The sequence below is a fragment of the Chenopodium quinoa genome, unplaced genomic scaffold (assembly GCF_001683475.1).
Source record: "Chenopodium quinoa cultivar QQ74 unplaced genomic scaffold, ASM168347v1, whole genome shotgun sequence".
Taxonomy (NCBI): Eukaryota; Viridiplantae; Streptophyta; class Magnoliopsida; order Caryophyllales; family Amaranthaceae; genus Chenopodium; species Chenopodium quinoa.
In genome coordinates, this window is record NW_018743405.1 from 4,650,715 (window position 1) to 4,722,803 (window position 72,089).

General features: G+C 37.6%; 1 protein-coding gene and 1 pseudogene across 3 annotated transcripts; one reads left to right on the forward strand and one right to left on the reverse strand.

Annotated features, from left to right (window-relative positions):
- Positions 1 to 25,765: 25,765 nt before the first annotated feature.
- LOC110738943 lies at positions 25,766 to 49,738 on the forward strand (annotated as a pseudogene).
- On the reverse strand, positions 34,196 to 39,903 carry LOC110738999 (mitochondrial proton/calcium exchanger protein-like). Of its 3 annotated transcripts, none has more exons than XM_021919452.1 (11): positions 39,536 to 39,903; positions 39,201 to 39,271; positions 37,481 to 37,599; positions 37,139 to 37,203; positions 36,827 to 37,001; positions 36,402 to 36,602; positions 36,267 to 36,314; positions 36,041 to 36,178; positions 35,821 to 35,903; positions 34,924 to 35,039; positions 34,196 to 34,453 (listed from the first exon to the last, which is right to left on the reverse strand). In XM_021919452.1, the coding sequence occupies exons 3-11, from the start codon at positions 37,586 to 37,588 to the stop codon at positions 34,377 to 34,379; spliced, it is 1,011 nt and encodes a 336-aa protein (XP_021775144.1). In that variant the 5' UTR covers positions 37,589 to 37,599; positions 39,201 to 39,271; positions 39,536 to 39,903; the 3' UTR covers positions 34,196 to 34,376. The 3 variants fall into 3 exon arrangements, with proteins under 3 accessions (XP_021775144.1, XP_021775143.1, XP_021775145.1); XM_021919451.1 differs by having other exon boundaries at positions 37,481 to 37,607; XM_021919453.1 differs by having other exon boundaries at positions 37,481 to 37,607; positions 39,198 to 39,271.
- Positions 49,739 to 72,089: the final 22,351 nt, after the last annotated feature.

Sequence of the window (72,089 nt, forward strand, 5' to 3'; positions counted from 1 at the left end):
TTCAGATTTTAATCGATTTTAAGTCCGTACTAATTACTATGAGAGAATAAAAACCCTCGGTCATGGGTTAAACAAAAAGAGAAAACGCATGAGGGTTAGCACCAAACAAACACATAGCATTTAGGCACGATGATGTAAAAAAGTTCGCAACCTAAAGTCTAGATCTATGTTCAACTATTGGTCAATTTTTGGGTGTCAAAAAGGGTACCATGGTTAAGAGTTTGGACGCGTTAGCAAGGCAGCCTCCCTTGAGGGTGTATGCCAACGGGCGGCTCCGCGAGTTCGTGATGAAATCGAACTCGACTCCATGGTTTGGGTGGATTTAATGACTCGGATGAACCCTTATTGCCATGAGCGTTTTTAGATTGATAGAGCTTAAATCCCCCGGGGCTAAGACGCATGTAGAACACATACGTTTTTTCAGAAAAATCGAAGGAAGTCGAATGTGAGAAAAGAAAATAGGTCACCGGACTGATTTTAGGACTGCCGTGACACAACAGAAATTCCCGTGTCACGGTACAGTGTACTGTCAGACGGTACACTGTACCGTGACACGGCAGACTCTGCCGTGACACGGCAGTCAGAAAATCTGACTGGTGCCCTGTTTTCCTTCGCGCGCAATCAAGTTATCCAATTTTTCCTACGGGACAGACCTGAATGCGACGTTAAAACGTCTATGCAGATGCAAAAATGCCAAATTAATCACAGGAATATTTTTTCAAGAATCTTTCAAGTCTCATCCACTCATCTTAATTAAATACCGATCACTCAAATCGATAAATAATCAAGAATCCTCCCCAGTGGAGTCGCCAAATTGTAGGCGTCGCTCGAAGTGCGCCTACGTTAAAAAGCATGTTGTGAATATGCTTGGCCCTCATAGGAAGTGGGAATTGACATTACAATTAGGGACAAATAAAGTAGGGAGCCGCCAACAAGTTTTAAGGAACTTGTAAACCGTTCACGGATCATAAAAAGGCAACCACGATAAGGGACAACGATTGACCCGTGAAGGTTACACCCCATTCATAATCCATGAGATTACTAACTCCATATGGTTTGGAACCACGAAAGGAGGATCGGGGATGATGGTACGAAGTGAGTCATGGAGTCACATTCGCCCGTATTGGCCTCTACTCGATTCTTATATTGAAAAGCATTCTTGTGATCTCAAAGGCATACAAACAATAATTCAATTTGCTCCAAAATATTATTTAACTAAATTGGTTTAAAATTAATGCACACATAATTCTAAAATTGGTGATCACTTCAATTAATAATAAGATTAAAAGGATCCTAAACCGGTTGTCCAAATTATCTTATTAGGCGTGATTTTCAATTACATATTCCCCTTAAACATGCAATATGGTGATCAATAAATATAATAGAATCAATATTAATATAAAAACCAATCTGATCATAATTCCAACAATATAAAAATCGTTAGAAAAATAATAATAATAAAAAGAGCATGATCTTTACTTTGAATCTGTTTGTTTGCAACTACAAAATAATAAACGAGTTAGTAACTTCAAGGAAATAATAAAACAATAACTAAATTAAATTAAATTAAATAAGGTTGATTTTGGGGCCAAACCCTCAAACGATTCTACCTTTCACGCCTTGGTTTAAGGACAGAACCTCGAGTGAAATATGGACTCCTTTGAGTGCTTGAAGAAGGAATTTTTGAAGTGAAAAGGGTAGGCTAGTGTTTAGGTTAAGAGCATAGAAGGGAGAAAAATAAGAATAATCGAATTCTGGTCGCCCCGTACATCAGAAATGAGGGGGTATTTATAGGGAAATGTGCTGAGGGAGCACACGGAACCCTAAAATGATAAAAACCCTAAAAAGGTATCCCGTGACACGGTCAGACTGTACCGTGACACGGTTAGACTGTACCGTCAGACGGTACAAGTTTCCATGACACGGTCAGTTTTGGAGTGACGCGGGAAATTTTCAGAAAACGGAACGGAAAACGCGTTAAGGGTTTGCGCGGAAAGGACACGGAACTCTCCGTGTCACGGCAGACCTCCCGTGTCACGGGAAGTCCCACCGTCAGACGGGAGGGGTTCCCGTGACACGGTCAGGCTGTACCGTGACACGGTTAGTTTCAATCCATTTTTCCGTCTAAATTCATTTTTAACCCTAATTTCTTTCGGCTTTTTAAGTGCCGATTGATAATTTCGGGCTTTTTTCTGACTTTTATCATTCGGGCTAAAATAAGAAAATAATAAAATAAAAATAAATAAAATGTTTGGGCCAAAAATAAATAATAATAAAATAAAAAGGTTTGGGCTTAAAATTAATTGGGCTAAAATTAAAACTATGCTTTTACCAAACATCAAGACTAATCCATGGACCTTTCAAAGGTATGAATTTAATAAAATACGATTTTTTAAGCATTCTCGGGATTAAATACTAAACTCGACCCATAGTGGCGGTGAAAGGTTATTTATCATCGGGTTTGGTTTCGGGGAGACATTTTTAGGTGTCTACAGTAAGATTTAAGTAACATGCTACTAAAATTAAAATGGATTATTATTTAAATTAAACACTTAATAGTTTTAGCTTGAAAATCTTATTGTTTTTACATCAAAATAATTCATATTATAAAATTAAAATAAAAATATTTGTACAAATAATAAATAAATATACTTTAATTAGGTTGAAAATATGGGGGATTACACTACTGGGTCCGATTCCGGTTCCGGAGTCGCCGGTTTCTAATCGGTTCCGGTTCCAATTCCGGGTACCCGGAAATTTTGCTCACCCTTAGGGGCCACGTTCATTAATTTATTACACTACCCTACATTCTCTCACATTAGAGAAAACACATGATCTCATAATCCAAGAAGATCTCACTTTACTTTCGGCACATTTTTACATTCTCCAACACGTTTGAACTTGACCTTCGGAGGCGGAGCTCCAACCACCCGGAGTCTCCATTGTTTGGCAGGTACAGTCGCCACCGGACCAGTCTTTAAGCTGTAACTCTCCCGAGGGACTAATAACACCTGAAACAATCATGATCTTAATAAGTTTGACTAATTTTTTATTCATTATATGACATATACCATATGAGTTTGAAAAAAATAAAAGCAGAAAATAGAAAATAGAAAACCACAATGATGCCAAACAAACCCTTAACTTTTTATTTGCCTTATTTTTCAATAATATGAAATTTCAGTTGTAGTAGTTCATAATTCTTGTAATTTTTATCATAACTAGTTGCCCTATCGCGCACGTTGCGCCCGATAGTTCAAAATGGTAAATATTGGGTGTTTATATTGTTGATCGTAATTCTTAGTGTTAATGTAAATTTAGTATTGTATTTGTGGAAAATAAAGGATTCTAATTTTTAATTTAGTATTGTATAATAATTGTTCCTCGAAAACTATCCAAAAATCGAATGATTAAGGGTTCTAATTTATATTTTAATTATAAATATTTGTGGTGTAATATTTATAATTTATGTATAGTTGAGGTAAATTAATCTGTTTTATCGAAATATAATATTATAAAAGTATAATTTAATTAGTTTAATAAGAGTTTTTATAATCCTTAATTCATATATATTAGTTTAATTTTCACCAAACTTTAGGGCATCCAAGTTGTAGTAAGTGTGAAATTTTGACTGTAATTTCTTTCAATTAGTATCAAATTTTTAAGTTGATTTTAAACATGGCTAGTGTTCCTTTTTTTTTGTTATTGAAAGTTGCTTTCATAGAGAAAATTTGGATTCAGTTTAGAGGAGAGAGTAAGATAATAGCATAAATTAATGTTTTAGTAGAAAAAGAGGATAAACAAAGATTGAATCGTTGAAAGTAAGGGCAATTTGTTGTAAAAAAAAAACAAGGGCAAATTCGGGAAACCACTATTTCTTTTGAAGTTACTATTCCCTTTCAAGAATCTAACCAAAACTAAATGGCCTAAAAAGAGGTGGAACAATAATATTAAGGCTTGTGATTGTGAATATTATTGTTTGGGCTAGGTCACAAGAATTTCCTTTCTTTTAATTTATATTTAACCTTATGATTTTTGGCTTTCTTTTCAACTTCTTTTTTTTTTTTTACTTCAATCTTTCGATATTTCAGTTTGGCTCTTTTCTTATTTGTTTATCTTATTTTCTGAGAAGTCAGAGGCAATTTGCTGAAATTGAACCTTTTCTATCATTTTCCTTTCTTCAAGTATAGTGCGCGGGATCTGTTTTAAGGTGCGATCTTTTCATTTTTATTAAATAATTGTTTGATTGATTATCTTTGTTTTGATTCTATTCTGTTTATTTATATTCTGATATTAAATTAGTAGAATTGGTTAGTTGTCGACAATAATTGAAGAAGGGTGAAATATCATGCTTTACAAATCTAACACAATATTTGAGTGTTTTAAAATTATAATTTATGTTAGTGGAATTGTTTTGTTTTATGATTGTTTAAAATCGCTTATTAATAGCTTTGCAGTAGTCTGGTGTAGAATCTGTGTCATGGAAGTAAAATGATTGTTGAACTTTGTTTAAATTTTATGTGGTTGATTTATGTCATAAATTAGGGTTTTAGATATCAAATTAGTTGAAGTGATTATTTGTCAACAAAATGAGTTATATGTTGACTGTCATGGCACTTTTTTACATTTGTTGAGTAGCACAAATGTGGAAAAATTGATAGTAAGGACTTAGGTGAAGATATTGACAACTTTGACAAGGATGTTGTTTCGGGGATTTTTTTGATAACCTGAAAGGGGGGTATAGATTCCCGCGGGAGACAGATCCGGGATGCAACACTCGTACGACCTGAACACCTGCAAAACAACGGATCTCCGGTCTACTGGAGATCCGCCTCCAACGATCAAGCTAGTGACCGGAAAACAGAATTTTAGAGAGAGGAAGTAGAGAGAAGTGAGAGCATATTTTGGGCATTGTGCCTTTGGAAATTGTGTATCCTTCCCTATTCCATCATGAAATGATGGGGTATTTATAGGGAAATGGGAGATCATGCTCCTAAGGTTTCATAACCTAGGAAGATTGGCTGCCCTATACATGGTTGACATGTGCATTAGGGTTTGCTTCATGCTAGGCATGTTTCCTTAATGGGCTTCGAGCCCTTTATTTTATGATATCTCTCTTTTGGCCACCTGTCATGCTCTTATTGGCCCTTATTTAGCTGAGTAGGATGCCACATGTCAGCCTATAATTGGGCCACTTGTTGGCCTCTCATTTGTTCATAAAAGGGGGTAAAATTACCCCGAAACATAAGCCCCTCGAGAGGGGTGATTTCTCTTCTCAAGAGGGATTATACCTCTCGAAAATGATTTTATAATTTCTTTGGATTCGACATCATGTCTAGTTTAATTAAAAAGGTTTGATTATCTTGGAAATTTTTTATACCTTGGCCGGTATGATATTTTCTAAGTTAAGCAATCATAATAATGATTGCCCTTGAACTAGACAGATGTCGATCATTATACTTTTAAGCCCCGCTTTGATTGTCTCACGACTAATGGATTGCTTAAAATATCTTCTTATAAGGTTTGGTTGGCTTTTAAACTTTTTAACTCCTCTTATTCAGTTGAATGAGGTTTTCCCTATTTGGTCTATGTCTTTTAAGGATTATTTTGGACCTAGGCTTGTTAAAAGACATTTCCATTTAGACAACTCTTTCTTAAATGGCCACTTAGGCTTATGCTCTTGTTTTGCATTTGTTTGGTATTTGGTCTAGTCTAGAAGGTTTTGATTAACTTAGACTAGGCAAATGCCGAGAAACGTTTAACACTTGCCGAGGGATTTTGCCTCGTGTCTGTGTCGAATCAGATATAACACTTGCCGAGATTCTTAGTCTCGTCTCTATGCCACGTGGGATGAATTTCCCTTTGTCTTTTCTAGGAATCCAACGAGTTTTTAGTTGTTTGGACTAACCTTTGAGAGGTCAATTGACATTATATTTTTTGCCCTCTCAATAGCTTCAAGTTCTTATTAACGAGAAGTTTTATCCTATGCCCTTGTCACTTATGACTTAATTGGGATCGGACTTAATTGGGGCAAAATTTGACCATCTGTCACTTCTTGCCCTTGTTTTTTAAAATTCTATTTGGCGCATAAGCTTAGAATTCCTGCATTTTGGAGTACCTTTGAGATTTCTATTTGACATTTCTGCCGCCGAGAATCTTTGTACTTTGGGAGTTTAAGCTATACAATGTGTTTTGCCGAGTAAATCTTCGGGATTATACTCGGTGTTTTACCATTGTATTGGAAATTAGACTTGGCAATGATGACGTATGTATCTTCCATCATGGCTTACTCCTTTCATAGGAGCTCAACACATGTGCCGTTTTGCTCTTTTTTATGACAAGTCTTACTCGGACTTGAAAGGGTGTTGTATGAACAACTTAACCACTTCTAGAGTTTTTTTCACTTGTTCGGATGAAGGAGCCATTCAATGTACACTCAGACCATATAAAGATCTGTACATTGCCCTACCAGGGGAGCTTATCCGAAGGTATTAATACGTTTATTGGGCCTAAGCCTTATACTAAGGAACCTTTGTCCTTAATTTCATGAAGTGGCTACTCAATAAGGAAAGTTTGGACTTTATTCTTTCCTTATTGCCCCAATGGGGTGGCTTGTCTTTCAAAGACTTGAATAAAATGTGACGGCTTAGCGTTTGGTATAGTAATTAAAGCCGTTAAAAAACTAGAAGGAAATGCCCTGTCTTATCTTTGATAGGCTTTCTTCTATCTTCTATTATCAACTTGATCATATTGTAACGATCCCGATCTTGAATCTATCTTCTAAGCAATGAATGCTTGTGTAGATGGTCGGACACTTAGTAGGCGTCTTAAGTTCATGGGGGCCTACTCGGCCTAATTAAATTAGGCTTTAGAAAATTGTTGTCGCGTTACGGTCTTTAGTAATAAGTCGAGGCCTAATGGTCCTCGTCCACTTGGCTTCTCACAAGTGTTGCTAATTTTCATGAAGGAAGGTTGTTTGCTCATTAGCTGGTCGGCGCTTTGACTTTTCCAACTTGTCTTCCCAAAGGAGTATTATTGTTTTCTCAAGCTAGGCCTTTTGGCTCATGCATCAGCCGGCCAGCTCAATTAGTTGCTTTGTTATGCATTAAGCTTTGCTATCTTTTGCCTACTAGCCCCTATGTAACACCCCAATAATTCTCTCTTAAAACCTGTAAATACCCTGAACAAAATCCAAGAGAATTACTAGCATGCTACCGCCGCGTGTTCAAACGTTAAGACTATATCAGAAATTAGCAGCGGAAAAACTAACTCAGTTATAAATAAGTTTCAAAACGAATAACCAAAACCAAATTAAATCATACAAGCTGGAACCATTAAGGCCCTTATTCAAAACCCCAAAAAAGTAGTAAATAAATAAAACCAGAGTTTAAATAAATTCAAACTTATGAAAAGAAATAAACTGCGAATAATAACAAACTCTCTACTTAAAATCCCACAACCCTGATGCGAATGCTGCGTATGTAAGAGCCTGTGGTTAATCTGCTCCCCAATATTACAAGTGTTAAAATTGGATCGTCACAGGGTCATTGAAAGGCGAAGGCCATGACTAAAGAAAGACACACACAAAAGCACGCAATCAGCAAAGCTGAGTACACACAAGCTGCGAAACAAATAAGAAATCCATAACATGCTACTAATAATCAATCATCATGCATCATTAAATTATATACTCAACACACGACTCAATTATCAATTTTATTAAGACTTCACTAGTTAATAGTAGCAAACTCATTTTATTTAATTCTTTGGATTAAGCAATAGACAAGGTTTTCCAACCCATGCTCCATTTGGAACATCAATAAAGAAAACCCCATGACTCCTTTCGGAAACATCAATAAACATCCAACGACCACGGGCGCGACTCCGTGACCGTAGTTAGTATGAGATCTCACCTAACTCCTAGTTTTGAAAAATATCTGAAATAAGAGACTCGTAGATCAGACGGCCTCGATAAAAGTACACGGCTAATACCCCGTGTACCCCAACCCCTGATTGTCATTACTCTAGAAGTGCACCAATCCAAAGCTTTATTGCTTATCCATCTTGTACTTTACGTGATTTACAGGTTTAGACTTGGTGATGACTCATATACATTACAATACAAACATTCCAAACACAATTCAATCAAACATGGAAAATTCCCAATTTAAATTCTTGATTTATTAGTGACAAACAACATTTACTAATTATTCCTTTACTACCTTGGTGTATAAACACCTTGAGTGCATAAGGCACCCCAAAACCTTAACCTCATCTTATAAGACTTGAATTCTTCCTTTACTCATCCTGTTTGCATAATCATGAATGAGTAATAAATTAATCATTACACCAATTACATACCTTTGCCTCTAAGCGCACCTTGCATAATTAGAGCATAAACAATACTTGCAATATAGAATAGTGCACGCCATACGAAAATTCACAATGTATAACCAAACAATCTAACCCAGTCATCCCTATACATGATACTAAGTTCTCGATCCGTCCTTAAACATGCACCTAAAAGAAAGGTTACCTTAGCTTTAAAAACACAAAAGTATGTATACACAAGCATGGTTGCTCTAATGGTTTGTTCGAAGAATCTTGAATTCACATGATGGAAAATAATTTGGATGAAAGAATATACAAAATCATCCAATCAACTCCAATAAAAAGAAAAAGGACGACAGTAGGCTTAGTAACTACAATCTTATAGTTTTTAAAGAGATTAAGAAGGATAAATTAATTAATAATTAACTTTCTCTGTCGACCTCGTAAAACCCACGCCTAGAAGAATAGGAAAACTGACGAAGAGCGAGAATTAATAAGACCCCTTTTTTTTTTATAAACAACCAGTAAACTTCATTAGGGTTAAAATAGTTTATATACGCTTACAAATAAAGAGTCATATTTAAATTAAAATAGGGTTTTAAACCTTTTCGAACTCTAAAAAAAATATGAGATTATGTTAATTATTTAATAAATAAAAATAACTATTTGTTTTTTTATAAAATATACAATATAAAATCATAAAATATTCGGGTATTACAATATACCCTACTTAAAACAAGTTTCGTCCTCGAAACTTAAAATAGAAAATTTTAGGGTATTACAATCTACCATCCTTAAAACAAGTTTCGTCCCGAAACTTAAAGTAGATAAATAACTTACATGTAAATATGAAAGAAAGTAAAAATTAAACCAAACTTTTCTTTATAAAATATATAGATAGAGTAATTAATATTAGGGGTATTACATACTATCCCCCATAAAAAGAAAGGAGTTCGTCCCCGAACTCAAGCTGGTCACATAGGCAAAATTTGTAACACCCCCGATTTTTTGGTTATTGAGAATATTCAAGGAGTTCGTCCATGGTACCATTTTGTAACACCCCCGATTTACTAACTAATAATAAACAAGAAATAAAGGGAAAATAAACAACCGTTGAATTAAATTGCGGAAGCATACACCTAAATCGGAGGTATCACCGCCACACTCAACAACCTGTCAAGTGTTAAGGCTTAAAAAATCCCAATTGTACAACTCAATAAATCTAGGTGAGTGTAGACACTTTAAAATGTCTCCCCAAAACCAAACCCGATGATGAACAACCTTTCACCGCCACTATTGGTCAGGTTCAGTATTTAATCCCGAGAGTGTTTAAAAAATCGTGTTTAATTAAATTCAATTTTTGAATAGTCCATGGATCAGTCTTGATGTTTAGTCAAAGCATTCATAGTTTTTAATTTTAGCCCAAACCTTTTATATCTTATTGTTTTATTATTTATTTTGGCCCAAACTTTTTATTTATTTTATTTTAATTATTTTCTTATTTTAGCGCAAATAATAATAAAAACAGAAATGGCCCGAAATTATCAATCGACACTTAAAATGCCGAACGAAATTAGGGTTAAAAAATGAATTTAGACGAAAAAGCGGACTGAAAACTCCCTCGTCACGGCAACAGTCCACCGTGTCACGGGAAACTTTCCCGTTTGACGGTGGGGTTCCCCGTGACACGGGACACCTGCTGTGACACGGGAGTTTCCGTGTCCTTTCCGCGTAAACCCTTAACGCGTTTTCTTCCCCCGTTCGCTAAATATTTCCCGCGTCACACAAAAGTACACCGTGTCACGGGAATGTTTCCCGTCTGACGGTGGGATTTCTCGTGTCACGGTACACTTTGCCGTGTTGCGGTATACTTTTATAGGGTTTTATCATTTTAGGGTCCCGTGTGTTCCCTCAGCACATTTTTTCTATAAATACCCCCTCATTTCTGATGTACGGGGCATGAATTAACTTTCTATTTTTCTCTCTTCTATGCTCTAGCCTAAACACTAGCCTACTCTTTTTCTTTCAAAATTCCTTCTTCAAGCACTCCCAGGAGTCCATACTTTACTCGTGGTTCTGTCCTTAAGCCAAGGCATGAAAGGTAGAACTGTTTGAGGGTTTGGCCCCAAATCAACTCTACTTAATTTAATTTAATTTAATTATTGTTTTATTATTATTTCCTTGAAGTTACTAACTCGTTTATTATTTTATAGTTGCAAGCAAACAGAATCAAAGTAAGAATTATGTTCCTTTTATTTCTATTATTTTTCTAACGATTTTATATAGTTGGAATTATTGTTAAATTGCTTCCAATATTAATGTTTATTTTATTATATTTATTGATTACCATATTGCATGTTTAAAGGGAATATGTAATTGAAAATCACGCCTAATAAGATAATTTGGACAACCGGTTTATGTTCCTTTTTAATCTTGTTGTTAAATCAAGTGATCACGATATTTTAGAATTATGTGTTGCATTAATATTAAACCAATTTAGCTTAATAATAGATTGGAGCAAATTGAATTTCTGTTTGTATGCCTTTGAGATTGCAGGAATGCTTTTCACTATAAGAATCGAGTAGAGGCCAATACGGGCGAATGTGACTCCATGACTCACTTCGTACCATCATCCCCGATCCTCCTTTCGTGGTTCTGAACCATATGGAGTTAGTAATCTCATGGATTATGAATGGGGTGTAACCTTCACGGGTCAATCGTTGTTGCCTTCGTTGTCCCTTATTCGTGGTTGCCTTAAATGATCCGTGAACGGTTTACAAGTTCCTTAAAAAACTTATTGGCGGCTCTCTACTTTCCTTGTCCCTAATCATAATGTCAATTCCCACTTCCTATGAGTGCCAAGCATATTCACCACATGCTTTAACATAGGCGCACTTCAAACGACGCCTACAATTTGGCGACTCCACTGGGGAGGATTCTTGGTTATTTATCGATTTGAGTGATCGGTATTTAATTAAGATGAGTGGATGAGACTTGAAAGATTCTTGAATAATATTCCTGTGATTAATTTGGCATTGTTGCATAAGCATAGACGCTTTAACGTCGCATTTAGGTCTGTCCCGTAGGAAAAATTGAATGAATTGATTGCGTACGAAGGAAAACAGGGCACCAGTCAGATTGTCTGACTGCCGTGCCACGGAAGAATATGTCGTGTCATGGTGCAGTACACCGTCTGCCGGTGTGCAGCACTGTGGCACGATGCTCTCTGCCATGTCACGACAGTCCTAAAATCAGTCCGGTGGCTTGTTTTCTTTTCTCACAGTCAACTTCCTTCGATTTTTCTGAAAAAATGTGTGTGTTCTTGTAAGGAGGGTGTTCCCATCGTAGGGGATCCTTCTCCTTAGATTCCCATGGCCCCTTAAAGCCTAGGACTTTACACTTGTTAGGGTGTATTAGGATTTGAATTCCTGACTGTTTGGGAGACCTTTGAATTAGAGATGATTCTATCATATACGCTTTTTTTGTAAGAAACAAGTAGGAGTCGCCAATGAGTTTTAGGAAAAACCCATAAACCTCGTTCACGATTTTCTCCCAAGTAGAGTTCAAGGGATATTTAGCATGAATCATAAGTTTACCCATGCCCAAATTGGTCTAGAAAACCAGAAATGAGTTCGGGAGCGAGGGTACTAAGATAACGTTCTCTTTAGAGGGGAATCGCGATCCTAGCCCTAGTGCGGCCTCTGCTAGCTCTTCCTTTGCACAATTTCATTGCCAAACAATATATGCAACGTGATACCTAAAAACTATGTTAATGATTTTATTTACACACATTAATTCACATAGGAATTACATCGTAAGGTCATTGTTCATATTTAATTAAATTCGTGAAAAGAACAATAAAATAAACAATATTCGCCTTGACTTAGATGATCAACCAACAATTATTTTATTCAATTCTAATCTTGATTAACGAAAGAATACTATGTGAAATCAATTAATTTATTATTTTAAGGCGATCAAACAACACTAATTAATTAATTAAATTTCTTTTAAGCAATAAAAATAATGGTGATTTAACTAAGTGCTCGGGAATTTACCACTTCTCTTTGCTAGATCTCCGTTTAGAACACTTATGGACTCCTTCTTGTTGGGGAACCTCCACCGTAGTATCAAAATATCGAAAAGGGTGAGTGTTTAGGACAAGAGGGTTTGGATGCACAAGTTCACAAGTATTCTACCAAAGTTTAGGTTAATTTTTCTGTGTCTTGAAGCCTCGGATTAGGGTCTTATTTATAGGGAATGATTAGGTTTAGGGTTTAAAGCATTCTACCGCAGCAGGTGTCGCGCGCAAGTCAATTGGTCGCACGTGGTATACGCGCGCAACTATTTGTCTTGCGCGTAGCTTTATGGTAAGATTCGATTTTCCAATATTTTAATATTCTAAATCTTACGCGAGCGCATCTCTGAAAGTTGCGCGGCCAGCCGTGCGCAACTTAATAAGTTGCGTGCGATTTTGTGAGATGCGCGCGATATTTTCCGCGGCAGCTTTTATTTTAACCTAGACGCTCCTAAATCCATCATTATTGGGTTTTAAGCACGGGCTTAAGCCTAATTATGATCGGGTTTAGTTAATTTGGACCTTATGTTGGCCTTGTTCTTTTATCTGGGCTAGTCTTTTGTATTTTGTGGCTTAACCAGTTATCCATAAGCATTCTTTACTTTAATCCAACACGAAGATGGTTTTATTTATCGTCACTGCACTTCCTGTCGGGACAGGAGGCTAAAAGTAGATGTCTACATTTAGCCCCCACTTTGATCGAGTCTAGAATAGACGATGATCAAAGTAGTCAAGGAAAAATCCGAGACTCATTCTGCGAAGTTCTCCAAGGTTAGAGAATCTTTCAGTAAGGTTTAAGGATGTCGAAACAGTCCTCGGTTCGCTAAGTGTTTGAAACAAATAGCTATTAAGGCTAGAAAAAGTTTCCCCTAGTCTTAATGCGCTAAAGAATCTAGATTGATCCTTTGCAATTGCAGAATGCTTTTACAAGTAAAGGTGTTCTGGGTGATGTCAAGTCATGAGAAGAGATCGATTTTAAAAGAATAAAAGGGGATGATTTCCTCCCAATCATGTCATCGTTGGTCTAAAGTCCCTCGATATGTCATTGAAACTTTAACATGACTTTAACAAAGTAAAAAGAATGAAAAGGGGTTTTCGATATGCGAATCGAAAAGGGGTCTGGTATTCGAGCCGGGTCCGATATATGAGCCGGATGTCCACAAGATAGAAATACATGTCTCAGGAATGGAGGCATATATCCAAATCCAGTGAGAGAGAAGAAAGTCAGCAACTCTCTCGGCAGTTTTGTCCACAAGATGAGTACACGTGTCTCAGGACTGGGGGCACGTGACTACATGGGTGCAACATCGTTTCGTCTCTCTTTATATAGGGGTTGGACGAACACCCTAACTGTCCGATAAGTTAGTAAGCTCACTAACTACCGTATTTGCTTCCCTTCATGAAGTGCCTGTTCCTGAAGGTTCGGCGCGCCTGTCGACTCGTGAGCTAACGCCTACAGTAAATAGTCTACCTTTTAGTTCCGAGAGGTAGATCTCGCAAAGCTTGGGCTGTGGTGAAATTTTACGCAACACCTACGCCGTACAATTTTACGCTGTACGCTACGCCATTTGCATTTTTACGCTGCATGAAAACGCCTTCTTTTTGCTTCGTACGTGAAAAAGAAGAAAAATCGGACACTTATATCGTCAGTACAATAAAATGACAAACCTGTCTATGGGTGCTTTTACGTAAAGCACCACCACGGAATGTCTTAAGGCACGCTTACGAAAAACGTTCAAAACGTATGCTTGGGGAAGGCACAAAGCACGGTGTGCATGCAAAGATGATGCAAAAATCTATCAAAGAAGAAAATAAACTACAAATGCAAAGCAATTTAAAATGTATTTTGATAATTCGCGCGCTATTACGTCTAATAACGAGCGAAAACCGTTGAAAAATGATCAAACGGATCAAAATCCGGATACCAGTCATTTTAGTGACCAGTATTCGCACGCAACTCAGTAGGTCGCGCTGGCCAGGTGCGCGCATCTTTCTGAGTTGCGCTCGTGTGTCACACGCAACTTCTGAAGTTGCGCGCGACATTCAGTTCAGCAAAAAGAAAATCGCAGAAGCGATTTTTCATTTCGCTTTCTCTCTCTTTCCTTCCTCTATTTTCGCCCCTTTCTCTCTCTATAGAGCTCGGATTTTCGTGATTTTTGAAGCTAAAGGAAGCAAATTTCGTTCTTAATTCATTTTTGCCATAATCCAATGTAAGTGTTTTGCCATTTTTTTCTCTTTTTTGGCTGAATTCGAACGATTTTCGAATCGTTAAACCCCAATTTTCGAATTTGGGGTTTTTCGATTTCGTCCATTATTCTTGAAATTGTTTGTTCCATGTTGTCATGCTATTCTTAAGGAGTTTTTTTTGCAACAAATTTCATGAAAAAATGGTTAAGTATTGAACCTTGTATGAGCATTTCTTCGCTTAAGTTCGTTCTTGCCTTTTTTTGCTTGAATTCTGCTCGAATTTGTTTTTTTCTTGCTCATTTTGGTTATTCTTGTTGATTATGAAGTAGATTATAGTATTAGAACTAACATTACTTTCATAATTCATATTTTGTAAATTTTGAAATTGAAAAATGGCGCGAAGTATATACTTAGTTTGTTTTTGCCATATTCGAACTTCAAGATTGTTTGGTAGACGATAATTGCGTTTAGTTGTTACTATTATTCGCCTGAAAATAATTGATTCCTTGAGATTTTGAAACATAATCTCTTGAATACTTAGTTGAAACTGGTATAGGATGGCTTTTGTGGGTGTTTGAAAGCCCCCATTTACTGAGTTTAATTGCAGGATCGTAGCCCCCAAGCATGGGTGGCATTCGATTTTCGTGTTTCATCCTATCGGTAGCCGTTATGCTGCCAAAATGGATCTAGAACACATTTATTAGCTTAGTTTAGAAAGTAAACTAATAGAGAAACCTCGTTTATCATAGCATGGACTCGCCTCCATTCGTCGATGCTGAGGAGATTTTAGTAGGTCCTAACGAGGTAGTTCGCCCTTGAAAGAGGGTGACCCGACCTTGTGAGGAGGTTCAAGTGCGACGTGCCACTGCTGATCGGCGTTGCCAGGAGGATGTGGTATGGGAGGCTCCTCCCAACTAGGACCCTAGGGTACTTAAGTGGGACCCAGACCATCACGTCTCGGTTCGAGGGTGGCGTGGCATCGTGAGTTTCTTACGCCTCTTTTTCTTTCCCTCTTTTCTTTTAGGAACCGTCTTTTATTATCTTGGTTCTTCTTCTATTTTTTTAGGGTGAGTCTAGCATGAGACTGTACGGTTCTGGTGACTTGAGGACCCATTTTAGGAGCTTACCCGACGTGGTAAGGGATATTGTGGAGCATTTCGGGATTGGCCGCGCGCCGGCGGCTCTTCGGGACTTGTCGAGTCAGTCTGCTTCGTCAGCTTTCCTTCGCGTATTGCTTGAGTTTTGGTGGGATTCCACCAACACTTTTCACTTTCCGTGGGGAGAGATGACGGTCACCCCATACGACTTCTCTATTATTACGGGTTTCCCTTTTGTAGGCGAGTCTGTAGTTATAGAGACCGTAGCGGGGTCGGACTCGAGATTGAGGGACCTCGTGGGAGATCGTCTAGCGCCGGTACTTCATGTGTATCCTCAGACTTGTCCGTAGTCGATTCTTGCCGACGAGTTGTCGGCTGATGAGGTTGATCGGCAGTGCACACCTGAGCAGCTGGCTCGGATATACATTGCCCACATTCTTTCCATCACTCTCTTGAGTGATCGGGGAGAGCGTTTCCCTATCGGGTTACTTACTTGCCTCTTAGACTTGGGGTAGGTAAGTAGCCTGAACTGGGCAGAGGTGTCGTATGCCCGTATGCTTAGAGCTATGGGCAAGGCGACGCGGGTAGTGGATCCTGCGGTAGCTATTGAGGTGCCTTGGATTTCCCTTACATGGCATGGTCGTATCCTTGAGGTATGTACCTTTAAATTTTCCTTTTAACTCATATATACATTTTTTTTTCTTTCTAAGCCATTTTTCTTTTTGTTTAGGCTTGGGGATACTCGTACCTGCCTTTCTTAGCCCCCAGGGTGCTCGGGGTTGCTTGCTTTCCTATTGGCCATCGACTGGCCATGGTTAAGAAGAAGCGAGCTACTTTAGCCGGCGTCTTTCGCCAGAGGATTCTTTCGGCGACTCGTGCGTCGGTGAGTATTTTGACAACACATGTATATCTCTTTTCTCTTTTTTTTTTTTAATTTTGTTTTGATGATTTTCATGTGATTGTATTAGATCGATCTCCGTCCTTGGAGTTTGATCGTTGGAGTTCCTGAGGATATCCGATCTGGCATGGTTCGTTGCCAGTTCCGGGCTCTCTACTAGGGACTTCCAGTGCTGCAGAGGACGGACGCTTGGTTTTTAGGTGAGCGCATTCTCTGGCAGCATTCGTCAGAGGAGCATGTGGTCCCTATGGATCCTCCGGTCCGGATGCTACGTCCGGATTTGATATCGACCGAGGATCGAGCTCAGGCGATCCTTGGTTATCCAGTGGATTAGCTGGTGTTGCCGGATGCTTTCTATCCGGCTTTTATTGCATCCAGGCTGACTCATTTCCCATCTTTTGTTCCGGTTAGTATCTCGATTCTCTTTTTTTGTTTATATATATTTTTTCGGAACTTCGACCCTCTTTTTTTTATCGTTTTATTTTTTTTTTATATTTTTAGCGGGTCGAGCTAGGTGGTTGGGTGCCTCCTTCAGCGGAGATCATGTATACCGATGCCGTTGGATCGGTAATTCGTGAGATCCTTCCAACAGCGGAGGATGATGAGGGGATACCGTTTGTTCCTGAGACGGTTGAGTCGGTATGTCCTTTTGTATATGTACTTAAAATACTTCTATTTTTGTTTCATATACATTTATCTATTAACTGTCCTTGTATTTTTCAGAACAGGTTCCGCGGGAGACCATGAACGGCATGGTGAGGACCTTACGTGCTTTTCGAGCTGCTTATCGGAGAGCCCTCGTGACTTTGTCATGCCGTGATCATCGGATGATTGCGGTAAGTTTTATTTATATATATTTTTTTGACGAAGTTATTACATCGCATGTATTAATCTTCTGTTTGGGATTTTACAGGATGTACAACAGCCGTCTAGCAGTCGTAGAGCACCCTGAGCCCTTTTGTACACATTTTATTATTATTATTTATTAGGAAACATTGTACATAGATTTCTTGTGTTTGTTGTACGTATGACACACAATTTTTTTTTTGTATATGTCATATTATTATTTTTTTGTTTCCATGTGTACTTAAAAAAAACAAAAAAAATTTCCGAGGGAGGGAAAGGGTTCCCGACTTACCCCCCTCGAAAAAATAACAAAAGAAAGAAAGGAAAAGGAAAGAAAGAGAGAAAAAGGAAAAAAGATAAGAAAAAAAAGAAAACAAGAAAAAACAAAAATAAAAAAAAATAAAAAAAAAAGAAAAGGAAATAAAGAACACAAGAGTTGGCAAAAGGCAAGCATATTATTAGTCTTAATATTTCGTTCAGATTCCGTTATTATGTAAGTCAAAATACGGAAATAATCCTAAACCACATGTCGCGACAGAGGAGACACGCACATCTGAAGGAGTTGCGCGCGGATGTCGCGCGCAACTTCATGAGTTGCGCGCGCCACCTATTTCTGAACTTTCCTTTGGGCGAAAATTGCCGAAAATTTGCCCATCTTGGGTCTATTTAAGCATGGCTTTGTATAGGTTTCTGATCATCTCGCATTCATTCTCTTAGTAATTTTATAAGAACTAAAAGAAATAATCTCTCTAAATTCTTATTTTCTTCTTCTCTCTCTCTCTTTCTTTTTTAATATTGAATAATGGCAAAAACCTTTGAACAACGATTGAAGCAATGGGTCACCTCCCTTTCAAACGAGGACAAACTAGCTTTCAAAATTTATCACCTAGATCCTCTATTGAACTATATGCAATTAGTGATTAATTTTGACTTCCTTCATGCCGCGGTTAACTATTGGGATTCCAACCACCATCTTTTCTTATTTAAAAGGGACGAAATTATTCCCCTTCCTTGTGAGTTTGAGGCCTTGCTAGGCTTCCCTATAAATACTCTCCCCGTGACTTATTTGCCTCCATTGTCAGATCTCAAACCTGTACTCCAAAGATTTTTCGGCTTGTCTGACAATGACATGACTAATATTGGAACTGATGAAGGCGTGAATTTAATTCAATTTGTTGAACATTTCGTCGCCCCTCGTGACAACATGACTAAACAACGCTTTAAAATTCATGCTTTATGTTATTGTCTTGTTGTCAACTGTTTACTTAAGACAGGCAAAGAATATGGAGACTATTCCATGGTGTCTGTAGTTGAGCAAATAGAGGGATGTCATTCACTCGCTCCTTTGGCTTTGGCGGAAACCATTCTATGCATGAATCGCCTTAGAGGAGATCCTTACGAAAATGGCTTCAAGGGGAGTCCACTCCTATTACACATAAGTTTTTTTTTTTTTGAGAGCATGTTAAGGAATTGCGCTGGCACTGCCAGAACAATCTCCTAACTTCTCAAGATGCGCGCGCCACCTGCTCGTGTAAAAATCGCAAACTGATTTTTTTTTTAACTTTTTTTTCAGATTTGGCTCATGGAGCGTTTACGAATAGTCGACCAGCCACAAAACATTGAGGCCAACGGAGTGCGTGACCCGAGGAAATCCAAAAAACACCTGAAACACCACTCAAATAGCAGTGATAAAGCATTATAGCACCCATTTCCTCTTCCTGGCTCTCTCTCTCTCTTCCCCCTCTTTCCTTCACTCTTTAGTTTTCAATGGAGTCAAGAAAATTTTGCGAATTCAAAGCAATTTTTAGGGCTATTCATTTCTTTGAAGTGTCCGAGTGTAAATAGCTGAATCTGACACGAATTTCGTGTTCGTATCCACGTCGTGTCGTGTCGATACGGACACTTTGAGATTTCAGCTGAGTCCGGTGAACATAGATCTCCATCCTAAAACCTTACCCTCCTCAAAACAATCTACTACCTTCCTCTTGAGACATGAAGTTGATTTTAATTTAGCCCAATATTGAGAGTTTCACTCTCTTTTTTTACAATCCCAGATACTCACTCCTTAATTAAATTCCCATGAAGATTGAGACTTGCCCTCTCCTTTTTCATAATCCCAGTTATTCAAACCGTCTTCTTTTTAATTTAACCAAATCCTCCTTCTTACAATAAACTCGTGAAGTTTGAGAGTTTCACTTTCCTTTTTTACAATCCCAGTTACTCACTCCTTAATCGAATTCCCATGAAGATTGAGACTTACCCTCTCCTTTTTTACAATCCCAGTTACTTAGATCGTCTTCACCGACACTCTCAGCATTACTCTTTGGTTGTCTCCAAGAGTATTTTGCATTGTTCTCTTTTTTAAGAAAGTCCCAACTCCCATTATTTTATCCATTGACATTTTCAGCATTACTCTTTGGTTGTCTCCAAGAGATTTTTGCACTGTTCTCTTATCTCTGAAAGTCCCAACTCCCATTCTTTTCATCAACTTTATTATCACCTAATTCCTTTGTACCGTCTTCTACACCCTGATGGGTGTCTGTAGACACCCATTTGTGTCTCCCCAAAACCAAACCCAGTGATGAGTACCTTTCACGTTGAATCATAATCGAATGAAACGAAAGTGTGGAAAGTCTAGTGTTGCGGAAAGTTTTATTTCTTTTCTCTTCTCTCTGTTTTTGAAAACTTTATTTTAAGAAAACAGCCTATCCAGTTTGTTTGGTCCATGATATGGGTCCAATAGTGGTGTAGTTGGATGGGGCTTGCAAAGACCTTTCCAACGATATATTATAAGCCCAATTCCGATGAATATTGAGGAAGTTATGGCAAATTTACCAAACTGGGCCCGGTTTGAGCTTTATGTGCGGCCCAATGATCTAGGGGAGGGCCTAATATGATTTATCATTCCTAATGCAATTAGGAATGGTTTTAGTTTTCTAGATTCTTCTAGAAGGTTCTTTTCATTCCTAATTCAATTAGCATTGATAAGTTGACTTTGTTGACTTTTCAGAGTTTTAATCAAAATCAAATAGCATTTTCGAAGAAATTAAATTATTTTATCCTCCAGTACGGTAAACTTATCGGATTTTCGAAAACGCATTAAAATCAAGCTTGGCGTCCAACCCCAGGCCTTGGCGCCTGGCGCTAGCCATTGGCGCCTGGCGCTAGTGCTGGTGCCTGGCGCCAGCTAGCCAGGGTTGGCGCCAGCTCTGTTTCCTGAGCGTCAGACTCTGTTTTGTTAATTTCTCTTTTTTGGCTGATTTTCTCTATAAATATCGTATTAAAAACTCCGTTTTCATTCACCAATTGTCATCAAGATTCATCAATTCTCACCATTCATCAACATTCATTAGCATTCTTTTAATTCTCTCATTCATCTCCTCCTAAACTTGGTTTTCTCATACAAAATTCCGCATTCGCAAGACTTAGATACACATAGCCATATTCGAAGTTGCCTTTGCCCTAGACGTGAAAGGTTTAATTTCTGAGGGTTTGGTCCCAAATCTCTCTTTCAATTATTTAATTTAATTGTTTGTTTTATTATTTTCCTTGAAGTTACTAACGTGTGTATTTTGTTATTAGAAAGAGGTACGAGGCATCAAAGTAAGTGCTTTAATGGTTTTAATTGATATTATGATGTAGAAATCATGTTTACATTGTTATTATGATATTCCTAGTATCATGTCTAGGGTATTTTTAATATTAAATATGATTGTTATGATGCTTGATATGTTCTTCCTAATATTTATGATTGCTAGTATCATGTTAGGGCTAAAGATTTGATTTTTATTGCTTAGTGACATGCTAGGGTTTGTTATTAATCTTTGTTAGTATCATGCCTAGGATCTTGCTTTTATTATGCTTTAATGTTAACATGATTATGATTATAATTGTTATAATGATTATGAATATTATTATTATTATTATTATTATTATTATGATGATTATTAATTTTATTATTCATGATATTGATAATTTATTATGTTGCTTGATGATATTTATTGTTTATTGCTTGATCACGCCTTTTATTGCATGTTTAAAGGGAATTGGTACTTGTAATCACGCTTAATAAGATAATTAATAATCTTGTTAGGGTTAATGTGATTATATTTCAATTGATCGCCAATAGTAGATTTATTTGTGCATTAAATTCAACCAACATAGATAAACAGGTTTAGGTTAATCCTATTGATTGCATGTTAGTCAAAAAGCGCACATGAATACGATCAGAATAAAGTAGAGGCCTATTATTTGGGCAGGTTCAATCTCTTTTAGGTTGGATTTGTACCTTCATCCCCGAACCCTTATTTGGTTCTAGACCTTATGGAGTTTACGATCTCTTGGATCGTTAAGGGGTGTAACCTTCACCTCGTGAACGGTTTACAAGTTCCTAAAAAACTTGTTGGCGACTCTTTTGCTCTATCTTCTTCTCTTTTGGACGCCACCGTACTTTAGTGTATGATCACAGTGGGGTTCAAGCTAGTGGGATTTAAAGGCTTGAAATTATTCCCTACAGTGTCATAAATGGCACCCATTTGATGAGCATTTAGGTTGTTTTCACCTTATTTTCATGGCTTTCATGCTTAATAAATGCTTAGTCTTATGCGTTTGGTCTTAGTTTTATCTTTCCTCTTTTATTTTGTAGCTTTTGTGCATTTATATGGTTTTTCTAGTCTTTTCTCCTTTATTTGCTCTATTTTCGTGGTTGTAGGTATTGTACGAGGTTCGGGTCTTGATATTGGTGATTTACTAAGGTGGAGGAATCTTTTGGAGCAAGCTCATGGCAATAAGAAAGCTTAAGATGCAAGGAGGTGGATTTTCCAAGTCCTAGCCCTTACGCTCCCAAGTCGTGCTATCATGAAGAAGTGGTGTTGAACCCACTGTCAAGTGCTTTTTGGGACTGCCACTTCTAGTGTTCATCATCATCATATCGCGCGTCCACTCGAAGACCTTAGCGAATGCACGAAGCCGCGAGAAGATCGAAGAAACTCAAAAACGCGCGGGCGCGCTACCTGATGGCGCGGGCGCGCCACCTGCCAGTGCGAGCGCGCCTCCTTGCCCACACGGCCGCGCTCCCTTGGGTATTTGCTTGCTCGATTTTTGCTTCGCGCCTCCTATTTATACCTCTTTGTAACCTGATTTTGAGAGAACAAAAAAATTTCACAATTTTAGATCATAATTTTAGTTTAGTTAAGAGCTTCTCTCTCTAGTTTTTAGGGTTAGTTTAGGAGTAGATTTTAGAGAGAGAAAGAGAGGAATTTCAATGGTGATTTGAGTGATTGAAGATTCAAGGTGACAATTGTATTGAAGATCATCAAATCAATCTATGTGGATTTCTAACTCTATCTCATTTTATTTCTTTGTTTAGTTAATTCATGTTTGTTTGGTTTGATTTTGATGTTTGATCTTTGATTAGTGTAATTGTTCTTCATATTTTGATGATTATTGATTTCTTTGGTTGTTTGTTGATTTGATGATGTTGTTAGAGTAGTTGTTGGCTAGGGATAGGGTGAAACTTGTATGATTGATTAATTGTGCTTAATTTGGGAAATATGTTGATTGATTGTTGGGATTAAAGTGATTGATGGAAGTTTGCATGTGTGTGTTTAATTTAGGAGTGATCAACCTAGTTACTCACACTAGATTGCATTGTAAGTGCACATTGATACGAACAATTGATTTGTGGCTTGCATTTGTCGATTGAGTTAGTTTGTGAAGTTCTTAGCTAGAGTCTCTCGTAGTTGGCGCTAGTTTGACCTCTAAGAGAATAGCTTGTTGACTCTTTTGATTGAGCTTGTCATTAGTCTTCACAACCATTGATTTAATTTGCATGTATTTCCGAGTTGGTACAATTATCATGATTACTTGTTGATTCCGGCCATTCCCTAGTTCTTTATTTGTGTGGTTTCTTTGTTTTAGTAGTTGTTAGTGTCACCTTCTATCCTTAGACTTCGACCTAGCTTAGGCATTAATCGAGAGCACTTGAACATAACCGTTCCTACTGGTTCGACCCTTGACTTACCTCTATACTTGTATTTAGGTTTGTTGAATGATATAAATTTTGTTTGGCTTAGGGAGGATTAGTCCAACGACCTAGTTTACCCCTCGTCAAAATGGCGCCGTTGCCGGGGAACAGTGTCTATGTATGTTTGAGTGTTTTTGATTGCTTGAGTCTAGGTCTTTGTATATACTTTTCTTTTATTTGATTTTTGTTTGCTTTGTAAAAAAGAAAATGGCAGAGGGTTTGGTCCCAAATATCTCTTTCAATTATTTAATTTAATTGTTTGTTTATTATTTTCCTTGAAGTTACTAACGTGTGTATTTTGTTATTAGAAAGAGGTACGAGGCGTCAAAGTAAGTACTTTAATGGTTTTCATTGATGTTATGAAATAGAGTTCATGCTTAGTTTGTTATTATGATATTCCTAGTATCATGTCTAGGGTAACTTTAATATCAAGTATGATTGTTATGATGCCTTTTATGTTCTTCCTAATATTTATGATTGTTAGTATCATGTTAGGGCTAAATATATGATCTTTATTGTTTAGTGACACGCTAGGGTTTGTTATTAATCTTGTTAGTATCATGCCTAGGATCTTGCTATTGTTATTATGCTTTAACACGAACATGTTTATTTCTATGATTATTATTATGTTGCTTAATATATATTTATTGTTATTGCTTGATCACACCTTTTTTGCATGTTTATAGGGAATTGGTACTTGTAATCACGCTTAATAAGATAATTAATAATCTTGTTTAGGGTTAGTATGATTATAGTTCAAGTGATTGCCAATAATAGTTTATTTGTGCATTAATATTCAACCAACATAGATAAACAGGTTTAGGGTTAATCCTATTGATTGCATGTTAGTCAGAAAGCGCACATGAATACGATTAGAATAAAGTAGAGGCCTATTATTAGGGTAGGTTCAATCTCTTTTAGATTGGATTTGTACCTTCATCCCCGAACCCTATTTGGTTCAAGACCTTATGGAGTTGACGATCTCTTGGATCGTTAAGGGGTGTAACCTTCACCTCGTGAACGGTTTACAAGTTCCTAAAAAATACTTGTTGGCAACTCTTTTGCTCTATCTTCTTTCCCTTTGGACGCCACCGTACTTTAGTGTATGATCACAGTGGGGTTCAAGCTAAGGGTTAACGCTTGAAATATTCCCTACAACATTGCAATTCTTAATGACATGACCCATCAATTTGAGAATTGATTTAATTGATTGAGTTTGATTGTGAATTTCCTTGATTAGCCATTCATAGTGACCCCTAGCTTGGCCTCTAGGAGATAGCTCTTGAACTCTCTTCATTGCTAGTATTGTTTGTCCTTTGCAATGCTTGAATCAAGTGAATAAACTATCAATTAGCATGATTATTGAACTAGCATGTGGAACTTATATCCCTAGTATTTAGCTTCTTGAATTTCTTGCATTGATTAGTCTATTTTTGTTACCATAATACCAACCATTTTCTCACTACAATCTTCGAAATAGCTTGACTTAGGCTATAGTTAATACCGAATCACTCCTTTGGGTTCGACCTTATACTTACCTTATACTTGTATTAGGTTGGTTTAGGATATTATAAATTGTGTTTGATTTTGAAATAGACAATTAACGACTCGTTTATTCCTCTATCATCCCCCCATTTCCAAAAAAAAAAAAAAAGGTTAGCTTAACCAAATACAGTAAATAGAATAAATACATTACATAAAGCATTTATATCATAAAGGTTAAATATGGCCTGGTGGTTGTTGGGCTTTAAGTAAGGCTTTTGTCTCCCTTTGATCAAGGGTTCGATTCTTGATCAATTTGTTTAAATGCTTTTTATTTGATAAATCGTATTTATCAATTATTAAGGATTACATAACTTAAAATTGGGGATTCACCAACAAAAAATTATTTTGCTCATTGATAATTTTATTAATATGCAATGAAACTATTAACAACTCCTCTTTTGCCATATAAGAATAAATTTTTTGTTCTAAAAATGTATATACTTCGTATATAGTTGTCATATTTCATATGCAATTTCAAATATATAATAAACAATTTATGTAATCTGATTATTTTTTTCCTTAAAATTTTTGCCGATTTATTAAACGTTTGAAATATGTCCCCCCGGGTTACAAATCCTGGCTCCGCCACTGCCTCCCCTCGTCGTCGCTAGCCACGTGAGCCACGACCTCCCCTCCCCCGAAAAAACCTCCCCTACCCCTGCAAAACCCTAGCCCTGATCTCGGCTGGGCGGCGGTTTTCGGGGTCAAGGGAGATCGGGGCTAGGGTTTTGCGGGGGTAGGGGAGGTTTTTTCGGGGGAGGGGAGGTCGGCGAGGCTCGGGGGAGGGGAGGGCGGTGGTCTGGGTAGGGGCGGCGGTGGTCTGGGATGGTTTTCCGGTGTTGGTGTGAAGGTGGGTAGGGAATGTGAATGGAAATACTTGGGGGGATGAATTTGGAAGGATTTGGGGAATGGGGAGGGTAAAGGAAATGAATAAAAGTGCTAAACAAACATCAACAAAGGGAATAGGGTCAGTTGATTCCCATTCCCTTTCCTGATTACCCCCAACCAAACGGCCCATGAGGTTTTTTTTTTTTTTTTTTTTTTTTTTTCAGGTGAAAATTGTTGGGAATATGGCACAAAAAGGGCTGATGGATCAAGACTTGAGCAAATTGGATATTAAAAAACTACATCCTCTTTCACCTGAGGTTATTTCTCGTCAGGCCACTATTAACATTGGTAATAAACATATTTGATCCCAAGAAGTGTATGGAGTAAAGTTTTTATTTTTTAAACTTAAAATATCCTCTTTATAATATTCATTATTTATTATTATATTCGTAGGAACTATTGGTCATGTGGCTCATGGAAAGTCGACAGTTGTGAAGGCTCTATCTGGTGTTCAGGTACATCTCTTTTACGGGTTTCCTATTTTAAGCTCACATGGTTTTCATGGGTGTGGCTTAAAACTGAATTTCAATACAAAATACATGCATTATTCTTGTTATTAATTCTATTTCAGACTGTACGATTCAAGAATGAGCTTGAGCGAAATATTACTATCAAACTTGGCTATGCAAATGCCAAAATTTATAAATGTGAAGACGAACGATGTCCACGGCCCATGTGTTATAAGTATGCGATATGTTTTAATCTACTTTTGTGACATCTAACCAAATGATTACTTGACTTGAAGTAACTTCATATGTTATTGACATACTGGTCAATTTGTTTTGCAGGGCATATGGAAGTGGAAAGGAAGATTCCCCAATGTGTGATGTACCTGGATTTGAGAATGCTAGGATGAAGCTTCTGAGACATGTGTCCTTTGTCAATTGCCGGGTAATCTACTGATATGTGTTCATAACTTTGGTTGACTGTTTGAGAGTTGCTTGTTTTGTTTTGGCAACAACTAAGCTTGGGAATTTGATTAATCATGTTTATGTAGGACATTTTGGGCATTCTTAGTTGCATTTATACTTTACTTCTATGCTTTTATGATTTTTTTCTTCTCATCAAGAAAACTTGAATAAAAAAGTTACTATATTATTGACTCGTGTGGGCGCTCAATGGTAAATCTCTAAATTACGTTAAAGTTGTGAATTTATTTCAGACATCCAACCTAGTCTATTACGAATATTAAGTGTGAATTTGTTTAAAGGGAAAATTTTGCAAAAGAGATGAAGTTAAATCAGCTAATATTTTTATTTTTTATTTTCTAATTATTTTATTTTAAAAAGATGAAATTGCTGTCTTTTTTTGTTACTGAACAAGTTGATAAATTTTAATAGTAAAAGGCGTTTGTTACTTCTTATGTTATGAAACATATGGCGTCTGTCTTAGTTTATACTTTCAAAGATATTAATTTATTGAAAAAAGAAATTTTTATTTATTGATGATTAAACATATTAATGGTTGAATAAATTCATTGGTAAGAATTGTAAGAAATTTATGGACCTAAATACAATAATAATGTATGTGGACTATATGGTGATGATTGTCTATATACGCTGTCATGTAGTTTAGCCCAAAATTTAAGTGATCCATTAAAGTAATAATTATTATTGGGCTTGTTACGTCTTTTATAAAGTATGGGTTTAGTTTTATGCGTAGAGACCGTTGGACCTTTTCTAATGCATGATGCGCGGATTAGGGAAGGAGGTCTATATATATAAATAGACATCTAGGGTTATGGTCTCTAGTAGTACATACAATAGACTCTCATTATATCCCATCAATAGATATAAACCCTAGAGTGTGTATCTACTAAAAGACGCATAATCAAGAAGGGATTCGATCAATTGTTATGGAATCAGGTACGCTTCCGCAGTTATGTTTTACTGATTAATTTGATATGAAGATTAAGTATATTGTAGGATTTAATCCTTACAAGTGGTATCAGAGCCTCCTTCATATCAGATTAGTCGAGTTTTATGGCTCAATTATTCAATCGCATGAGTTTAATAATTTGACATTTCTACGCTTGCTATTTGGTTAAATTCTGAAATATATTGTTTGATCATATTATTTGCTCCACTACGATTGAATATGGTTTCGTTTTGGCTAATTCGTTCTATATGAAATATGATTTTGATGAATGATGGTTTGATCGTAATAATTGATTATGCGTTATTTGGTTTTCCGGCTATTTTGTCTCACATGACGCTTAATTGTGGTGAATTACGGTTTCATGTTCTCATCCTTGTGCGATTCTTTAATATGAGATTTTTCGAAAATTTTCGGCTATTTTGTCTCATATGCTTATTGATTTTGTTTTATGCTGCTTACTTTTTATCATGGCAACATGTTCTGATTATATTGATCCTTCCATGATTCATTATTGATTTACGTTGTAGAATCATATTGTATTCTTGAATTGGATGCTAATATATACGGCAGTCACTTAATCTGATCATAAAGCATGTATTAATCAAGAATATCAATATAATTGCATGATTAATATGTATTGAGGTTAAATCAAATTACAATAATTGGCAATGAGGTGATAAAAATAATAATGTGTCTCATATTTGGGTTTATTAATTGAAACAATATGTTACCAAAGTAAAAGTAACCTCTTTTGTGTAAATTAATTTATTTGAAATATTGAGATATGTGTGTGTTTGATTTTCATGCGATTAATGGTTGACTCATAGGAAGGCTATTATTTGGTCGGAAATTAAACAAACTTGTGGTGATAAATATGTAACAATTATAAGGTTTTCCATGTGAATGTTGAGTCGGTCCAAAGAAAGGCTTAATGTTTTACAGGATTTTATTGTTAATATTTGATTACTACACCAAGAGGACCACTTACAAGTTAATTTTTCTGTCCAAAGACTAAAAAATTAATGTTGTGCTAGGTCTCTTGTGATGGGATATGTTGTCAATATTTAATCTGATTATTAAAGTTGAGTTTTGGAATCAATTGTGAGCTTGTTTTGTTTGTTTATGTTCTTTTCAGTGAATACTTCTGCTAATGTGATATCTGCCAACATTAATACTATACCCATGCTTGATGGGACAAACTTTAAGACTTGGAAAGAGAACGTTATGATCGTTCTTTGTTGCATGGATCTAGACCTTGCTCTTCGGATTGAGCGTCCTGCTGCTCTTACGGATTCTAGTTTCTCTATTGAAAAGGGGAATATGGAGAAGTGGGAACGCTCAAATCGCATGTGTCTTATGATCATGAAACATGCAATTCCGGAATCATTCAGGGGCACTATGTCCGAAGAGGATAATGCCAAATCGTCCTTACAGAACTTGAAAAACGTTTTGCTAAAAACGAAAAGGCGGAAATAAGCACTCTCTTGAGTAGTATTGTTTCCCAAAAGTATAAAGGAACAGGGAACATAAGGGAGTACATTATGGAAATGTCTCATATTGCTTCAAAATTAAAGGCACTAAATTTAGAGCTGTCTGATGACTTGCTCGTGCATTTGGTTTTGATATCTCTTCCTAAACAGTTCAGTCAGTTTAAGGTTAGTTATAACTGTCAAAAGGAGAAATGGACTCTAAATGAGCTCATTTCTCATTGTGTTCAAGAGGAAGAGAGATTGAAGCAAGAAAAGACAGAAAGTGCTTACTTGGCATCTTCCTCTAAGGATGGAAAGAAAAGGAAGAAGGGTAAGGATGCGGTTTCGCAACCACAAAAGAAGCAACATAAGGAAGAGAAGGCTGAAACAAAAGCATCTAGATGCTTCTTCTGTGGTGGGATGACTCACAAGAAGAAACAATGCACTAAGTACCACGCATGGCGTGCGAAAAAGGGTATGTTTCTTTCTTTTGTCTGTTATCAAGTTAATTTAATTTCGGTACCTAAACACACTTGGTGGCTAGATTCTGGTGCTACTACTCACATAAGTTTGTCCATGCAGGGTTGCCTGAATTGCCGAAAACCGAGTGATGGTGAAAGATACATTTATGTAGGTGATGGCAAGGCAATTGAAGTTGAAGCTATAGGCACTTTTAGGTTGTCATTAAAGGTTGGATATTATTTGGATTTAAAAGAGACTTTTGTTGTACCGTCTTTTAGGCGAAATTTAATTTCTGTTTCTACATTGGACAAATCTAGTTATTTTTGTTCTTTTGGAAACAATAAAGTTAGTCTTTTTTATAATTCAAAGTTAGTGGGATCTGGTTCTTTATCAGGATTTGACAACCTATATTTGTTGGATACTATTGCTTCATCTAATGAAAGTTTGCATGTCAGTTCTAGTGGTACCAAAAGAAAATTAGCAAATGAGAATTCTTCATCACTTTGGCACAAACGTTTAGGACATATTTCTAAACAAAGAATTCAAAGACTTGTGTCAGATGGAATTCTTGATTCCCTTGATTTTTCAGATTTTGATGTATGTATTAATTGTATCAAAGGGAAACAAACAGATAAAAGGAAATTAGGAGCCAAAAAAGCTTTAGATGTCTTAGAACTAATACATACAGACATTTGTGGACCATTTCCTACAACTTCTTAGAATGGTCAACAATATTTTATTACGTTCATAGACGATTATTCTCGTTATGGCTACCTATATTTGATTCATGAGAAATCCCAAGAATTGGATGTGTTCAAATCTTATAAAGCTGAAGTTGAAAATCAACTTAGGAAAATAATTAAGAAAGTCATATCTGACTATTGTGGTGAATACTATGGCAGAAATGACGGATCTGGTGAACAACCTCCAGGGCCATTTGCTAAATTCCTAGAGGAATGTGGAATTGTCCCTCAATACACCATGTCAGGATCACCTCAAATGAATGGTGTAGCTAAGAGGCGCAATAAAACATTACAGGAGATGGTAAGGAGTATGGTTAGTCACTCTACCTTACCAGAATCCCTATGGGGAGAGGCAATTAAGACCACAACTTATATTCTCAATAGAGTACCAACTAAGGCAGCTTCTAGAACTGTCAGTTGTTACTTTGTTGGGTACCCTGAAAGGTCTAAGGGGTATAAATTTTATGATACCACAACTAGATCAATTTTTGAGACGGGAAATGCTAGATTTTTTGAAGATGTTGAGTTTGGAGGGGAAGATAAGGTTAAAGAGTTTATTTTCGAAGAGGAACAAGTTTCTCTTCCTTCATTTGTTATCAATCATGATCAGACATTAATTCCTGGCATGATTGAAGGTACAACTCAAGAAACTCAAAATAATTCCCCTATTCATAATCAACAGGAAATTCATGATGAACAAACTCAACAACTTTAAGAGCCAATGCCATTTAAGGTGATACACTAGAGAAAGAAGAAGTGCAATTTCAGATGACTACATTGTTTTTCTCCAAGAACAGGAGGATAACAATGAAATCAGCGAAGAATTTGTTGCACTACTTTAAGAACAAGAGTTGGATAATGAAATGGTGGATGATGATCCAATCACCGTTCGCCAAGACATTGAAGGCCCTAACTCTCAAGAGTGGATTGATGCCATGAATGAGGAAATTAAGTCAATGATGGACAATGACGTTTGGGACCTTGTTTCATTGCCAGAAGGTGTGAAACCAATTGGTTGTAAATGGATTTTAAAGACCAAAAGGGACTCAAATGGCAATGTGATAAGGCGTAAGACTCGTCTTGTCGCTAAGGGCTATACTCAAAAGGAAGGCATTGATTATAAGGAGACTTATTCACCAGTTTCTTCTAAAGACTCCTTCAGGATTATGATGGCACTTGTAGCATATTATGATCTTGAGTTACATCAGATGGATGTTAAGACAGCATTTATCAATGGTGACATTGAGGAAACCATCTATATGCAGCAACCAGAAAACTTTGTTTCGGGAGATTCAAAGAAATCCATCTATGGACTCAAACAAGCTTCTCGTCAATGGTACTTTAAGTTTCATCAAGTTGTTATGTCTCATGGTTTTGAGACAAATGCAGTTGATGATTGTGTGTACCATAAGTTTAGTGGGAGTAAGCATGTTTTCCTTGTTTTATATGTTGATGACTGTAGACAACTAAAAATGTCTCCTCAAAACCAAACCCGATGATGAACAACCTTTCACCGCCATTATTGGTCGGGTCGAGTATTTAATTTTTGGAGTGCTTAAATCCATATTTTCATTTCACAAACCAACCCAATTCCTAGCCCATTTCCAAAAAATAACTTATTTTCCTCTTTTCGTGCCTTTAAACCTATAATAATTCATTTCGTGTCCTTTAAAATCATTCATTTCGTGTCCTTTTTATAAAAACGTTTAATCCAGTTTATTTTGGTCCATAATCTTGGTCGAATGATTAAACAGTTGGATGGGGCTTGAAAAGAGCTTTCCAACGATATATATAAGCCCAAATCCGAGTTATAACGAATAAGTTATGGCCAAAATATTAAACCGAACCCAAGTCCACCTTACCTACGACCCAATGATCATGTGGAGGGTCCAAATGATTTAATCCCAATCCTAAACCAATTAGGATTAATTAGAAGCTTCTATAAGTTTCTAAAAGATCTTAATTATCCTTTTTTTTAAAAAAGATAAGATTAAAGAGTTTGAAATTGAATAAAACTCCTTTTTTTTGAAAGTCCTATTTCTATCCGAATTGAAAGACGTTCAAAGATAGACAGATATTATTTTCTTGCCTCATATTTTTTATCCAAATTTTATATGGTTGGATAGCCCTTGAAATTATCTTTCCAATGATATGAATAAAATGTCAAACTCAATCCAAAACTGATACTATCTCACTATTTCAGCCATATCTTTTACTTTATAAAATATTTTAATTTGATTCTAATTGGATTAGAAAGTAGACTTCAAGAGCTTTCCAAGATCAAAAAATATGATAAAAACAAAAACCGCAAAAACTGCTGTCTATCGAGTTTTATTCCGATTTAATTCGGATCTTATCTTGTTTTTTTCGACCTCTCTTTTTTCTCTATAAATAGAGGTCATATCACCCCTTTTCCAATCATCAAAAAGCTTGATCATAAAATAATTCTCTTCTCCCTCTTTAGCCTAAACACTAGCCTCCCCGTTCTTTCACTATTTCTTCCTTTAAGCACTCCAAAGAGTCCATACAATACCTGAAGTTCTATACTTAAACCAAGGCGTGAAAGTTATTATTAAGTGAGGGTTTGGACCAAATCAACTCTATATTTATTTAATTTAATTTTTATTTGCTTTATTTTTTTTTATTGAAGTTACTAACAGTTTATTCATGATGTAGTAATTTAAAGGAACGCGCAGAATGTGAGTAATTAATTAATTTAATTACTCTTATTTTATTTTTATATTGCTAGTATCATGATTAGTTTATTTATATTTTATTTGACTAAAAATTTATTTTTAAATTGCTTCTAATATTAATGTTAATTCTATTATTATTTATTGATCACCATATTGCATGTTAAAGGGAATATGTAATTGCAAATCACGCCTAATAAGATAATTTGGACGACCTGTTTAGGTTCCTTTTTCATCTTGTTGTTAAATCAAGTGATCACAAATATTTTAGAATTATATGTTGCATTAATATTTAACCAATTTAGCATAATAATAGTTTGGAGCAAATTGAATATTTTGTTTGTATGCCTTTGAGATCGCAGGAATCACTTTTCACACTAGTGGAAAAATCCTCATCCGTAACGGGCAAAAAGGGGCCATCCGTAACAGGCAGCGTCCGTTACGTATGCGGCCGTTACGGATGACCATTGTTATTCGTAACGGGCACTGTCCGTTACGAATAATGAGTTATTCGTAACGAACATTTCAAATGTTCGTTACGAATAACTCATTATTCGTAACTGACATTTAAGATGTCCGTTACGAATAACCCATTATTCGTAACTGACATTTTAGATGTCCGTTACGAATAACCCATTATTTGTAACGGACATTTTAAATGTTGGTTACGAATAAGGGGTTATTCGTAACGGACATCTGAAATGTCAGTTACGAATAAATTTTTTTGTATTAAAATAGGTCCTTATTCGTAACGGGCACATAAAACGCCCGTTACGAATAAGTGATTATTCGTAACTGACATCTTAAATGTCCGTTACGAATAGAGTTTTATGGTATATAATTTAACACTTATTTGTAACGGGCAACAAAAGTGCTCGTTACGAATAACTGGTTATTTGTAACTGACAATTTTGATGCCCGTTACAAATAATTATTAAATTAAATTTTCATTTTATTTAATTTCGACAGCATGTATTTATATATAATTAATATATATTAATTAAAACCTGTAATAATATACATGTTCCTGTAAAAAGCAATTATACCGAACAATCTTTCGTAAAAATTAATACGATGTAATATAAAAACTGAAGTAGTAACACATTACAAATAAAAACTTGTATAAATTTATCCAACATATACAACAACACTAAAAATATTACGTTGTTCTATCTAAGCTAATAGTTAAGCATTCAATAAATATTTACTTCTAAAGTGGATAAATCTTGAATCTATTCATCTTTCAGATTCAGCTTCCTCACCATGCTTCTGACTGCCTAGCCTAACAATGTCTTCAACAAGTATCTTCCCCTCTGACAAAACAATCACACAGAATCAGTAAAGCAAAAGAACTGGGTCAGACCAACTTAAAGATGTCTTCTAGTACAATAAATGTTAGTGCCAAATTAATAGAGATCTAAGAGCACTCATACATGACAACTAATAACACTTTCATGCTAGGAAAGAAAATCGATCCCTACTCCTAGCTTATACGAAGTATATGTTAAAAATATCACACTTCATTCTAAATAATAGGGGCTGCAATTGATTTTAGGCTATTTAAAAACTTAGAAGTAAATATACTACAGCTAGCCTTCATTATAAAAAAATTCAAAATATACAACATAATAATATAGAAGAACGGTATAGGATAATTTAGGTAGGTTTAAAAATTACACTCTCATTTTAGAAAGTGATATACTACGTACTATTCAGATAGTTTGAAACAGATATGTAGTTTAGAACTTTAGATTTAGAGACGGAGGGAGTGTATTAAACGAACCTCTGTCTTTTGACAGCTTGCTGATGAGCTCTTGGATACCATCTTTGTCAATTTTGTTTTTCAGATATGCAGCAGCAGAAGCTACTTCTTCTGGAGTCACCTTCCCATCGTAATCCCTAGATGTCAAGAAACAGGTCTAATATCAGCATTGTCTCTATTATGCAGCAGTTAAACTAAAGATCATATAATACAAGAGCAAGATTACACATAAAGAAAATATAAAGAAATATAATAGTCCGTGAAAGAGAGTCAAACATGTGAAACAACACTACGGCCTTATTATATCAGTGCCTTAACTAGTTCCACCTCACTAATGCAGAAGAATTTCAGACTCAATATTCTCAAGACCTCAACTACAATCATACAAATAAAATACCCAAAAAAATTAAGGCTGGAATTTGCCTAGCTTAGAATAACAGCATATCACAAGTACATTACTAAGTCCAATTATTTAACAATGTATACAAAATTACACAAGGGATTTGCAATTAAGCCCTTGGTTTCTAGCCAGGGGAGAGGGGGCCAGTAGGTGGGAAATCTCAATATAGATCAAGTCCATAATTTAGATAATTTCATCATTGGCTAGCTCAATCATTCAACAATGTTTACACAAGAGATTTGTAGTTAATAATGCCCTTGGTTTCTATTACCAGGAGGGGGCCAGGAGGTGGGAATTCTCTATATAGCAAGTCCATGATTTAGGGGTCGTTATTATTGCCAGATATCATAACATCAAGAGTAAAACACGGATGAATGTCAGCCACATGTCAAAACAATTCGTATTGTTCTAGCTTGAGAGCCACAATCCATATAAAAACATAGTTATATACTCCAAGATCTCCATAGGCTAATAAAAATCTAACTAAAACCTGCCAGATAATAATCTCAATAGCATACCTATCAAGCAATCGCCATTCACCACCAATCTTCTCATCCACATCATCAATTTCTTTTTCAAGTTTTTGAAGAATAGCATCCACCTGATACAGCAAAATAAAAGAATCCCAGTAATTCAATAGGTACAGGAAATAAACAGAATTACAGATGCATCAGCCAATGGAATAATATCATCTAGTTTAAGAGAATCTGGATCAGAAAAATAAAAACTCGTGCAGACCTTGTTTATCAGTGTTGAAGAAACTTGAGCAGTATCTAACTCTTCTTCATCACCCTCCCGGGCAGCTTTGTATGCCTCCTTAGCTTCAGCTTCCCCCTCTTTTCCCTCCTTGTCCACCATAGTATTGTATAACTCTATCTGGAAAAGAGAATTAGAGACATAAATCCTGCGTCCTAAAGTGGTGGAAAAGTTAGTTTGAAGAAACTAGTTCCAACTGTTCACTTACCTCCTTATTCACAAGTCTCAAGAATTCCTCCCGTTCCCTGCTCACTAACTAACGAAAGTAAAATATAGCAAAAATTAGTAACATACAACAATACAACGCTTCGTTGTAATACATCTAGCACCAAAATATTCTTACTGATGCGGAAGCCAGAACAGCCAATGCACGACTGAGCTCACAAAGCTGATCGTCTTTATCTGACAATGCAGCCTTTTCGTAATCTTGTGCTTGCCTGTCAGTTGCAGCCACCATCTCTTCCAAGGCAACATCCTTTTCACTAACAGTAGACTCCTTAAGTTTCGCCTTTTCTTCTTCTGCTTTCATTTTCTCCTCCTCTTCCTACAATTTGGTAAGTTAGAACATAAGTTTATTGAAGTCTGAAACCCAATACTTGAATAAACTTTAATATATTTATCCTCAGACAAGTGAAGCAGGTTTTAGCCTAAAGGAGAGAGCATAGGGAATGCTTTACATGGTGTTCAGAAGGTTAGAAAGAGGAATGAGCAGCCAGTAAAATTTAGCATTTTAAAACCTAATACGTTCGGAGTAAAAGGGACTAAAACCTTGATCATTTCTTCCTGCATTTCAAGGAACTCTAACTTTCTCCTCCTTTCTGAAACTGCATCCTCAGAAGGCAAAGATGTTGCTCCAATGGTATCAACAACCTCATCTGGCAAAGAGGAAATAGCAAACTCCACGGCTTCCTCAGGCTTGATTGTTCCAGACACATTGAAGGCTCTGCCAAAAGAAGTGTATATCAGCGCACAAAGTTGGGAACTAGCGCTAATAAGCTTTATTTTAATATATAATAAACAAACATCAAGTGATGAAATTCCTTATAAACCAGAAGAATTTCCAAGAAAAACACTGCCTACCTGGAAAGAATAAGAAGAGATGACGGAACAGAGTGATTGAGAGATAAGTCCAACCAATCACGCAGCTGCACATACATGAAAACTTGAATGAATGAACATTGACCAGAATCAGGTACTATAGATAGCCGAGAACCACCATGGTAATATTAGTTGACAAGCACAAATTATTCTAAATCATAAGATTAGCATTTTGTAAGGGTTCAAAATTACATCATTTCACTCAGGAAGGCACAAATCTACTGCAACCATAAATAATGGTTAGATTAAAACAAAGATAAACACAAGTAGTGCATCATCCACTTAAAAGTCAAAAATAAATTTGGTAGAGCACTGTGAGCAAACCTGTTGACGCATCTCTTCAACAGAAAGCAAACCAAGTAAACCTCTATCTCTACATGCTTGACGAAGCTCTGCCTCTAAAAGTGACTCAACACCCTCGGCTTGTATCATCTTATCATCCTCTTTAATCCTTCCAAAAGAAAATAGTTAGTGTCCACTATCATAGTGCAAAACTCAATAATGAAACACCAACATTAATTAATCATTTAAAATGGACAACGAATTTAAACATACACAACCAACTAAAAAATTCATGAAAGCATTTAGCCCAAGTTAGTCAAGTCCATGAATTCACTTAAATGAGACAAATTCAGAAAACAAAAATCTAAGAGCCAAATGAGTACATGTTATGAACTGGAAATTTCTGCAGAAATTCTGAAGAATTTTGATAGAAATTTGCATTAAAATCTAAAAATAAAGAGTAATACAAGCTTTCGAGATGCTTCTTCTCTCCCAAACTGTATAAAAAGAACAAAAAAAACTTTAAATAGTATTCTTTATAACAATCTCTCCCTATTCTTCTCTTATTCATAGCATTAATCCTCTAATTCACTCACTAACATATATATATATATATATATTGCATTATCTAATACGCTTTTCCAAAAATACTAATTCATAGCAGTACAAATCAGAAAATAGATTCGGAATCTGACACTAAGCAAGACATAAGCTAATGACAGCAGGGCACAAAAGGTTCAACCAACCAAAATATAAAAAAATAATAATAATAATTATTGTTGGAATTTTTAGGGAATTTCATGTTTTTTAAACAAAAGCACTTGAGGGCATCCCTCAATCTCTTATGTCCTCTATTTGTTCATTTCAATGTGGAAGTGAAAAGACTGAAAACATGGATAACCATAGGTTGACTACTTGAGCTACAAGCAAACTTAAATCTATACTAATTTTGCCAGTTGTATTGTACTAGTCAAATAAGCCAACCTTCCATATAAAACAATAAACATGCAATCTAGTGAATCTACATTACATTCCAATCTAAAATCAGTTGAATAAACAAAATAATTAGCAATTTTATAAAGAAAATCCCTCCTTAGATGCCAAATCTTTTGCAAGACATATTCAAAAAAATACCAGTACATTTCAACCTCACTTTAGACAATCCACCAAACAGTAAAAAATAATGCACGTAGAAGTTCCTAGTGCAGGGAGAAGTATTGCATTATTTTAACTAATGGTATTCCATTCAACTGATAATTGGTATTAAAAATGACTTAGTCAGCAATAAACTTGGAGCAGCTTCTATGAGGACTTTGTTAGAATGTACAATAAACATTAGGTTCAGAAAACTATAATTTAGAGCTAAAACAACTGAACACTTAACCTAGAAAACAAGCTAAATATACAATAGTTTTCAGCACACAGCTTATAAAAGGCCGACATGCCGAACGCACAAAAACATACGTAGTATCCAATATACTACATGCAAGTATCCCTTAAAGTTGAAGCGGAAAATAAAATCTGAGAAAGAAAATAAGATCATTAATCTGTGAAAGGCAATCATAGCGTATCCACACTAAAGTGAATCCACAAGTTGTGCTCATCTGCTCACAAATTCTTGCAGCCATTACAAGCAAGGGATAACAGTGAGGAAAATGTAATGAACTAACAATGAGAAATAGGAACAACAAGCAATCACGCTATACAATTGCAGAGAGAGACCAAGGCCGCAATTTAATTAGACCACAAAATATACAACTACCTCTTGATCAAAGCGAGAATCTTTTTGTGCCCAGTGGTAATCACATCCAAAGCTTATCATGCGCAGGGCAACTGCAAATAAACGGATTCACGATGTAAGGGGGGATCCAGAAAGATAGTAATAATTTGGGGAAAAAAATCAATCAATTAATTCATACTTAGCTCAAAATTCAAAGGCTTTTAAACTAAAACATAATAAAACCCAAAACAAATGGAAAATAATAAAATCAATCAATTAATTTGGGGAAAAATAAAATAAAACCTATAATTAAGTAATTGCAATTAAGCAAACTGAAACAAGGGTTACGAAATTGGGGGAGGATAGAGAAAGAGTACGCTTTAATGGAAAACTATGAGCGCTTCAATGGAGAACTCAGACAGCGCTTCAATGGAGAACTCATACAACGCTTCAATGGAGAACTCGGAGTGCGCTTCACTAATGGAGAACTCGGAGTGCGCTTCACTAATGGAGAACTCGGAGTGCGCTTCAATGGAGAACTCGGAGTGCGCTTCAATAATGGAGAACTCGGAGTGCGCTTCAATAATGGAGAACTCGGAGTGCGCTTCAATAATGGAGAACTCAAAGTGCGCTTCAATGGAGAAGAAGAGTGAGAATGAGAGGAGCAAAACGCACGGGAGCTGCTTCAATAGTGGAGAGAGAGAGGAATTTTTTTGACAGAGGGAGTGAGAAAGGGGAAAGTAAAAATTTAGGGCTTACTTTAAAACTTTATTCGTAACGGACACCCTATGTTAGTTACAAATAACAAGGTCAAAATCCTGTTGACTTTTCTATTTGTAACGGGCAATATTTGTTGGTTACGATTAGTTACTTAATCATAACGGGCAGATTAATGCCTGTTACAAATAACAACTTATTCGTAACGGGCACCAATATGTCCGTTACGAATAACAACTTTTTCGTAACGGGCACCAATTTGTCCGTTACGAATAACCCTTTTCCTGCCCATTTCACAAATTTTTTGTAACGGACATTGAATTTGCCCGTTACGAATGGCTTAATTGTAACGGAAAATCATATGTCCGTTACGAATAGCTTGTTACAAATAAGATTTTTTCCACTAGTGTCACTATAAGAATCGAGTAGAGACCAATACTGGCGAATGTGACTCCATGACTCACTTCGTACCATCATCCCCGATCCTCCTTTCGTGGTTCCGAACCATATGGAGTTAGTAATCTCACGATTATGAATGGGGTGTAACCTTCGCGGGCCAATCGTTGTCCCTTATCGTGGTTGCCTTTTTATGATCCGTGAACGGTTTACAAGTTCCTTAAAAACTTGTTGGCGGCTCCCTACTTTATTTGTCCCTAATCGTATTGTGTCAATTCCCACTTCCTATGAGTGCCAAGCATATTCACACATGCTTTAACGTAGACGCACTTCGAACGACGCCTACAATTTGGCGACTCCACTGGGGAGGATTCTTGGTTATTTATCGATTTGAGTGATCGGTATTTAATTAAGATGAGTGGATGAGACTTGAAAGATTCTTGAATTGTATTTCTGTGATTTAATTGGCATTGTCACATATGCATATGCATTTTAGGTCACCTATTTTGCCACAATAGTATGTGTTCTACGTATGTGGCTAGCCCGGGGGATTTAAGCTCTATCAACCCGAAAACGTTCATGACAATAAGGGTTCATCCGAGTTTTTAAATCCACCCAAACCATGGAGTCGAGTTCGATTTCATCACGAACTCGCGGAGCCGCCCGTTGGCATACACCCTCAAGGGAGGCTGCCTTGCTAACGCGTCCAAACTCTTAACCATGGTACCCTTTGACACCCAAAAGCTTGACCATAGTCGAACATAGAACTTGACTTTAGGTTGCGAACTTCATTGCATCATGCGTGACGATATGCTTATGTATGCATTTTTTTTATTGACCTTTTTTTTTTTTTTTTCTCTATCAAACCCTCCCTTTTTTTTATTATTAGAGTCGAGCCATAGATTTTTTTTTTAGTCACCCTGATTTTAATTCCCGTATACTGCACAAGAGTCAACTTGTTTTGGTCATATCAGGAGTTTTAGAAAGAGTTACATGTCGTGCAACCTATGGATCTGTAGCCCCGGGTTTTATCTTTCATTTGGCGTTAGTTTCGTCTCAATCAGAGTCACAGATAAAAATTTATAATCGATATACTACAGCCTGTCCAGTTTAGGTGTCTTTTTAGCGTTACCTTTTTTATTTTATTTTTTAAAAAAAAAATCGTGTCAAGCTAGTCTTAGCCAAGTCCTTTAATCCGTGTCAACTCATATAACATAGGATTATAGATTTTTATTTTTATAATTTTTTTTTTTATATCCTTGAGTCCTAACTCTTCTAGAATTCTAGTCCTCTTCCTAGTTTCTTGTGATTATTTGTGCTAACCTTAACATGTGTTCTTTGTCTTTGATTTTGGTTGATCTTATTTATAACTAACGATTGCCAATGGACTGTTTTCACCTAGTAAATAGCATAAACATTAAAATTGGACAAAATGAATCAAGTTAGTTTGTCTTTTAGTCTTCCGTGCTATTTGGTCATTGGGTCCTTTGTTTTTCACAACGTCCTCATGTCTAGCCATGCGATCATACCACGAGTCTTAATAAACTCACCTAATCACACATGTTGAGTCATTGCACACACTTTGTCTTCCAGTAATGCACTATATTGTTTATGGTCGTGTACTAGGACCATGCATGCGTCGTTTTCTGTCGTAATAGGAATGAGTGGAGTATTTCCCATCAGTTTTCAAATTGTTTCATACACTCTTCCTTTCCAATCCGAGTATTGAGTGAATGCATTAAATGAGTTCATCCTTACACAGTACTTGAGTCTAATATCACTATGCAATAGTTGGAAGAATAAGGGGAACGTCACTCCTTCCTTCTTTCCTTCCAATCAAAGCATCAACAACAAGAAACTTTTTTCCTCAACAGGTGGCAAGAAGTAAATCATAAACAGCCATGAAGAAAAAGCACAAGACAAGTTTCCATACAAGATTTCATGCTTGTTTTCTTTTGTTTCAACCCTCTCCCCTAATAAGTCTAGTATAGGCGCCCGTTATCCATGTGTACTATCTATGTGTCATTTTTCTTACCTTTTCCATCAATGAGAATTCCTTTCCTTTGCAATCGATCATCGAATTCATTCGCAAAAAAAAAAAAACGAGAAAAAAAAATCAATTACCGAACTAAGCACAAGGTACACCAATGATTTGAGGCACCTTTGCAACCCTGTCATTCCCTGTTAACCGTTCAATCACATTCCATTTCTTCATCAACCATTTTGAGCCTCGTCTAACGTTTGGCCTTCATTTCTTCAACCCACATTCACTTAACCCTGGGATTGGAAGATGTGTAATTGTATAACATTCAAAAAGCAAGTAAAAAAAATCAGTAAAGCAACAATAAAACAATGTCTAAGGGCAAGTGTTCCAATGTCTTTGATACGAACACGTCTCGAATTGCGTCTCTCATCGAGTGCTTGGTACCGTGCCTGAGAAACATGAATGCTAAGTGAGTGTTGGACCGCATGATCTGAGATTGCCCACATTGATTCAAAAGAATGAAAAAAATAAGCAAAAAAGAAGAAGAAAAAATGTTAATAAACTTGCAAAATTCAAAACAAAAAAAAAATATGAAAAATAAAACTTGCAAAGTCTAATACACAATTGCATATCTTTGGGGCTTCTCTCGGGTCTTGAGCCTTTTACCCCTTTCTTCCTTAAACCTTCAGCTTAACCACCTTACAACCCTTGAAAGACCTCTTTGAGGTGTACACATACTTGTGCAAAGTTCGGTTAGAGCTACATTCAGCCTGATTCCTAGCGGATACGTAGGCAACCTCACATTGAGGTGCGGCCACATTCATATTCATATCTATGCATGATCGAGTCAAAGAATATCCAAAGCTTATCTCTATATCCCTACCCATTTAGAGCTAGACTTGGGGGCTTGAACCCACATCAAATTAGCTTACCCAGCCTAAAGAGTCATCATCTTTGACACTTCACACATATATTTCCATCACCATAACCTTTGCAGCCTCACCTTAGTATCACTTTCACACACTTCTTTCACACATACATATCCATATCATCTTTCCCTTAGGAACCCTTTGTCATGAAATCTTGTATCCCTATCGCGCATGCTTCATCATCTTTCAAGACAACATTCATCAGAAGAAACGTTGTATACTTGCTTAGCTTCTTAACCTGAGCAATGTTCTTTGTTTCATGCATCGCATAATGTGCTAAGCAATATTTCTATATCAATGATTTTTAATAATACAAAGCATATAGTTCTTAGCTCCTTGACCTAAGCAACGTTCATAATCACTTCATCTATATACGTGCTTAGCTTCCAGACCTAAGTGACGTTCAAGATCGCTTCTTTACACCATATATGATGCTTAGCTCCATGACTTAAGTTCATTCATCATGTCATATGATGTAATTGTCTTTAGCCTCCTGGCCTAAGGACATGCATCATGCATACATTACTTTAAAAAAAAGCAATTCAATCCATGCGATTCATTTTGTCTTGCTCAACGAGGAAGTTCAAAACTTCTTTCCTTTTTTTCGCGTCTTTCCTTTTGGGGAAGTTTAAAAAAACTTTTTCAAAATTTTCACATCGAGGGAAGTTCGAAAATAAAAGTTCAGTTTTCACATCTTTCTTTTTCGGGAGAAAGTCGGTATCCTCCACTCATGACAAAAATTGACGGAAATTTTTTGATTTTGCATCTTTGTTTGCTTGTGTCTGCACACAAACATATACACACACACACACTCACAAGTCATACACATGTCATGTCACATCAAGTCAAACTTGGTCAAGTCAATCACAATATATACGAGTCCATTGGCAAATTTATTTTTGCAGGTCTCATCTACAACCCACGTTCGGGGACAAGCAAACCAACTACAACCCACGTCCGAGGACAAGCGAACCATCTACAGCCCACGTCCGGGGACAAGCGGACCATCTACAGCCCACGTCCGGGGATAAGCGGACCATCTACAGCCCACGTCTGGGGACAAGCGGACCATCTACAACCCACGTTCGGGGACAAGCGGACCATCTACAGCCCACGTCCGGGGAAAAGCGCACCATCTACAGCCCACGTCCGGGGACAAGCGGACCATCTACAACCCACATTCGGGGACAAGCGAACCATTTACAGCCCACGTTCGGGGACAAGCGAACCAACTACAGCCCACGTCCGGGGACAAGCGGACCATCTACAACCCACGTTCGGGGACAATCGAACCACCATCATTTCATGACGCAAGGTTCTCGATACACAGAGACTTGCAATCTCATCATCTGTCGACTTTCCTCAAGCATGGAAAGTATTATCCGATGGATTTCTTCAAGCATAGAAAACCGCCAACCGGCTTTCCTCAAGCATGGAAAGCGTTATCGGTGGATTTTTCTTCAAGTATAGAAAACCGCCAAGTCGGCTTTCCTCAAGCATGGAAAGCGTTATCGGTGGATTTTTCTTCAAGTGTACAAAACCGCCAAGTAGTTGGCTTTCCTCAAGCATGGAAGGCATTATCGGTGGAATTCTTCAAGCATAGAATGACACCAAATTCATACGTCGACTTTCCTCAAGCATGGAAAGTGTCATCCGGTAGGTTTCTTCAAGCTTAGAAAGCTACCAAACTCATCTGTCGGCTTTCCTCAAGCATGGAAAGCATTTCAACATACGTCATCCGGTGGATTCCTTCAAGCATAGGAAGCTACCAAACTCATTTGTCACCGATACACTGGTGTTAGATACGCATTCTATCCCTTTAATCTTTTATCTGTAGAACTAACATTTTTCTGCAGGTATCGGCGTATACATAATGATTTAGGATCGCAGAACGTCTTAAATCATTCTCCGTCCCTATCGACTACTTTGACTATCGTTTTCAAAACTAACGTTTCTACAAACTTAGTCAAAGTGGGGGCTTCTGTAGACACCTAAAAATGTCTCCCCAAAACCAAACCCGATGATGAACAACCTTTCACCGCCATTATTGGTCGGATCGAGTATTTAATTTTTGGAGTTCTTAAATCCATATTTTCATTTCATAAACCAACCCAATTCCTATCCCATTTCCAAAAAATAACTTATTTTCCTCTTTTCGTGCCTTTAAACCCAAAATAAATCATTTCGTGTCCTTTAAACTCATTCATTTCGTGTCCTTTTTATAAAAACGTTTAATCCAGTTTATTTTGGTCCATAATCTGGGTCCAATGATTAAATAATTGGATGGGGCTTGAAAAGAGATTTCCAACGATATATATAAGCCCAAATCCGAGTTATAACGAATAAGTTATGGCCAAAATATTAAACCGAGCCCAAACCGAACCTAAGCCCACCTTACCTACGACCCAATGATCATGTGGAGGGTCCAAATGATTTAATCCCAATCCTAAACCAATTAAGATTAATTAGAAGCTTCTATAAGTTTCTAAAAGATCTTAATTATCCTTTTTTAAAAAGATAAGATTAAAGAGTTTGAAATTGAATAAAACTCCTTTTTTTGAAAGTCCTATTTCTATCCGAATTGAAAGACGTTCAAAGATAGACAGATATTATTTTCGTGCCTCATATTTTTTATCCAAATTTTATATGGTTGGATAGCCCTTGAAATTATATTTCCAATGATATATTATAATATCAATTCCGAGCTATAACGGAAAAGATATGAATAAAATGTCAAACTCAATCCAAAACTGATACCGTCTCACTATTTCGGCCATATCTTTTATTCTATATAATATTTTAATCTGATTCTAATTAGGTTAGAAATTAGACTTCAAGAGCTTTCCATTGATATCTTATTCATATTATTCCGATTTCTGGATCAAAAGATATGATAAAAACAAAAACCGCAAAAACTGCTGTCTATCGAGTTTTATTCCGATTTAATTCGGATCTTATCTTGTTTTTTCGACCTCTCTTTTTTCTCTATAAATAGAGGTCATATCACCCCTTTTCCAATCATCAACAAGATTGATCATAAAATTATTCTCTTCTCCCTCTTTAGCCTAAACACTAGCCTCCCCATTCTTTCACTATTTCTTCCTTTAAGCACTCCAAGGAGTCCATACAATACATGAAGTTCTATACTTAAACCAAGGCGTGAAAGTTATAATTAACTGAGGGTTTGGACCAAATCAAATCTATATTTATTTAATTGACTTTTCATTTTCTTTATTTTTTTTATTGAAGTTACTAACAGTTTATTCATGATGTAGCATTTAAAGGAACGCGTAGAATGTGAGTAATTAATTAATTTAAATACTCTTATTTTATTTTTATATTTCTAGTATCATGATTAGTTTATTTATATTTGATTTGACTAACAATTTATTTTTAAATTGCTTCCAATATTAATGTTAATTCTACTATTATTTATTGATCACCATATTGCATGTTAAAGAGAATATGTAATTGCAAATCACGCCTAATAAGATAATTTGGACGACCGGTTTAGGTTTCTTTTTAATCTTGTTGTTAAATCAAGTGATCACAAATATTTTAGAATTATATGTTGCATTAATATTTAACCAATTTAGCATAATAATAGTTTGGAGCAAATTGAATATTTTGTTTGTATGCCTTTGAGATCGCAAGAATCACTTTTCACTATAAGAATCGAGTAGAGGCCAATACGGGCGAATGTGACTCCATGACTCACTTCGTACCGTCATCCCCGATCCTCCTTTCGTGGTTCCGAACCATATGGAGTTAGTAATCTCACGGATTATGAATTGGGTGTAACCTTCACGGGTCAATCGTTGTCCCTTATCGTGGTTACCTTTTTATGATCCGTGAACGGCTTACAAGTTCCTTAAAAACTTGTTGGCGGCTCCCTACTTTATTTGTCCCTAATCGTATTGTGTCAATTCCCACTTCCTATGAGTGTCAAGCATATTCACGCATGCTTTAACGTAGGCGCACTTCGAACGACGCCTACAATGACATATTACTTGCCAGCAACGATGTAGGCTATTTGCACAAACCAAGATTTTTCTATCAAACCACTTTGAGATGAAAGATCTTGGGGACGCCTCTTTTGTGTTAGGGATACAAATCTATCAAGATCGTCATCTAGGCACTCTTGGATTGTCACAAAAGGGCTATATCAAGAAAGTTTTGAAAAGGTTTGGCATGCAATACTATAAACCAGGTGATACTCCTGTGGCTAAGGGAGACAAGTTAAGTCTCACTCAATGCCCAAAGAATGACTTTCAGAATAAAGAAATGAAAAAAATCCCTTATGCATTAGCTGTAGGGAGCCTTATGTATGCTCAAATTTGTACCCATCCTGATTGCATACATTGTTGGAATGTTGGGTAGATACCTAAGCAATCCAGGACTTGATCATTGGAAAGCAGTAAAGAGGGTTATGCGGTATTTGTAGAGAATAAAGGATTACATGCTCACTTACAGAAGGTTAGATCAACTTGAGATCGTTGGATACACTAATTCTGACTTTGCTGGATGTCAAGATAGCCTGAAATCGACATCTGGCTACATCTTTGTCGTAGCTAAAGAAGCTGTCTCTTGGAAAAGTGTCAAACAAACTCTTACAGCTACTTCCACCATGAAAGCAGAATTCATAGCTTGTTATGAGGCATCCAACCATGCATTATGGTTAAGGAATTTTGTCACGGGTCTACGCATAGTGAATGGTATTGATAGACCACTTAAATTGCTATGTGACAACAGGTCAGCAGTATTGTATGCCAACAATAACAAAAGCTTGTCAAAATCAAAGCATATTGATGTCAAGTTTAGAGTTGTGAAGGAAAGAGTGGAGAGTAAACAATTATCCTTAGAGCATATTAGCACAAACTCCATGATTGCGGATCCGCTTACTAAGGGTTTACCACCCAAAGTATTTCATGAGCACACTGCTCGTAAGGGTGTCATGCCACCTAAGGATATATAGTTTCAGTGGGAGTTTGTTATCTTATTGCTTGTATGACATAAACACGTTTTGAATATTGAGGTTTTAAGGATTTCTGCAGAAATAAAGTATTCAGTTTGGTTTACTCTCTTATTAGATCATATTGTGATCTTGCTAAAGTTTAAAGTGGACCAGTTGGAAATAGAAATTTTGGATCACATTTTGTTATTTCCATGCTACACACCTATGCTTGATTCATGTCGTTGATTGTGTTAACATTGTGGCCATTGATGGGTCTGGTTACGTTAATTGTAACTTAGATTGCTTTGACTCTGTGTTAATATAATTGATGGACCGAATTGTTTAAAGACGTTTGAAAATGATAGTATTCTGAGCTCATAAAGTTAAAGTATAATGAAATCATCAACAGTCACAAACATGTAATTGTATTTGGTCCAAGTGGGAGATTGTAAGAAATTTATGGACCTAAATACAATAATAATGTATGTGGACTATACGGTGATGATTGTCTATATACGCTGTCATGTAGTTTAGCCCAAAATTTAAGTGATCCATTAAAGTAATTATTATTATTGGGCTTGTTACGTCTTTTATAAAGTATGGGTTTAGTTTTATGCGTAGAGACCGTTGGATCTTTTCTAATGCATGATGGGCGGATTAGGGAAGGGGGTCTATATATATAAATAGACATCTAGGGTTATGGTCCCTAGTAGTACATACAATAGACTCTCATTATATCCCATCAATAGAGAGAAACCCTAGAGTGTGTATCTACTAGAAGACGCATAATCAAGAAGGGATTCGATCAATTGTCATGGAATCTTGTACGCTTCCGCAATTATGTTTTAATGATTAATTTGATATGAAGATTAAGTATATTGTAGGAATTAATCCTTACAAGAATGAAAAGAGAGGCGTTCCATCTAAAAAATGAATTATTTAACAACTACAGCCTTTGCGCTTTTTCGACTTTAATTTGGTACACTAGTGCCCATTCACTAATTGATTGACAAAAATATTGTTGTTGGTTGAAGATTAGATAGCCTTCTATGTTATAAGAATATAAGTGGATTATCTCCAGCCTTAGATCTTGAGCATCTTCAGTTTTACACCAGTTTTGTCTGATTTATGTATGTGAAATTCTTAATGACAGGGTCATGATATTTTGATGGCTACTATACTTAATGAGTTAATGGAGCTGCTATTATGGATGGGGCCTTACTTCTTATCGCTGCTAATGAAAGCTGCCCCAACCCCAGACTTCTGAGCATCTTGCTGCAATTGAGATCATGCGACTTCAGCATATTATCATTTTCCAAAATAAGGTTGATCTTATCTCAGAAAATGTTGCTTTGAACCAGTATGAAACTATTCAGAATTTTGTTCAGGTAACTTGTTTAGAATGTTAGAGCAAATTTACCAAGGTCTAAATCATTCTTGTAAAAGGCTGAAGCATGTTACTGATGTGACCTTTTTTCTTTAGGGAACTGCTGCTGTTGAAGCCTCTCTAATTCCAATTTCTGGTCAATTGAAGTATAGCATCGATGTTGTGTGTGAAAACATTGTCAAAAAGATTCCTATCCCCGAGGTAAATTTCTGAAGTTTACGTTGAGTTAGAGGTAAATTTCTTACCCTTGTTACTTTTAATATGTTCATTACTGTTCCCTGTGCTTGGACTTCTATATGTGTGTATCCAAGGTGCTTGTTCCCTTTGTTGGCAGTATCTTGTGATATGCCATAGGTATAAAATAATTTCCAATTGGGCTCTTTTATCATTTATGAATTTCGTCAACATTTTAGCATTTTCTAGCTCATTTATTTTGTCTAGTGGTCAACTTTCAACATCATATTCGCTGCCCTCCTGCAGAGTACCAATCACCGTGATTTTCTTGCATTTAAGTATTTTTTTTTTACTATGCTATGTATTCTTGCTTGTGTTATATACACTGCCTTGAGATGGTGGAGGTGTGGACTGTGGATTTATCTTCATATTGGGATAGTTTATGAGGGTTCTGAGTTGCACTCTATGCTATAGGTAAATTTCTTCTTGCTTGGACGTCTGATTGGTGTGAGAACAAAGGGGACTCAGAAACAAGGAAAGGTGACAAAACTAATAAAAGGGAGAGATTGTTATGTTGAATACTGGTTCCATGTCGACTGGTGCCCGTATAATTGCTGTCAAACATGATGTGCATTTGCCAAAGTTGCAACTTACATGTCCTGTTTGCTCTAGCAAAGGAGAGAAAGTTGCCTTGAGTCGGCAGGTTGAGAAGCGTTGGCGACTTATCGGATGGGGACAAACTCAAGCCGGTGTTACCCTTGATATCCCACCTTGTTCTCTCCATTAGGGATGTTCAAAAAACCCGACCCGATTGTCCCGACCCGATTTTCCGATGACCCGGTAAATACCCGATAGGAAATTTGGGGAAAAAGCTGTTTTTTCGGGACGGGTACCCGACCCGGGAAAAATGCATGTTATCCGGGTCGGGAAATGGGTTGCCCTGTATGTTAGACGAGTACCCGCTGACCCGGTAAGTTTTTTTTAAAAAAAAAATATAAATACAGCTTGCTAGGGTTTTTTTCATTTCACTTAGCACTATTAGCAGCCACCTTCTTCTCTCTCCTCCATCTTCTATGTCCTGTACTCCTGTGTCTATTCCTCTCTCTTCGTCCCTCTCCTGCGTCTCCCTTCATCTCCGTCCCTCTCCTTTGTGTCTCTTTTTCTCCGTTCCCATCTCTCTCTCTGTCACCCTTTCTTCGTCCAGCAGATCGAAGCAACAACAACCCCAACAACAATAATAATTCATAGCAAATCGAAGCAACTTTGTGGCAGGTGCGGTGATGTGCTTGCTTCGGTAAGGTGTTTGGTCAATGGTATGACTTCTCATGTTCGGATCTACAAGTTTTCAATATATTAATGGAGTATACTTGTTAATTAGGGATGAATATGTTTACCCAATTTAATTTAGGTTTAGTGTTTTACAATTCAATTAGTAGTAAATTAATATTCATAGTGCTTTGATTAGTATATTCAATTATTCATCAATATATAGATTTGATATGTGGGGGTTTTAATGTTTTACAATTCAATTAGTAGTAATTAATTTTTGGTTTTATTCTACAAATTGTATATTGAATGAATTCTTTTCATCTAAATCCCCATAATCAAAGTGTAGAAATCCATTTGTGTCTCCCCAAAACCAAACCAGGTGATGAGTACCTTTTCACGTTGAATCATAATCGAATGAAGTGAAAGTGTGGAAAGTCTAGTGTTGCGGATAGTTTTAATTTCTTTTCTCTTCTCTTTGTTTTCGAAAACCTATTTTAAGAAAACAGTCAATCCTGTTTGGTTGGTCCATAGAAAGGATCCAATAATGGTGTATTTGGATGGGGCTTGAAAAGAGCTTTCCAACAATATATTATAAGCCCAAATCTGATGAATAATGAGGAAGTTATAGCCAAATTACTAAATTGGGCCCGGTTTGATACTTATATGCGGCCTAATATGGATTTATCATTCCTAATGCAATTAGGATTGATAAATTGACTTTAGCTGACTTTTTAGAGTTTTAATCAGAATAAAAGTGTGTTTTTAAGGAAAATACGATTTTGCCCTTCTGTACGGCTAAATTTTATCTAAATTAAGAAAACGCGTGAAGATAAAAGTTAGCGCCTGACAACAGACGTTAACGCCTGGCGCTAATGTTCAGCGCCAGGCGCTAACTTCTTTTATCCTCGTCGAAACTCTGATTTGTTTTTCTATCTGTTTGACTGATTTTCTCTAAAAATAGCCTCCTAAAACCTCCGTTTTTAATCATCAAATATTCTCAACTATAAACATTTCTCTAATTCTTTTCTCTCTCTAAGCTAAAGCTTTCTTTCTCTCTCTTTTCTAAACCAACCCCTTTTGCAAACAAAATTCCGCATTCACAAGATCTAGACACACGTAGCATAGTTCGAAGTTGCCTTCGCCCTAGACGTGAAAGGTTTTAATTTATGAGGGTTTGGTCCCAAATCTCTATTTAAATAATTTAATTTAATTGTTTGATTTTATTATTTTCTTTGAAGTTACTAACGTGTGTATTTTGTTATTAGAAAGAGATACGAGGCATCCAACTAAGTGCTTTAATGGTTTTATTGATATTATGATGTAGAAATCATGTCTGGGTTGTTATTATGGTTCCTAGTGTCATGTTAAGGCGTTTTGATCTTCCTAGTATCATATTTAGGGTAACAGCTAAAAATTCCTAATATCAAGTATGATTAAAAGTATGCTTCCTATTTTCTTTCCTAATATCATGTTAGTAACAAGTTAGGGCTAAAGCTTTTATCTTTATTGTTTAGTGACATGCCAGGGTTTGTTATTAATCTTGTTAGTATCATGCCTAGGATCTTGCTATTATTATGCTCTAACATGATTATGATTATTTTTATAATTGTTATAATAATTGTTATGATTATTTATTATGTTGCTTGATATCTATTATTATTGCTTGATCACACCTTTTATGCATGTTAAAGGGAATTGGTACTTGTAATCACGCTTAATATTATAATTAATAATCTTGTTTAAGGTTAATATGATTATAATTCAAGTGATCGACAATGATAGATTTATTTGTGCATTAAATTCAACTAACGTAGATAAACAGGTTTAGGGTAAACCTATTGATTGCATGTTAATCAGAAAGCGCTTGAAATATTCCCTACATTTTTTGGCGACTTCACTGGGGAGGATTTCTATTTTAATTCCTGAAATTTATTTCGGCAATGATTTAGAATGAGTGGATGAGACTCAAAAAGTTCTAAGTATTTCATGTGCGTAATTTTGATTAATATTATTGTCATATGCATAAAAAAGATCTCATTGGAAAGACCATCCGTAATGAGTTAAAACGTAGGATTTTTACACGTAGGAAATTTGAGGAATATCTTTCACAACTAGGATCGAAATAATGCTGCGCGAAACTGGAAAATTTTATCGAGCATAGAAAGCTGTTGAGGCATGTAGGAACTAGCATCAGCGAACAAAGTCTAGCGCCAATTATTTGACGTTAGCGCCAGGTGACAACTTTGTCGCCAGGAGCTAATGCCAAATTATGGCGCTGGCCTCTGTTTGCTGGCGCCAAGTTCTTCCAATACCGAGTCAGTAATATGCGTTCTAATTTTGACCAGTTTTTCGCACTGTTTGCTCGATCCTACTTCCTGATTGAGTTTTTCTCACTTTTCTGAAACCCATATGTGTTCTACATATGGACATAACCCTCTGGGAATTCATGCTCCGTCTACCTGATTGAAAGCTCAGAGCAACAAAAGGTACATCCGAGAATGTTGAATTCACCAAACCAGGGAAGCGAGTTTTTCTAAACTCGCGGTGTCCCATCCACTCGCGCCAACCCTTCACGGTTAGGCTTCCGCACGGTGCATCTGGACAATTAACCATGGACCCTCTTTTGACTAACCCATATCCCAAACTTTAGAGAACTAGAGCCATGGTTAGGTTGCAAACTCATTGCATCATGTTGTGCCTACTTGACTAATTGTGCATTATTGGTTGTGCATCCTCTATATGTTTTTTCCTAACCGTTTGTTTAACTTGTTTTAAGATTAAATAAACTGATTTATGACTAAAATAACTTTGCCTAATTAATTAATTAATTAATTAATTAGAGTAATTAAATTCTAATAATTTAATCAGAGTTGACTTAGCACGACTTTAGGCATACCCTGTAGAGTAATAATACCGAAAGCAGTTCCAGATCGATGTTCCAGTAATGGCGCCAAGATTAAAACTGCAGCGCCACTCTGTGGAGCGTAGCGCCTGGCGAAAATCCTGTCGTCTGACGCTACATTGCAAAAAGAGGCGCCAGTCCTATCGTTTTGGTGACAGTTCAATTTGTTGCTCGAGTCATCACCTTTTGTTAAATTACACAGTTTTCTAGTCAATTTAGTGATAATAATACCGTGTCAAGTCATTAATCAAGTCTAAGCACTAAGTCCCATGGTCTTACACAAGAGTCAAAGCATGTCACTCACACTCACCATATAAAGCACACACTAATGTACACTTTGACCATGTCTAAGGGAGTCTTGTACGCACGTATTTTTCGTCATTTTTTTAGGGGGGTAAGTCGGATATTACTCCTCCAATTAAACCACTTTTTTGAACCCTATACCTAACTCCCAAAAATGTATGCCTTATTTTTGCCAAAAATATGCACCCTATTTTTGCTTTTTCTCTTTTTCAAAACGTAAATTCAAAGTCAATTTGAGTCAAGTCATTAAAACGAAATGGTTTAATTTACAGCGCGTGGTCAAGAAAAGAAGGGCGCTTAATCAAAGACAACCTTTTTATCCAAGTCCAACTTTTCGACAAACCGATCGCTCGTAAAAGGAAAGCTAAGACAACAATGGCAACTCAAGAGGAAGTTAATGAGCTAAGGAACCAATTGATTACTGTGACTGAGGCTTTAAAGGTCTTAACCCTCAAAATCGATGATCCTGTGAAGCAACAACAGATGGACCTCATGCAAGAGAGTCTGAGCAAACTTTCTAGTGACTATAAGTTTCAAGGATTTAGCTCACAAGGGGTCTCGGTGGACAGGGATCTTCTTCCGTAGAAGTTCAATGCCAACGACATCCCGAAAAACAAAGCGACTGACAACCCTTACTTTCACCTAAGAGCCTTCGAAACAATAATGAGCATCAAGGGTATTGACAAGAAGGTGTTTCCCTCTTTGTTCTCTCTATCTTTCGAAACCGTTTGCCAACAATGGTTATTTTCTCTTGAAAAAGAAAGAACATCTACTTGGGAGTCTATAGTAAACGCTTTCATTGATTGATACAGATGCAACATTCAAGTTGAGACTGACTATAGGGAACTTAAAATCCTCAAACAGAAGGAGAATGAAGGTTTTACCTCTTTCTTTAACAAATGGAGAGAAACCTCTACTAAGATGATTGAGGTGTGATAAGTGGTTTATTTGACCACTTATTGTGTAAATTTAAACCCGATTTTGCGATCATTTCCCCTCTTTCTAACCCAATTTTGAATGAAAATGTTTTGTCTCGGCTTTCCCCCCCTCTTGGTTTGTGTTTGTCCATGTTTTGCAGGTCTATGGACTCAATTAAGCAGGCTTTCGGTGCATGAATCGTGTTTAAGACAAGAGGATTGAAGATTGGAGAGGGCGCTCCAGGGGAGCGGGCGTGCACCTCTCATGGAGCGGGCGCTCCTCGACTCTAGCTACATTCTGCCCAAGTTCAGGTGCTGTTAGGAGCGGGCGTGCTCCTCACCAGGAGCGGGCGCTACTCCCTTTGAAGATTGAATCTGCCCATGCTGCTGGAACAGGGGAGCGGGCGTGCATCATGTGAGGAGCGGGCGCTCCTCCCTGACACTTTCAAATCTGATCCTTCATTTAAGCATTCTGGAGAGGGCGTGCAGCCGAAAGGAGCGGGCGCTCCTCATTGTGGAGCGGGCGCTCCTCGCTGGGAATCCGTTTTCTTTTGAAGGATTTCCCTATGTGTTTCGGGGAGTATAAATACTTCCCCTTTAGCTCATTTAGAGAGAGGGTACAGTAGCCTAGTTTTCAGAAACCTCTCTTAGTTTGAAACATTCCTTAGGATTAATTTAGCTTAGTTTTTATCAAATCAAATCATTGTATTAGTGAAATTCAAGAATTATTCTCAAAGTTTGGCAATTTGTATTCAACATTTGAAGCTTCAATTAGTAATTTCTCCAACCTTTTTCCTCTTAATTTCAGATTTTATTTGGTATTTGCATGTTATTTAAATCTTCTTAGTTCTTGGTAATTTGTTATTGGATGATAGTTATTTCAATTGTTAACCACTTTTCCCCAATTATTGAAGTATTTAGAACCCTAATTCTTGATTGCATGTTGATAAACATGAGTTGTGAGTAGTCTTCTTGCTAGGGGTTGGGTGAAGCTCGACGTTTTAGGTTAACTATGCAAATGTGGGAGAAGCATTGATGTTTGTATTGCAATTAAATTGATTATATGAGATTGCTTGTTAGTTCCTCATGATAGGTTTAGCTACCCTTGACTTAGGAGCTTGATAGTATGATATGCCTAATTTGACATGGAAGTGTAAATTGAGTACGTCATTACTTATTGTAATTTGATTATGTATCATCTATTGCTAAACTAATGAGGAATATAAGTTTAGTAGTGTGAGTTGTTTTCTAATTGCATGAGGTTGATTTTACATATAGTCCTTGCTATATCTTGTCTATTCTACTCCCCGTTTGCCTATTTGCCTTGGTTGAGTGGATCTCATTCCCTAGTATCTTTAATTCATTGATTTAGAACCATAGTTTGTTTGTCTTCTTAACGAACCCCAATTCACCAATGACTTCGAATTAGCTTAAGTGTAAAGATCTTTGGAAACCATATCCCGTTCCTTGTGGACCGAACTCTTACTTGTCATTATGCTTGGTTTGTAAGGTGTTTGTTAATAAATGTGTTTGATTGAGTGTGGAATGTACGACCGTTCTAACGCCCATCAAAATGGCGCCGTTGCCGGGGAGCGGTGTTGTTGATAGCTAATTGATTACTTGAGTCTAGTTCACCATAATTTTTTTTTTCAAAAAGATTGTTTCTTTTTGGCTACACTTGTAGCCTTGGTACTAATTGCGTTTGTTGAGAGTTTATGCGCAGAACTCGTAACAGGATCTTGGTACCTTACGATCCCGAGATTGAGCAAACTTATAGAAGGAGAAAAAGAGCCGGTTCTAGGCTGTTTACTACTCCCCCAGCTAGAGAGACCAATTTCGAGGAGGATCGAGATCAAATGGGTGACGCGGAACCACCACCTCAAAGACCTTTAAAGGAGTTGGGAACTCCGGGAGCTTATAGAGCTTCAAGCGGCATTGCTCCACCCGTTACTCAAGCCAATGACTTCGAGATTCGGCGCGCAATGATTAATTTGATTGAAAGGAGGCAATATAGTGGAGCAAAACATGAGAGCCCTCTTGCACACTTGAACGAGTTCGAAAATATTGCAACACGATCAAGGTAAATGGGGTAACTCAAGAGTTTGTGAGACTAAAGCTGTTTCCTTTTTCTTTGATAGGAAGGGCTCTTGAATGGCTTGAGAAGGAGGTGAGGCCTAACTCCTTGAGAACTTGGGACGAGGTCACCACGGCTTTCTTAGGAAGATTCTATTCCCAAAAGAAGACGACCGAGGCAAGGGCTTTGATCCAAGGTTTCCGTCAAAAAGCTAGTGAAACCATTTATGAAGCATGGGAACGATACAAGGAATATCAAAGGGAGTGCCCTCATCATGGCATTCCGTCATATCAAGTGCTTCAAATTTTCTATGGGGGCTTGAGCCCACAAGGAAAGACTAGCTTGGATTCAGGAGCGGGTGGCCCGATTATGAACAAGACGGAGGAGCAAGTCATAGAGATAATTGAGGATGTGGTAAGGCACCACATGGATTGGCAAGAAGGAGAGAGATATTCTCTAAACAAGGGAGGAAATGCGGTTTACTCCGTTGATCACCTTAATGCCATCAACAATTTGACCTCCCAAATCGCCAACCTTGGAAAGGAGTTGACGTCCATTAAGGCAAAACTAGAGACCTCTAGTTCAACACAAGAGCATCCCTCCCAATCTAAGGGGAGAGGTATGAATTCTAACTCTTCTCCCTCTACTTCTAATAACATGCCTCATGGATGTTTGTTTTGTGAAAATTGTGGGTCTTATGACCATGATACCTCTTCTTGTAATTATGATTTCCAACCCCAACCCCAATACGAAGATGGTAATGAAAATGAAAATGAACAAGTCAATGCCTTGTCTTATGATAATAGACATAGGAATGATAATCAAAGATACTTACCACCAAATAGAAGAGAACAAGGGGGGAATTCCTATAACCAAAGAGGAAATGATTACGATTACCATAATCAAAATCAATGGGAAATAGGAACCAAAGGGACCAAAATCCCCAAGGTAACTACAACCAACAAGGTGGTTATGGTAACCATAATCATAATAATCAAGGAAACTATGGGAATTAAGGGCAATTTCACCAAGGCGGAAACTCTAATAATCGGAACAAATGGAACAACAATAATAATAGAGGTTCTTCTAATCAAAATGCGTCCAATTCGAATGTTAGAGGTAATAGGGCTTCCCAAGACAACCACTATGCACAAGCACCACATAGTAGGTCTAGCTTGGAGGAAATGATGGAAAATCAAACTAAAATGTTCAATTCTTTCATGGCCTCAAGTGAAAAGAAATTTTGTGAAGTGATGACCCATAATAAAATGCTAGAGACACAAATTTCACAATTGGCCAATGCTTTGAAGGAAGGGACTAGCACTTCTAAACTACCACCCCAAGGACTAGATCCTTAGAGGCCCGTAAATGTTATATCAACAAGGAGTGGTAAAGTTTTGGAAGAAAGTGTTCCTAAAAAAAGCAATGAGAGAATGAACATGAGTGAGCCTCCCTTTAAAAGTGATTTTGAACAAGAGAGAGAGCAAAACCATGAGAATGAAAAGGAGAAAGAATGTGAGAAAGAAAAAGAATTTGAGAAAGAGAAAGATTTTGAAAAAGAGAGTGAAGAGAGAAGAGAAAAAGAGAGAGAAACAAAACAATTGCAAAAACTACCATATCCTCACAAATTTGTTAGAAACAAATTAGATGTGAAATTTGGAAAATTTCTTGAAACATTGAAACAAATTCACCTTTCAATTCCTTTTACCGATGCTATCAAGCAAATGCCTAACTATGCTAGGTTTTTGAAAGATATTTTGAGTGGAAGGAGAAAGTGTGAATTGGTTTAAACGGTGAGTCTCACCGAGAATTGTAGTGCAATTATCATGAACAAGATGCCACCCAAATTAAAAGACCCCGGTAACTTTTCTATCCCATGTGCAATATACAAGATGCAAATTGATAATGCTTTGTGTGACCTAGGGGCTAGTGTTAGCCTAATGCCATACTCGGTATACCAAAGACTTGGGATAGGGGAACTTCTACCCACCAACATCACCCTACAATTGGCCGATCGCTCTATTAAATTCCCAAAGGGTAAGGTAGAGGATGTTCCTCTAAGGGTGGGGAAGTTTGTAATCCCGGTGGATTTTGTTGTGTTAGAGATGGATGAAGATGTTAACATTCCAATAATTCTAGGAAGACCTTTTCTTGCTACTTCGGGTGCTTTAATAGATGTTCAAAGTGCTAAAATTTCACTAAAAGTAGGAGATGAGATGATAGAATTTGATTTGAATGAGAGCATGAAATATCCAAGCTCTAGTCTTGATAATTGCATGATGATTGATACTATTGATTCTATTGTAACTTCTATGCATGAGCACTTGCTCACTACTAACGATGCCCTTGAGAATGTCCTTTTGAACAAGGAAAAGATAGGTGACCAAAGCAAAGAGATGGCATTGTATGAAGAGATGCTTGAAGGAAGTACAGAATCAAGCAATGAGCAAGTGTTAATGGGAATCACAACACATGATGCATTAGAAGTAGCTACCTCAAGAGAAGGTAAGGGTGTTCCAATGGTAGAGTTGAAACCTCTACCATCACACCTAAGGTATGAGTTTTTGGGCCCCAATTCAACTTTTCCGGTTATTGTGAATTCTTCTTTGAACGAGTGCCAAACTCAAATGTTATGTGGTGTTTTGAGAGATCACCAAGGTGCTTTAGGCTATACCATAGATAACCTCAAAGGTATTAGCCCCGCTTTATGTATGCACCACATAACACTTGAGGAGGGTGCTAAGCCTTCCATTGAGAGGCAAAGGAAACTCAATCCTCAAATGGGGGAGGTGGTGAAGAAAGAAATCACCAAACTCCTTGATGCCGACATCATCTTCCCCATTTCGAGTTCTAGATGGGTTTCCCCCGTTCATGTGGTCCCTAAAAAGGGAGGAATGACCGTAGTTGAAAATGAGAATGGTAATCTCATTTCAACTAGAATGGTGACCGGTTGGAGGATGTGCATAGACTATAGACGTCTAAATGCATCTACCAACAAGGATCATTTTCCTCTCCCTTTTATCGACCAAATGCTTGAAAGACTAACCAAGCACAAGTATTATTGATTTCTTGATGGTTATTCGGGTTTCTTTCAAATCCCTATAAACCCGGATGACTAAGAGAAAACAACTTTTACTTGTCCCTATGGAACTTTTGCATATAGGAGGATGCCCTTCGGGCTTTGCAACGCACCGACAACCTTCCAAAGATGCATGATGAGTATTTTTGGGGACATGCTTGAAGCCGAAATGGAATTTTTCATGGATGATTTCTCGGTAGGGGGCCTTTCGTTCGAGGATTGTTTGTCCAACTTGGACAAGTGCTTGACAAGATGTGAGAAGGTCAATTTGGTTTTGAATTGGGAGAAATGCCACTTTATGGTGGAAGAGGGAATTATCCTTGGTCACAAGATTTCAAGCAAAGGGATTGAGGTTGACAAGGCCAAAGTTGAAGTGATAGAAAAGCTTCTGCCACCAATCAATGTGAGAGGAGTAAGGTCATTTTTGGGGCATGCCGGGTTCTATAGGAGATTCATCAAGGATTTCTCACAAATTGCTAGACCCCTAAATGCTCTTCTTCAAAAAGATGCCATCTTTATTTTTGATGAAGAGTGTCTCCAAGCTTTCAACAAATTAAAGGAGGCTTTAATCTCAACTCCAATTGTGCAAGGGCCAAGATGGGATTTGCCATTTGAACTTATGTGCGATGCAAGTGATGTTGCGATTGGAGGAGTATTGGGGCAAAGGGTAGAGAAGAGGCTTCACGTGATTTACTACATGTCTAAGACTTTGAATGAAGCTCAACGGAACTACACACAACGGAGAAAGAGTTTCTTGCCGTGGTTCATGCTTTTGAGAAGTTTTGGAACTACCTCATTGGTTCCAAAACTATTGTTTATACCGATCACGTAGCCATTAGGTACGTTATTGCAAAGAAAGAATCCAAGCCACGTCTTCTTCGGTGGGTCCTATCTCTCCAACAATTTGATGTTGAAATCCGTGATAAAAAGGGGGTCGAGAATGTGGTTGCGGACCATCTTTCCCGACTAGAGAATGTGCAAGCTAGTGATGATGAAATCCCTATATGTGATGAATTGAGAGATGATATGCTTTACATATTGAATGAAAAGGAGCTTCCTTGGTTCGCCGACTTGGTAAACTACTTGGCTTGTGGAGAATGCCCACCCGATTTCTCCAAGAATCAAAGGAAGAAGCTAAAAAGGGAAGCAAGACGTTATGTATGGGATGATCCCATTCTCTACAAACGAGGAGTAGACGGTTTGCTCCGTAGGTGTGTCCCGGATGAACAAGTGCAAGGAGTGCTGAAGATGTGCCATTCCGATCCATGTGGAGGGCATATGGGAGCCAACAAAACTGCATTGAAAATCTTGCATAGCGGTTTGTGGTGGCCTCACATCTTCAAGGACTCTTGGGGATTTGTGAAGACTTGTGACCGGTGTCAACGAACCGGAAACATATCCAAGCGCAATGAGATGCCCCAACAACCGATTCTTGAGCTTGAGGTATTTGATGTATGGGGTATGGATTTCATGGGGCCATTCCCAAATTCTCATAGGAATCAATACATCCTTGTGGCGGTCGACTATGTATCAAAATGGGTGGAAGCCATTGCCTCCCCAACTAATGACCACAAGGTTGTCATGAAGATGTTCAAAAAAGTCATATTTCCAAGATTCGGTATTCCAAGGGCGGTGGTGAGTGACAATGGTTCACATTTTGTTCATAGTGCTTTTCAAAAGATGCTAAGAAAGCACGGGGTCCACCAAAGATTCGGCCTTACCTATCATCCACAAACAAGTGGACAAGCGGAAGTGTCTAACCGTCAAATAAAGCTAATCCTCGAGAAGACGGTTGCTAAGAACAGGAAGGATTGGTCAGAAAAGCTTGAAGACTCTCTATGGGCATATAGAACGGCGTACAAGACCCCAATAGGCACAACTCCATATCGTCTAGTGTATGGAAAATCTTGTCATCTACCGGTGAAGCTTGAGCACCGGACCCAATGGGCGATCAAGAAGATTAATTTCGACTTGGCCAGCGCGGGAGAGCAAAGATGGCTTGATTTGCATGAGCTTGAAGAGCTAAGGTTGGAAGCCTATGAGTGTGCTAGCAACTATAAGAATCGCACTAAGGATTGCCACGACCGGAACATTGAAAAGAAAGCATTTCTAAAATGCGATAAGGTACTCCTCTACAATTCTAGGATGAAATTGTTTCCCGGGAAACTTTTATCAAGGTGGAGTGGACCTTTTGTTGTCAAGGAAGTGTTTCCTCATGGAGCCGTGGAAGTTTGGGATATGGACGGCAAGAGATCTTTCAAGGTGAATGGGCATCGCCTCAAGCTTTACTACGAGGGTGCTCATGTGGGTGTTTTAGAATCAACTCAATGTAATCTTACCTCCTGAGTGTGGAGGTCGTCAAGCTATTGACGTTAAAGAAGCGCTTCCGGGAGGCAACCCGAGTAAAAAAAAAAGAAAAAAAAAAGAGAGAGAAGAGAGAGTCAAGAAAATAAAAGGAGTGAAAAATAAAACAATGAATGAGAAAAGAATATGAGTGTTGGGAATATCTGATTTTGGCCAATATTGTTGAATTTTGTTCTTGTGGTTTTGATATAGGTACTTGAAGCAAAAAGAGCCGAAGAAAACAAAACAGGAAGCTGTCAACAGCTAGGAGCGGGCGTTCCAACACTACTGCAAGCTCGCTCCAAGCTCAATGTACGAAACAGTAGGCTTCAAGACTGGTAGGAGCGGGCGCTCCAACTCAACTGCACGCCCGCTCCTGTCTGGGTTAGCAAACAGGTTTCAATCATAGCATTAGAGCGGGCGCTCCACTATCATTGCACGCCCGCTCCTGTCAAATGCCGTAGCCAAAATTGATTTAAGGAGCGGGCGCTCCAACTCACCTGCACGCCCGCTCCTTGCTGGGTCAGAAAGTCAGATTCTCAACTTCGGCTTGGAGCGGGCGCTCCAACATCTTTGCACGCCCGCTCCAAAACGGTTTTAAAACAGGCACAAACTCTTTCTCAGTTAGGAGCGGGCGCTCCTACTCTTCTGCACGCCTGCTCCTACCTGTCCGGGTAAAAAAAAAAGAGGAACTTATCTCTCTTTTAATCACTTTACCCATCATTTCTCACCACTCATTCAAACATTCATACTCTCTCTCCTCCTTCCCATCTACTTCCCTCTCTAAAAACCTCATATTCTCCAACTTCTCTCTTCATTTTCATTATCAATTCTTAACTTTCTTCAACCGAAATTCACAAATTCTTAATCTACATCAAATTCTCTCTCCAAAAACCATAATTTTACAAAAATTTGGGCAAAAATTTCGAAGACTCACAAGTGGGAATTGAAGAAAATCAATAGGGAAAGGGGCAAGCTTGCTAGTAAAGGAGGAATTTGGGTAAATTGGAGGATTTTAGAGTATTTTCATACTCTAAGTGGTATAATTTTCTTCCTTACTTCACTTTCCCTCTTAAACCTAAGGGTTTTTCTTCAATATTTCTCTCAATTTGTTTATTTCATGATTGTTGTGTAATTAGTTGCATGATTAGGTGATTTAAACAAATTTTCTTGCCTTTGATAATTAAATTGTTGATTTTTGTGGATAATTGTGGAGTAAGGGAATGGCTTGTGCATGAAAAATTAATTATAATTTGTGAATTTGTGAATTTTTGTGTGAGAATTGTTGTGTTAAGATTGTTGGTTGGTTGTGTGGAATTATTATTGAATTGTGAGCAGGTACCTTGGTTTAATTTGGGGGATTTGAAGTTAAGGAGGTTGTGTTTGTTGAATTTTGGTGCTTGTGTGAGGAGTTTTTAGTGAACCCTCTTTACTCCTTTTTCCAAATTTGTCAAGATGGTGCTAAGATTATTTGGAGGTGCGGGAGTAAAGAAAAGAAAGACTTCCAGCATCCAAATATCCGAAAACCAAAACCAAACCCAAACTCAAAACCAAGACAATGCTCCTCCTCCCATTAAAATCCCCGAAAAATTTAAAAAGTATCACTCCGAGCTTTCAAAACGAAAAATCCTTCCAACAAGATTTTACGACCAATCAACTTGCCATCTTTTAGGGATAGATGAAGGAATTCGGCGAGTGGCCGATAATTTTGGATGGTTAAACTACCTCAAGAAGAGGGAGCTAACCTACGAATCGATCACTCTCGAGTTCCTTTCAACCTTAACCATGCGCCGAATCAATGGTGAGGGGGAGCCTCTTGAGTGCGAAATTAAGTTTAGACTTTTCAATCAAGAAAAGACTCTAACCTTAACTCGCCTCAATGAAATATTTGAGTGGACCGTGTATAATCAAATAGACAACCCCGATAGTTTCTACCTTTCTAGCTACAAAGAGCAAAATTGGTGGAATACTATCGCGGAGTATCCTAATTTCACCACCCGGTCTAGCCACGCTAGCCACATTGTCCACCCCGTACTCTGTATATTCATGAGAATTATGGGGTACACTTGTTTCTCGAAACAAGATCTCGGGAAGCTAACAAAAGAGGAGATCAAATGCCTCTTTATAGCTTCCCGATTTGAGGGGGACCTTGAGGGTAATGTGAACATGGGATACTTGTTTATCCAAAGGTGCCTTGAGATTAAGAGGAGTACGGAGTTCAGAGGGGAGATAAAATGTGGTGGCATGATCACAATAATTGCCAAGGCTTTGGGTTTCGCTAATTGGGTTGAGCAATTAACCCCGGTGAACGGGTCCAATGTCCTTGACCTTGCCGGACTTGCCTCAATGCAAATGCTTGTGGAGATCCGTGGCAATGTCACCACATACTCTTGGTTGGTCAAGGGTAAGCACCGTTGCTTTCTCCCTAATGCGGCGGTAATGAACACCGTGGGGAACACTTGGCAAGTGCCAATTGAGCCACTCCCCGCGAATGTTCCCAACCCTGACCAACCATCTCAACCTCGTCGCCATAGTATTTCTACCGCTCCTAGGTTTTTCGGCGGCTCCTCTTCTTCTTCTTCTTCTTCCTCCTTCGACCTTGAATCAGCTTTTCACCGCCTAAATCTTTCCAACCAAAGAATCCTCCAAGAAAATGAATATCAAAGTTATGTGTCTCAAATGACATATCAAAGCCAAGTTGAGAGGGGAGACTTTCTCCCCTATGTCAACTATCCTAACCGCCCCGTTCAAGAAGGGCCGGTTGCGGGTTGGAACAACAACCAACCCACCTACTCTTATTGGCAAGGACCTCGTAGCTCCGTTTCGGAGCTACGATCCTTCCCTCCCTACGATTATACACAACCCGGGGGTTGTGATTTTAGGGGGACCCTTCTTATTACCACGTCCCCGAGACATGTGGTAATATGACTCCCGAGGAAATCGATAACCACCCCTTAAGGGGATACTTCGGGTTTCCACCCGGGTATGATGGTGGGTGGGGCACTAGTAATGCACCGGACTACGGTCACTATCGTAGTAGCCCCAACTATGATCTCCCTCCATACGTGGATCAACCTTCCTTTTTCGGCGATGTAGACCTCAACTATAACTACATGCCATCACCGCCTAGGGAGGATGATCGGGAGTAGCCTTTAGACATTTGTTTTTACCGTTCCCTTCTCTTCTTTTCCCATCATGTGTAACACCGAGGTCGGTGTCGAGTTCTAGCTTGGGGGGGAGATGTTTCTCATTGTGTCCATCTATCGTGGGAACGGTAATCAAATGTCTAGCTTGGGGGAAGTCTTGGGGTCTTTGTGTCTAGGGTAGTTTTCGGTTTTGGTAGGAAATGTGCTTTCTTGTGATGCCTTTTGTGCTATGTATGGAGAAATTTGAGATTGTATGTGGAATGTTTGGCATGAAAGGCTTAGTCTAGCCTTTGGGACTTGTGGTAGGACTCATAAGGTATTATGTTCTAGTTTGCATGCCTATTTTAGGTTGGTTGTTACCCTTTTCACGTTTTTATGGCATGCCTAGGCTAGAACAATTGCATATTGATGTTTTTGTCTCACTTCTCTTTATGTGTGTGCTATTTGGAGCATCTTATCTATGGCTTTGATATGATCATGCTTTGGTTGGTTTGATTGTTGGTTGGTATAATGGTTGATTGACATTGTTCTTGGTCTTGCTTGATGATGAATTTTGATGATGATTTCCCTTAATATCCAAATTTCTTTTTCTTATCCTCTAACCCCTCTAACATCCAAATTCCCTAATATCCAAATCCCTAATATCCAAATTCTTTAATTAGTTTCTCTTTCCCCCATTTTCAACCTTCAACCAAAAAAAAAAAAAAAAAAAAACAAAAAAAAATAAGAGATTTTGTTTGCCTTTGATCGGTTTGCAATGATGATATTGAATTGTATGTGGTGGATGTTTGTTTTCTTTTCGTAATAAAATTTCGAGCATGGTTTAGGTGCCCTTGGTGGAACATAGAATTGGTTAGTTTAGGCTAGTGTGAGAATAACTTTCCCGAATGTGCGAAACTTAAAGTCTAGGTTTTTGGTAAGATGGAGTCGCCCATATCAAAGGAATTTGAACCCCGAAAGGTAGTAATTGATCCCACATTGTTCCCAAAAGTGAGGTTGTAATATTTTTTTTTCAAGCCTACTACATTTTGAATGAGTGGCAAGGATCCTCTTTGATTTAGTACCTAGATCGAGAACTTGAGTCTTGACTCCCAAGATCGCGGCCTAAACTACTCTTAGTAATATGAAGTTGTTATGTATTGTTCATTCGCACAAAGTTAAGGCATGACATTCTTGTTTCCTTAGTTCAATCTTTAAGTTGTTATAAATAATAGTTTGTGATGTAAATGCCCAAGTTTGAAAAAAAAGGGGAAGAAGTGATGAATAGCCACCACCCTAGCGATTAAACAAGCTTGGGGGTGCGTTTTTGTTTCAAGTTTATTCATAGTTTGTATTTTGGGTCAAAGTTAGAAACCTCTTTAGGTTTGCTCTTAGTGCTATATATCTTAGCTTGACTTTAATTGCAAAGCACTTCTAGTTTTCTCTATGCCTTAACTTTGTGTCGTATTCCTTGAGTCTTGTAATGTTAGTAGAATAATTGAAGCCATAGACGGTGGAGGGAGTTGGTTCACAAGCATATGTATCATTGAGATGTCGAGTGCTCTAAACCTTCTTTGGTCTATTTTTCTTTCGGCTCCTTCGAGGAGTCATGAGACATTACCATTAGGGGGAATTTGAACTTTGTGTTGGGGACGCGGTAAGATTGGTTGAATGGACCAAAGTTGAGTACATTCGGGAAGGTTAGCTAGGCCTTGGCTAGTCATGACCGTGGTTGATCTTAGGCATATACCTCATGCTCGAGTTTTATTGCTTAAGGATTCTCATATCTATGCATGTGCTTTTCTTTGAGCAAATTGATCTTTGGGTTTGTTTTTGGGCAATGTGAATTGCTTGAGGACAAGCATTTGGCTAGCTTGGGGGGATTTGATAAGTGGTTTATTTGACCACTTATTGTGTAAATTTAAACCCAATTTTGCGATTATTTCCCCTCTTTCTAACCCAATTTTGAATGAAAATGTTTTGTCTCGGCTTTCCCCCCCCTCTTGGTTTGTGTTTGTCCATGTTTTGCAGGACTATGGACTCAATTAGGCAGGCTTTCGGTGCATGAATCGTGTTTAAGACAAGAGGATTGAAGATTGGAGAGGGCGCTCCAGGGGAGCGGGCGTGCACCTCTCATGGAACGGGCGCTCCTCGACTCTAGCTACATTCTGCCCAAGTTCAGGTGCTGTTAGGAGCGGGCGCTACTCCCTTTGAAGATTGAATCTGCCCATGCTACTGGAACAGGGGAGCGGGCGTGCATCATGTGAGGAGCGGGCGCTCCTCCCTGACACTTTCAAATCTGATCCTTCATTTAAGCATTCTGGAGAGGGCGTGCAGCCGAAAAGAGCGGGCGCTCCCAGCTTAGGAGCGGGCGCTCCTCATTGTGGAGCGGGCGCTCCTCGCTGGGAATCCGTTTTCTTTTGACGGATTTCCCTATGTGTTTCGAGGAGTATAAATACTTCCCCCTTTAGCTCATTTAGAGAGAGGGTACAGTAGCCTAGTTTTCAGAAATCTCTCTTAGTTTGAAACATTCCTTAGGATTAATTTAGCTTAGTTTTCATCAAATCAAATCATTGTATTAGTGAAATTCAAGAATTATTCTCAAAGTTTGGCAATTTGTATTCAACATTTGAAGCTTCAATTAGTAATTTCTCCAACCTTTTTCCTCTTAATTTCAGATTTTATTTGGTATTTGCATGTTATTTAAATCTTCTTAGTTCTTGGTAATTTGTTATTGGATGATAGTTATTTCAATTGTTAACCACTTTTCCCCAATTATTGAAGTATTTAGAACCCTAATTCTTGATTGCATGTTGATAAACATGAGTTGTGAGTAGTCTTCTTGCTAGGGGTTGGGTGAAGCTCGACATTTTGGGTTAACTATGCAAATGTGGGAGAAGCATTGATGTTTGTATTGCAATTAAATTGATTATATGAGATTGCTTGTTAGTTCCTCATGATAGGTTTAGCTACCCTTGACTTAGGAGCTTGATAGTATGATATGCCTAATTTGACATGGAAGTGTAAATTGAGTACGTCATTACTTATTGTAATTTGATTATGTATCATCTATTGCTAAACTAATGAGGAATATAAGTTTAGTAGTGTGAGTTGTTTTCTAATTGCATGAGGTTGATTTTACATATAGTCCTTGCTATATCTTGTCTATTCTACTCCCCGTTTGCCTATTTGCCTTGGTTGAGTGGATCTCATTCCCTAGTATCTTTAATTCATTGATTTAGAACCATAGTTTGTTTGTCTTCTTAACGAACCCCAATTCACCAATGATTTCGAATTAGCTTAAGTGTAAAGATCTTTGGCAACCATATCCCGTTCCTTGTGGACCGAACTCTTACTTGTCATTATGCTTGGTTTGTAAGGTGTTTGTTAATAAATGTGTTTGATTGAGTGTGGAATGTATGACCGTTCTAACGCCCATCAAGGTTCCAAGTGAAAAAGAATCCGTGAGGTTATTCATCAAAAACCTTCAAGAAAAATATTCTAAGCATCTCAAGTATCAAAATAATCTCCATACCTTCAAGGCCGTCTACGACATTGGAATCAATATTGAAGACGACCTGGCCAAACTGAAAGCTGCTAACAGTAACTCCAACAGTGGCTGGAAAGGCAAGAAGAACGACAATCCTTTTTCTTCCAAGACCGCCCACTCAAACAATGTTAGTACCTTTAACTTAAGTGAAGTCCTTGCTATGAATAATCAAGGACAAAAGAAACCATTTAGGAGGAACTTTACTCATATAGGTATGAGTTATGACACCGCATTTGACCGATTAATTGCAAAGGGTCTTATAACTCCTATTGGACCATTTGACCATTTGGTGACCCATCGGTCGAGAAGAGAACGGCTAACTGGAACCCCAATGCACATTACAAGTATCCCCAAGGTAGGGCCATATGACCGAAAATTGTTAGAAGCTTAAGGAAGCTATCCAAGATTTAATCGACAACAATAAACTGCCATTGCCTCCTGTCAGCAAGAAGGCGAGCATTGATAATGCACCTCTCGCTCACTCCTTAGCCATCTCTGATGAGGAAAACGAGGTTGATCCTTCATCTCTCATCAAACCTATCGAAGAAATCCATGCTATTGAAGAAGAGGAGGAGATCTTTTTCGATGCCATGGATGACTTTCCTAAACTAGTAAGTAAAGAGGACATACAATTGCTTACACTGTCCATGTTGGAGGGATCAAACTTGTTACGTGAAGCTCTCGAAGTTGCGAAGAAACAATAAGAAGAGCTTCAGAAAAAGTGTGACAAGGTCCCATCCACAAAGAAGAAACCCTTCTCTCTACAAGTAATTGACAAACCCAAGAAGAGTAATAGACTCTATACTCTAATTGGGATTCCATATGCTCAAATGTTCAATATGCTCTCCGAGAGTGGCGAGGTCAAACCTCTCGAACCGAGACCATTTGAATCATTAAAAAGGACAGATAGGTTCTACTGTAAATACCATCAATCAGGGGGTCACATTATCGAAAACTGTTTTAAATTTAAAGATTTAATTCAAAAAATGATTGATGACAAAAGGCTAGTCCAAATTCCACAAGAGGAAGACATAAGTACTAATGGAGTTTGAGAAAGCGATGAAGAAGACGTCTACTTAAAAGACATGGTAGGACCTCCACCTACAGTGTCATATGTCATGGATGAAATCTGGGTTGAAGAAGATTCATCCATAGACGTCCTCACAAGATCTGGGAGAATGCAACCTCCTATTTCAACACAACCTATGCCAACTACGCAACAAGTTCCCATACCTATCATAAAAGACAATGATATTATCAAACAGTTCAAGAAAAACAAGGTTGAAATGAATGTATGGAAGCTTCTAGAAACATCTCGAGAGTATAGGTTGACAGTGATGAATGCCTTAGATAAGATAGGGATAGATTCTGACACCACTCTTGAGGGGTTGGCTAACTTCCTTACGAGTGATCTCCCTATTCCTATTAACTTGATCACCTTTTTCGACAAGGATTTACCTCTAGAAGGTGACAAGCAATATAAGGCATTAAACCTCACAGTAGTTTGCATGAGAATGAACGTCCCTATGACTCTTGTGGACAATGGATCGACCATTAATGTCTGTCCACTCAGAACTGCGAGGATGCTAGGCATAAGGGATGAAGACTTAACCCCGTCAACGCAAGGATAAGAGCTTACGATAACACTCGTCGTAAAGCTCTTGGAAAAATTAATATGAATATAACGGCGGGAGCAATAGAACATGCTACTACTTTTCAAGTAGTAGATATTAAGGCTTCATTCAATTTATTGTTGGGACGCCCTTGGCTTCATGACCTAAAGTACGTCCCTTCATCTCTCAACCAACAGGTAAAGGCCATAGTTGGAGGAATTCCCATTACGATCGATGCTTCACCTATGAGAATTAAAGCCATAGAAAATCCAATAATCAATGTGGAGCACGATGAAGATGATGAAGATTTGTGGGGCTTTAATGAAGAGGTCATCGAGGAAGATGAAAGGACCCCTCTCTGCCATGACCCCCACTCTAATATGACAGTGAACTCTATTATGAAGAAACAAGGACATTTTCCTGGGATGACCCTAGGAAAGAAGAAAAGAATAGCAAAATCGCTGGAATCACCTGGCCTCCCTAAATTAGACACTTTCGGACTTGGTTTTGAACCGAATTAGGAAGATCTCAAGCGAGCCCAGGAAAAGTCAAAAGCACGTAGGAACGCTCGCATCCAAAAGAAAGAAATTCCAATGGATCAGTATCCTCTTACACTCAATGGACAATTCATAAAAGAAGGAGAGGACTATCCACGCTACGAATTTCCCGTACCTTTTGTCATAAATGGCATAAGGTAATCGGGATTCGAAATTTTCCTAGATTGTTAATTTCTAGATGAAATCCCAACTCCTATCCACAAGGAGAAAGCATCCCCATGCTTTGACGTTAATGTCATGGGATTACTATTTAGGCGAGAAAAAGATGAGCCGACTTACATAGAGGATAACTCCTCGCTTATCCAAACGGTCCTACAAAGCGAAAGCTTTGATCCTTCAAAGCTCATCACTCCAAAGGAAGGATCACTACAAGGGTGGCGCAAGACAGTCAAGGTGACTACTCCAAGCGGAAGAAGAATCTCCATTACGACAGGGCAAGGACCGATAGTCGAAGAGTCGTTAGAGTCAGAGTCAGAGTCTTTTCCTGTAGAGTCATCTAAATATTTTTTTGTAGCACCCCCTTCTTTTATATCTCCTCCTAGGATAGTTAACGATCAAGTCCATGAGGACATATCTCTCTTCGATGTAATGATTTCCGAATTTAATAATATGTCTTCTTCCTCTTACTCCTCGTGCTTTTCTTTAATCCAAGATGACG

Coding starts and splice junctions, on each gene's coding strand:
- LOC110738999 (XM_021919452.1), bottom strand. CDS start 37,588: ATGATACAAGCCGAGGGTGTTGAGTCACTTTTAGAGGCAGAGCTTCGT. Junction 37,204..37,480: donor TTGAAGAGATGCGTCAACAG/GTTTGCTCACAG, acceptor ATGTATGTGCAG/CTGCGTGATTGGTTGGACTT. Junction 36,315..36,401: donor CTGTTCTGGCTTCCGCATCA/GTAAGAATATTT, acceptor TACTTTCGTTAG/TTAGTGAGCAGGGAACGGGA.